At 38.3% G+C, this 72,089-nt stretch overlaps 2 protein-coding genes across 3 annotated transcripts; both read right to left on the bottom strand.

Annotated features, from left to right (window-relative positions):
- Positions 1 to 17,645: 17,645 nt before the first annotated feature.
- Positions 17,646 to 30,091, bottom strand: LOC136884723 (zinc finger protein OZF). Of its 2 annotated transcripts, none has more exons than XM_067157010.2 (4): positions 30,066 to 30,091; positions 26,956 to 27,108; positions 25,427 to 25,518; positions 17,646 to 19,434 (listed from the first exon to the last, which is right to left on the bottom strand). In XM_067157010.2, the coding sequence occupies exons 2-4, from the start codon at positions 27,100 to 27,102 to the stop codon at positions 18,624 to 18,626; spliced, it is 1,050 nt and encodes a 349-aa protein (XP_067013111.2). In that variant the 5' UTR covers positions 27,103 to 27,108; positions 30,066 to 30,091; the 3' UTR covers positions 17,646 to 18,623. The 2 variants fall into 2 exon arrangements, with proteins under 2 accessions (XP_067013111.2, XP_067013110.2); XM_067157009.2 differs by having other exon boundaries at positions 29,885 to 30,067.
- A 27,494-nt stretch (positions 30,092 to 57,585) lies between these two features.
- LOC136885037 (small ribosomal subunit protein bS6m) lies at positions 57,586 to 69,664 on the bottom strand. Its single transcript, XM_067157423.2, has 5 exons — positions 69,450 to 69,664; positions 69,201 to 69,340; positions 65,015 to 65,176; positions 62,065 to 62,175; positions 57,586 to 60,183 (listed from the first exon to the last, which is right to left on the bottom strand). Exons 1-4 carry the CDS (start codon positions 69,492 to 69,494, stop codon positions 62,079 to 62,081), a joined length of 444 nt encoding a protein of 147 aa, XP_067013524.1. The 5' UTR covers positions 69,495 to 69,664; the 3' UTR covers positions 57,586 to 60,183; positions 62,065 to 62,078.
- Between the last annotated feature and the right edge of the window lie 2,425 nt (positions 69,665 to 72,089).

Genomic DNA, 72,089 nt, shown 5'->3' with positions numbered 1-72,089 from the left:
TGTTCCTCACATAGTGGAATTAATCACTCATGGTGTTCATCACATATTGGTACTAATCTACTGATGTAGACTCACGGTGTATCACACATTATGGTAATGCCCGCATGGCAACATAAACCCATGGTGTTCTTCACATAATTATACTACTCTCAGGCAACGCAGACCCATGTTTTTCCTCACATAATGGTACTAATCACAGGCAACGTAGACCCATGGTGTCTCTCATAAACTGGTACTACTCATAAGTAACGCAGACCCATTCTCAACACACCGGAACCGACCGGTGGAATGCACACGACACTTATCACAAGCAACGCCCAGGCCCGTAGTGCTCCTCGCATAATGGTCCTGCTCCTATGTAACGTAGACCCACGGTTCTTCTCGTAAAGTGGTACTAGTCGCAAGTAACGTCGACCCATGGTGTTCCACACGTAATAGTATCACAAGTAGTCTCATGGTTCTAAGTCATCATTCCTTCGTCGCCCCTTTCAATCGCCTCTTACGACAGGCAGGGGATACTGTGGGCGTATTCTTCGTCTGCGTCCCCCACCCACAGGGGGTACAGGCGCTGCAAGGTTTGACACCCCTGCTGTAGGGTCGATTCCATTCAGCTACGTGACTTTTATAAATGTTGATAGGATTTATTTTATGATGATACTAAGTACGTTATATTTCTCACAGTTATCGAAAGAGTGATTATTGTTTCAAAATCCCACTTCTATCTATTAATTTTGTTCCGTTTGTAATTTCTTTTCTTCCTCTTTATGAATGCCCTGGCCCAGTAACAACGCTATCGTAGTTTTCAAGGCTCCCAGTCCTCAGATAAGAACATCCCAATTCTCGATCTCCCATTCCAAAGTCCTCAAGGTCAGAAACAAAGGAGGTACAGTACGGAATCCTCGTGTCTAGACGATAATATGTCGTTGCGTCTCTATTTAAATGCCGCCGTGACTGTCAAATACCTACGCATTGTTTTAACGCATTTCACTTTTTTCGGTAATACGCATCATATGTCAAAATTATTCGGTTAGCCATCTAGTATTACTCACGCTGTTCTTTAACATGTTGGAAATCGTTTGGAGGGCTATGGTTGGTGCACGGCAAGGTTGCGAGCAACGCGGTAGAATATTGACAAGGTACAAAATGCATCCGTCCCCAGCGCGATGCTCTCATTTGTAGAGAGCCACATTTCCGCCATCTTTGAAGGAACTGATTAGTTGGCCGCCATGTTTTACTGCGTCAAGAGAAGAGGGCAGGACTAATCAAAAGCGAACGTTTATGAATGGAAAGGGGGCTTCTTTCATTAAACTCGCCAGATTTGACAGCAGTGACAGCTATAATGAACTGGTAAATATATGACACCTCTTCCTCGCTTTGTATAGTCTGGATGTAGGCTAACTGTTTAGGTGTTACCTTCTCTGTTCAAGATTGTAGAATGAGTTTGAAAAAAACAGTTTTGTGTATTTCAGAGCAAAGATCTGAAGAAAATAAGAGGGGGGAAATTATTTTTATGATTCTTTCTTTGTTATACCCGAAAAGAGCGTGTTTGAACCTGTTAGCTTGGTCTGACGGCCACTTCTCCTTCTTTTTCTTCTTCTCTCCTCCCAAAATCTCTTCATGAATTCGCTGTGGTGTTTCTTCCGTCTTCTGTCCACTGTTTTTTCAGTGGTTATTTTAGCTTTCACCACGAATGTGTGATTTTCAACCAGAATTCCAAAGAATTTACGATTATATAGTGTCGTCTGTGGCGTCTATTTCTTTTAAATCTTGCTTAATTTCTTTCCACCAGTTGATCTTGACCATCTTTGAATTGATTTTGGTTAATAGATTATCTTTTTGGCATTATTGGTATTTTGGTATTATTTTTTCATTATTTAAGGACAATTTTATTCTACGCCCCGCGCAGTAGAGAAAATAATAATAATAATAATAATAATAATAATAATAATAATAATAATAATAATAATAATAATAATCCACCAGTGGTAAAAATCATATACCCACATTTCAATTGAGAATTGTAGTGTAAATACGGTATATTTAGATAGTACAGTATCTTGCCTGCTATATTCGACTGTACCTTTGTGTGTGTATCTATTAGAGCATAGTACTAATAATAATCTGTCTAAGCATTTAGCTTTGTTGGTAATCTTTGAGTAGTTCTTACAAATTCCAAACTTCAATCAATCATCAATCACTACGGATCTGCATTTAGGGCAGTCGCCCAGGTGGCAGATTCCCTATCTGTTGTTTTCCTAGCCTTTTCTTAAATGATTGCAAAGAAATTGGAAATTGATTGAACATCTCCCTTGGTAAGTTATTCCAATCCCTAACTCCCCTTCCTATAAACGAATATTTGCCCCAATTTGTCCTCTTGAATTCCAACTGTATCTTCATATTGTGATCTTTCCTACTTTTAAAGACACCGTGCAAACTTATTCGTCTACTGATGTCCTCCCACGCCATCTCTCCACTGACAGTTCGGAACATACCACTTAGTCGAGCAGCTCGTCTCCTTTTTCCCAAGACTTTCCAGTCCAAACTTTGCAACATTTTTGTAACGCTACTCTTTTGTCGGAAATCACCCAGAACAAATCGAGCTGCTTTTCTTTGGATTTTTGATGAGCCTGAAAATTTACTTTTTGAACGGTAAGCATGATTTTTCCCCAGACAATGGGTTGGGATATAGTACCATATCTGAGTACTTATTTGATTATTGTTTGAATGAAGGAGCTATTACCAAATGAATGGAGAGTTGCTATAGTAGCATAAAGGAAAGGGTGATAGACATAAAGCTGAAAATTACAGGCCAGTAAGTTTCACATGTGTTGCATGTAAGCTTTGGAAAGGCATTCTTTCGGATTATATTAGACATATTTGCGAAATTAATGACTGGTTCGATAGAAGGCAGTTCGGATTTAGGAAAAATTTCTCCACTGAAGCTCAACTTTTAGGATTCCACCAAGATATACTGGATTCAGGATGTCTAATGGACTGTATCGCGATTGACCTGTCTAAAGCACTTGATAGGGTGGGTCATGGGAGACTACTGGCAAAAATGAGTGCAATTGGACTAGTCAAAAGAGTGACTGAATGGCTTGCTATATTTCTAGAAAATATATATCAGAGAATTAGAGAAGGCGAGGCTTTATCTGACCCTGTAATAATTAAGAGGGGAATTCCTCAATGCAGTATTATTGGACCTTAATGTTTTCTTATATACATAAATGATATGAGTAAAGAAATGGAATCAGAGATAAGGCTTTTTGCAGATGACGTTATTCTGTATAGAGTAATAAAGAAGATACAAGATTGTGAGCTCCTGCAAAATGAGCTCGTTAATGTTGTAAGATGGACAGCAGGCAATGATGTGATGATAAACGGGGTTAAAAGTCAGATTGTTAGTTTCACCAATAGAAAAATCCTCTCTCTTTTAATTACTGCGTTGATGGGCTGAAAGTTCCTTTTGGAAATCGTTGTAAATATCTAGTCGTTGATATAAGGAAAATCTTCATTGGGTTAATCACATAAATGGGATTGTAAATACAGGGTGCAAATCTCCGCGCATGGTTATGAGGGTGTTTAGAGGTTGTAGTAAAGATGTAAAGGAGAGGGCATATAAGTCTCTGGTAAGACCTCAACTAGAGTATGGTTCCAGTGTATGGGACCCTCACCAGGATTACTTGATTCATGAACTGGAAAAAATCCACACGACACCTCGTAATCTGCAGGCGTTCGGGCTGAGCAGCGGTCTCTTTGTAGGCCAAGGCCCTTAAGGGCTGCAGTGCTATGGGGCTAGGTGATTATTATTATTATTATTATTATTATTATTATTATTATTATTATTATTATTGCTTAAACAAAGGTGATGCCTCCTCTTTAAGGATAAACTACAAGACAAAATAACCTCGCCATTCGTATGTCGCTAGAACTGGTCTAATAATGGAACATCGAACAGCGCGCCACTGTATTATCTTCCGTAGTTATTATTACTACCTAACAAAAACACAGCGCGTGTGTATAGCAAACAAACAAACAAACAGAGCCATTGCGAAGTACTGTGAATAGGCGAACTGGTCCAAACACGATATGGGCGCCCAGCATGGGAGATAAGCTATCTGCTGGCTCGTGGCCATGTTCATGTTGTGGTCATTTTAAACGGGCTTACGCTTCGTGCGGTATGACAGGTGGCCGAGAACACTGCCTAGCCACAGAAATTAACAGGGTAGGGAAGTAATCGAATTACTTGTAACGAATAATCTTTCAGTATACCTTTCTTGAATCGTTACTTTTTACGAAGTGCAATTGTTACTAGTAATTTACTTCATTGTACTCAAGTAATCGATATACAACGCATCGAAGCAGAAACAGGAAAAAAATCCACAGTTTTAGCACTTCAGGCAGGCAACTCAATATTGAAAACATCCTAGGGATATGAGCTACGAATATTAGGTAAATAAAATATAATAAAGTGTGAAAGTATATTATTTATTCCTAAAAATTACAATCCTTTCCTTAATCATCGTTATCCGGTCGATTAGATTAGCAATTTGGTTTTTTTTTTCTAGTACTACGAGCAGGGTTGCCACCGTTAGTACTTTAGTACTAGATCTAGTACTTCATGGACATTTTTAGTACGTTAGTTCTTTTTATGGAAATCTAGTACCTTTTACGGAGCTAGAGCAGACGCTCTTCTACTGCAGCAGAAGAACAAGAAAGAAATTGATAAGAAGTTTCAGAGCCAAGTGTCTATTTTTTCATGTTGAATTCTGTGAACAAGTTTTTAAGAGGGTAGATTTTAGTGACCCTATTTTGAGAAATCTCTCCATGTCGAACTAGAAAATTGCAAAAGAGATGGCAGTTTCATCAGTATAATCCCATTAGCTATATATTCCCCTAATGCAATGACAGAGTGCTCATGAAGTTAGATAGGAAATGGTGGGCAGCAAAGTCCAAAGAAACTGAAAATCTTTTCAGTCTGCCGAACATACAGGCTCAATATAAATATTACGCTATAACACACCTGAGAAAAACACACTATTAAACAACAGGCCCTATTTATATTGAACTTGTGTGTTCGACAGACTGAACGGCTTTTAAGGTACATTTATTTGAGTCGACACTCGAAAGTGCAGCTTCCTTCTTTACAAACAATTCCACAGAATCGCTGAAAGAGAACTAAGCATTCATGGAATTTTAGAACTCTTTAATTGAACTGAAAAATCCTGTAGGCGACTACAACTTTTCAAATTTGACGAATTTTTGCGACTGTTTACCACATTCTCCTGGTGAAACAGAACAGGATTTTTCCTGCTTTTTCTGTTAATAAGACCAGATTGAGAAACAAACTACTGGTCTGTAGCGTAAGTGAATGGGCTCCTTCTAAAGCACGCGTCTGCCCAAAATTTTCATATTTCAAAATAGTTTATTGCCTTGGCAATATTTTCCAAGGATTAAGAGAAGAGCTCAATGTGAAATGCATGTTAATATGTTCTATATAAAAGGTGAGAATGTTAAATAGAAATGCGTGAAAACGTAAATAAAAGAATCTCATCACGTAGTCAGTTGGAACTGGAAATTTTAGGATGGTGGGTATTGAACCTGCAACATTGCCGCTCCCCATTATATATATCAAAACCGATAACTTCTGATAATTATGATTTTCTCTATTTTTTTTTTTTTTTTTTTTGCTTTACGTCGCACCGACACAGATAGGTCTTATGGTGACGATGGGATAAGAAAGGCCTAGGAATGGGAAGGAAGTGGCCATGGCCTTAATTAATGTACACTACCGGGCGAGTTGGCCGTGCGCGTAGAGGCGCGCGGCTGTGAGCTTTCATCCGGGAGATAGTAGGTTCGAATCCCACTATCGGCAGCCCTGAAAATGGTTTTCCGTGGTTTCCCATTTTCACACCAGGCAAATGCTGGGGCTGTACCTTAATTAAGGCCACGGCCGCTTCCTTCCATCTCCTAGGCCTTCCCTGTCCTATCGTCGCCATAAGACCTATCTGTGTCGGTGCGACGTAAAGCAACTAGCAAAAAAAAAATTAATGTACAGCCCAGCATTTGCCTGGGTGAAAATAGAAAACCACGGAAAACCATCTTCAGGACTGCCGGCCGACAGTGGGGTTCGAACTCACTATCTCCAGATTACTGGATAGTGGCCGCACTTTAGCGACTGCAGCTATCGAGCTCGGTTTTTCTCATTTAATAAAGGTATATTTTTGATAAGTATACTTTTTTCTATATTTCCATTATAAATAATCCTACTCCATTGTAAAAAGGATGATTTAGTACGTTTTTCCATAATCTAGTATCTTTTAACGGGAAAATTTAGTACGAAAATTTTTTGCCCGGCGGCAACCCTGACTACGAGCGCTAATGTGAATCAATACAGAGTTTCGCGTAAGCCCTTATAACTACAATCGGTATGGACATTTACCAACAGTAAAAAATAAAAAAATTAAAAGCCAGAGGGTATTGAAACAAGGAACACATTACAGAAAGAATTATGCAAATAAGTTAATTTGGCTAGGATTTGAATCAAAAAGAAATCTAGTAAAGAAACAAGCGATTTTAGGCTCTTTTTCCGGAACTGCATTTAGACCGGAAGGGATCTTCGAATTATTTTGTTAAGTTTGATAGCGCTGTCCATGACTCACAATTTGAAATGTTTCCGGGCCCTTTAGCCCTCGCTCCCCCCCCCCCCCCCCCAACAGTGAGCGCGTAGGATGGCGACAATGGAGCCCCTAGCTGAGCCCGGCACTGTCCCACTTACTCGTGTCAGACTCTTTCTTTTCTTTCCGGAAGAGGAAGTTTCCCAACAGGTGAGAGGGCGGAAGAACTGGCTCTACGGCTCACAACCGTAGTTCTAACCATGGATGGAGCAATCTGTCTCCTTATCCTAAACACTAAACGCTTCAGGCGGTGCACCAGGCCTTCTGTTCCAGAATGCACGATGGTGTCCGAGCCATTTGGTAGCCAGACCAATCAGTAGCGGCGATTGGGCAGTTGCCCCGCCCCCACTTTTTGGAGAACATTTTACATTTTCATTCGCATTTTTGCCGACTGAAACTAGGAATTATAGGAATTATTAAAAAAAGCAATTAGTACAAGTCCTGTTGTCTTATCAGGTAATTATTTCCTTTAGTTATTAACAAAAGTATTAGCGGACATACGCACAAAATGTCGTTCATGCCAGCTAACCAGTTTGTATAGCACCACAGCAGCTGTGGCGACTTTGCACGTGCTGTAAGGGTAGCAGAGGTTTATATTTATTTATTTATTTGTTTATTGCCAAGGTCATGGGCACTATGATATGATTTACCCGCTTGCCGCGCGCAGCCGTCAGTCTGGCAATCTCTTCAGCGTCTGTTAGTTTCTTAGTGTGTAGTCAAATACCAAATGATTTTAATTGTAGGATCACGCCGTACTTGTATTTAATTGTAATAAATGCGCAATATTGTTCCGTTGGTGAAAGTTTTATTGTGTAGTATTGGATTGGATAAAAATCTTAAATTTAAAAAAAAAACTATTATTACCACACTTAAATTGGTAAACTCTCAACTTTTAACACTCTGTCGAAATTCGCTCAGAGAACATAAAAAAAATCTTACCATTTTGTAGCTTGTTTCTTCAGTTTTGCTGTATATAATCGCCCACCGCCTACCCCGTTCGCTGTATCCCACAAACCCTGGTACTGTTTGCCAGTAGCGTGCGGTGAACACAGCTGCAAACACTAAAATAAATAAAAAAGCAATCGCAGCCCCACCACTCTCTCTAAAGCCAACATTACTATTTTATAAATTCACTTGATAACTGAGTGGAAATATAACAACTGAACAGATTAGGAAATGAATAAGATAATTTCGGTACTGAAGAACTTATGAAATTATAATTCACTTGAATAAGAATATTTTTTCAACGACATACTCGCACATACTTCCAAATCGGTATTCATGGCAGTGGTGACATCATCACACCTTAAGCTACAGCAAACTGTGAACACTTTACCCCCGCTGTCAGTTCACAACAGTACAGTTGTGGTTTTCAAAGAAATATATTGGAAGCAACTAAAAAAAAAAAAAAAAAAAAAAAAAACCTAACCTAAACTGAATGAGCAAAATTTAGCAGGTATTTTGCAGTCACCGGTGTTTTCTCACTTAATGCGCGGAGGCACAGCGACGACAAACGAGGGAAATCTTCCTCATGATGCATAGTTATATTCACGAAGAATGCCACAGAATTAGCGGAACTTCACCTATAATCCAAGAGGAACGCTATAAAAATTTACAACATACCACGGCAAACCCACTCGTACAGAGCAACCAAATACAACATGTTTTGTTCTTCGCACTTGGCTCTGTTGCAATGTTTGGGTTGGGAAGAATTGAGAGAAAGAAGAAGAGCTGCTCGACTAAGTGGTATGTTCCGAGCTGTCAGCGGAGAGATGGCGTGGAATGACATTAGTAGACGAATAAGTTTGAATGGCGTTTATAAAAGTAGGAAAGATCACAATATGAAGATAAAGTTGGAATTCAAGAGGAAGTGGGGCAAATATTCATTTATAGGAAGGGGAGTTAGGGACTGGAATAACTTACCAAGGGAGATGTTCAATAAATTTCCAATTTCTTTGAAATCATTTAGGAGAAGGCTAGGAAAGCGACAGACAGGGAATCTGCTACCTGGGCGACTGCCCTAAATGCAGATCAGTATTGACTGATTGATTGTGTTCAAGCTGGACAACCTGATTATTTTTCCGTGCGTATCAAAACACTTCCTTTACCCGTGCCATCAATGAATCACCCCTAAAAACTTCATACACGCCGAAATCCAATAATAAAATGTTTTTATTACAATTGATTTCATAAAATGGCTATTTCTTTTAGCAAGACTATCTGCCAGTGGCAAGTTTCTTGAATTTCGCTGGGGCAGCTCTCTTTCGCGCCGGCTAAGAAACTGTGGTAGAGCGAACGGCTGCACTTGCCTTGACTTAGCTGTTTGCAGTTCTTTTAATTTGATAAAGAAACGTTTTAAGGAATAATAAGAAAATGTAAATACACAATTCTTTGGGGTTCAGTGCACACCACTGCTGTTTGCTGTCTGTATATAGTCTATATATATATATATATTTGCCCCCGCGTTTTCAATCCCCAATCGCCGCTACTTAGACCAATGGCGGACTGACGACAGACCCGGCGATGACTGTTACCAGAAGCCTACGGACTAAGAAGCATTATTATTATTATTATTATTATTATTATTATTATTTTTATTATTATTAATAACGACGAGGATGTTCATGTCTTCGCCAGAATAGTACATCATTTTATTTATAACTAGCTATAATGCCCGTCGTTGATGGAATAATCATATAGGCTGTGCAAATTTATCCAACTCCCCAGCTACTTACTGCCGATATTCAGGCAGGCTGTTTTAGTCGGGACGCAGCAGCAATCCCATCTATCGGAGATGAGTGGCAGCAGAAGAGACAAATCGTATCACAACACTGGTCAGTGTAATGTTATTGTTGATCAGTTTTATGAGCTTTCGATATTGTAGGCTGTCACATTTAGTTTACTTCTGACTGTTATATTAGGACATCTGATGTAAAGGGAGTCCTTTCTTTCATGACTCCGTCTTGTCTTATTCTTCAAGCGATCGTTCCTTCCTTCACGCCTTTTTCCCCTTCATTTTTATAATCATCTTCACAATTGTCATTGTCGATATAGCGCGATGATCACGCGGTTTTACAGCTTAAGACAATAATGACAAAAAACCATCACCAGTTAACACGATTGAAGTATATTTCCATGTTAGCAACGCTCGGCATTCATATAGACTAACAAGGGGAGGTCATGATGTGCGCATCACCGATTTTGTTCAAACTTTGTAGGTTGGCAGTACTTCATCACAAAAACACGCTGGCAAAGTAGTAACACGCAACTCTAAAAAATTTTCGAAAAAAGCCATTTTCTCAAAATAGCTTTTTTAAATGTCAAAGAAAGTTACGAGAAATTTAGCATGGCAGATACAGTATACCATCAAGCGAGAGACTGTGGCGCGGTGGTCGAGTGGTTAAGGTTCCCCATTTCTGTTATACAGTAGAGAGAATACGCAACACTCAGCGAGATATGGAGGGACAGTTATTAGAGCTCTACCTAGCGGATTGACCTGAGAACTATTGGTTCTGTCATAAGAGCACGTGTATTTGTGTGTGAAGTTTTTGGTGTTATTTATGCGTTTTCAGTGAGTTGACATAATTAAATAGTAGCGTGTGTCATTCCTTGATATCTCTCTCAACATTAGGGGAAAGGTATGTGCTGTGTTTGGCTGCAGTAACTGTGAAGTAGAGAAGAATGCGCGGCCTTTCTTCCGTTCCCCTCGTGACAAGAAAATGTCAGTAATATTGTGTTTGCTATATATTCTTCCAGTGACAAAGAGATCTTCATTATTTGTCTATTTTCAGTCTTTAAATAATAACCTGTTAAATAATTCTTCATTCATTTATCCAGAATTGCTTTAGCAATTTTGAAGTTAATACCTCAGTAACACTTTCTTTCTAGATGTAATTTATTTATCCATTTCCGTATATACATTTCCATTGATTTTGAATTTAGCACAAATTTTCAGGTCAAGCCACTAGGAGCGCCACTTGCGACTTGTCTCCCATTTTAACAAGGCTAAATCCGGAAGTGTCGCATATTGTCTCTACTGTATTTGTGTAGACTCAGATGGTCTGGACACATGAAGAGAATGACAGAAGAAAGGACTTTTTTTTTGTTAAGAAGTAAGCCATACTTTCCAGTGTCAACTCAGTTAAACGTAACTTAAAAGCTCTCAGTCTATCAAACATACAAGTTAAATATCAATATTACAAAACAACATACCTGTAAAAAACACATTATTATCTAGATATTGTGAGTGTTTCACCGAGCTCGATAGCTGCAGTCGCTTAAGTGCGGCCAGTATTCAGTATTCGGGAGATAGTAGGTTCGAACCCCACTGTCGGCAGCCCTGAAAATGGTTTTCCGTGGTTTCCCATTTTCATACCAGGCAAATGCTGGGGCTGTACCTTAATTAAGGCCACGGCCACTTCCTTCCCACTCCTAACCCTTCCCTGTCCTATCGTCGCCGTAAGACCTATCTGTGTCGGTGCGACGTAAAGCAACTAGCAAAAAAAATAAAAATATTGTGAGTGTTTTATTCCTTGTTTAATGTGGGGTTTTTTACAGGTATGTTATAGAAAAGTACACCCAGGAGGATGCACAGAAAGGAGATAACAAGAAAACTACCAAGAGGAAGACCAAAAAACAGGTGAATAAGAGTGGTGGAAGAGTGTGTGCAGAGAAAGGGAGAGGATTGGACAAAAGTGAAGAGGGAGAAGTGGTGGGAAGACAAGAGGAGATGGAGAGGCTTATGTTCCAAGCAGACCTGGCCAACAGCTGGAAACTGCATATAATGATGATGATGATGACGTGCTATGAAATATTTTGAGCAAGGAATTTTTATTTTTACGTTTTCTGATGTTTTGATGTAAGACATAAACATTCCCGCTATCTCTTTGCATCGCTCGTCAGAACTGCAGCAGTGGTTATATTAACAGGTTTTTTTTTGCTAGTTGCTTTATGTCACACTGACACAGATAGGTATTATGGCGACGATGGGACAGGGAAGGGCTAGGAGTAGGAAGGAAGCGGCCGTGGCCTTAATTAAGGTACAGCCCCAGCATTTGCCTGCTGTGAAAATGGGAAACCATGGAAAACCATTTTCAGGGCTGCCGACAGTGGGGTTCGAACCTACTATCTCCCGAATACTGGATACTGGTCACACTTAAGCGACTGCAGCTATCGAGCTCGGTGTATACATATTAACAGTAAAAGTGAAGATTTATGAAGTCACAAGTAACAAAATGGGATGATGGTTCTCAAGCTTATGATACAGCTTATATTGAATCTGCGCACTTCTGAACAGTAAGTTTGCATGGACAAAGATAACAATAGATAAAATACAAAGGGAGCTGGCACGCCTCGATCCTGAGATGCTCACGTGGAAGTCACACCCATGTTGACCACCAGGCCAGCGATGCTGCAGATACTCATATCCAAATTGCCAACAAGTATGCAGGCAGTTTAATTTAGAAAGACATTTTCTCGTTAAATAAGCACCAATGGCCTGAACCTTCATAATAAGTACCCGTTTATATTTTTAATGTAGATGTACATCCCATAGTTTGCAGAAGAAAGAATTTCCGCAAGGAAATTTATTTCATATAAATATCCACCACTTCAATTTAGTTATAAAAATAGTTGCACAGATGCTAGTACACCTTGAGACAAGAGGATAATCCAATTGCTTTTATAAATTTGTTTGGATTTCAAACAACAATCATCTTAATTGTTCCACATTGAAAAGCCAGCAGTAATATTACATAATGACGGTTCCGATTAACGATAACAAAGGACCATTTTAGCTTCGATTTCTTCACCAGTGGTTTTACTGCTGTGTATTATACACCGAAAGTACCAGTTTTTTTAATCCTCGTTTTAGACACGATTTCAACAAGAATTTTAAAAGATTATCTAAACCTGTCTGTGTGCTTAAATCCTTTGCTGTCTGCCTTTCTGCAATTTTGCCTTAACTGTTTTGATTATAGCCAAAAATGAACACAAATGCCAAAAATGTTGCACACTGTTGGAATCGAGAAGATATTCTCTGTGCAACAGCGCTGCTCTAAGTATTTATTCACCTTGCATTGCTGTGCTAGAGTCAAAAGAATGACTCTAGCTGCTGTTTGTTTAAGCTATGGCTTCCTCATTGCACAGTGTTTTGTGTTCTTTGCTAAATGGCAATATTGAAAGAGAATTGTACCGTGATGATTTATTTGGTAAAAGTGGAAGTTCAAGTGAACCTAGTGATCAATCGTGATAAAGACGACAGTGCTATTCTCAATCTTGTTTTACCAGCAACAGGTGGTGGTGACGAGACTTCATACTACCATGAATTCCCCAAATTTGTAGATTCTGTTCCTACCCTCAATAAACTACAATTTACTGGGCAAGCATGTTTGAAAATAGTTATTCCTGACAATTTTACAGAACTAGACTTCTTTGAATTAACTTTTTTGTATGACTAATTTCTTGTTTATGTGCATGAGTTTCTAGGACAATGTGAAGAAAGCAAGGTAGTTGAAGACAGTGAAAGACTTAACCCTGTATTAGTTTAAGAATACTTTTTCCTGCTAAATACTCTTTGATTCTCTATCCTTTCCCAGCTTCCAAATATATTCAACAGAAGGAAGAGTATTCTTAATAACTTACATGCTGCTAAGAGTAAAAAGTCTACATATAAACAGACCCCACCATGACATACGCCTTAGACATTATCTGGGAACACCTATCGAAAGATAACCTAGCTACAATAGAAAGAGTGAAGGCCATGTATCTTTAAAAAAATTATCTGCCTGGCAAAAAAACCACCACTCCTTCGAGACTAACCTGTGAGCTCGCAAGACAACCGTTCTATACAGAAGAACTGCGATTAAAATACCACTGCCTTCTGCAACACAATATCAAGCTATACATCAAGAACTGCAGGATAAAAAAGCAAATATATGGATAGATTTTTACCAGTCAGACGTCAGAATGGATGAATTCTGACTACGAACTGCAGCATACCATAACACACTTCTTATTAAATGTTCATTAAAACAGGCATATCAAGACGGTAACGAATGTTGCGGAGCAGCATGGGTCCTCTGGACTATCTTTTATTTAACTGTCCTTGTACTTTGTTTATTATGCTTTTCAAAGAACACCAAAGGGTTGATTGGTTTTTTTTTTATCTCTTTTAGATGCAAAAGAATTATTTTATGAGATATTTTAAAAATTTATACGTGTGCTTTATTTTTTATTTAATATCTTTGTACTTGTTAAATTTTATCTTGTGCTGTTGACGTTAGCTGAAGATGGTTCATACAAGGACCGAAACATGTTCTAATTTAAGATTAAAGTGACTATTTTTATAACATAAATTAGTTACACAGTACTGAACAGGTCGATATTTAAACAAAATTTCCTCGTGGAAATCCTTTGTCCTAAAAGTTGTAATTCAATATGGAACAAAAATAAAATTCATTTGCTGTAATCCTGTAGTTTGAACAAAATTAGTGACACTGTAACTGTGACCACCTCTTGTTAGTGAATAGCACAAGAAGTTGAACACTTCACATCAGAACAGCAGATGGATCTCCCCTGAAAGTCAGGATTACTTGGTAATAGGATAAAAGACATTTGTAAAAAACAGAACAGAAGCCTTCAAATATATTTAAAATGTTTCTCCCCACAAAGAAATGCCACTAATAAACAGCAGTTCATATAAAGGCAGCTTCTTCTCTTGAATGTAAAATTCTCAAGAATATTGAGCATCTTATGACAAAACACACAAAATGCTCTCTGACAACTGTTCCTATGACTTATAGGAACTGTTAAAATTCACTTAAAGGATCTTTCTGTTATTTTGAATAAGAACAATTTGAACTCATCACTGAAAAGACAAGTTCTGTTCTTTTAGAACTGTTAAACTGAGCGATAAGAACAGTTTAAACAACTTGTTTTAGAAAAACTGTTCTAGAAATGTTAAATCCGTGTGACAAGAATAAATATGAAAGAACTGTTCTTCTAATACAACTGAATACAGTAAGAAGAATTAATCGTTAAAAAACAACGCTGGTTAACAGAGCAAACGCCTGAAAAGCCTTACATCTGATCTGAGATTATATACACTCTTAAAGCAGGGCAGCCGCGTGCGAGGTAAGTTGGGCTGAGGCAGCTGCTGTAGCGCAGAGTACAAACATAGTGCGCTTGGTCTGGGTTTATAGGATAGGCTCTGTATATGTCCAAACCTTGCTCTGTTTCTCTACGCAAATGAATCTTTGTAGCTAGCTTTTATGACTGGATCCCCTTCCTGACGTCAACCTCTTCAAAAGATTTAATGACATGGCACATGATAGTAGGAAGGGAGAGGGCAAAACCTAGTGTTGGCACATAGCCTACTCCTGTCGAATAGCGTGAAGGGGTCTGCTCAAGGCTTTACATCTTCATCTGAAGGACAAATCACCATCATGAACGTCATATGCCCTCACTCGATATGAACACTGCGGAGAGGTTGGAACTGAAGAACAGTTCTTCTGTAATGATTATTTCTTATCGCTCAAAAGTGTTCTACAAGAACAGTTCGTCTGAAATGATCAGTTCTTATCACTCATTACAACTGTTCTAGAAGAACAGTTCTCCTGAAATGATCAGTCGCTATTGGTGTTTATGAAGTCCCTCATTACGAAGGATGACGACACTTCCAGCATCTTTTATAAAGTAAGACTTCATGTATGTTTCTAATACAATGTAATTTTGTGAGCGATTTATTCCGTGACAATTCAAGATTCGCACCAATGTCATCTAGCTCTTCCTCTGTTAAAACTGTTTGTGTGCACACGTTTTTTATTGAACACTGGGCCAGTAGTTTCAAATTTATTTACAATTACGTGAATCTGTGCTCATGAAGGTGGCACTTCACCAGGAAATTGCTGAACAAATGCATCGCGTACCCATCGAGCCGACTTGTACTTAAAATAACAGTCTCACTGAGATTCAGACTGGCTATTTAAGTCAAACAAGTGCACGCTCGTTACAAGGTCAAGAACTATGCTGCTGCTTAGGTATGGGAGAATAAAAATTCCGCTGGACGGTCTGGGTTTATAAGAGAGACCCCCTATACATTCTAATTTACTAGACGGCAGTAAAACGCTAACTCTGTTGGTCGACTTATGGGAGAGTTTCAATTAATTTTGTTGGGTAAATACCAAATTACTTCAGATCATTACACGCTATCGTTGTATGAGATAGAGTGCCGTACGTACCTCTTGATAGGATGGGTGATCCCTAAACGCAGATCAGTGGCGATTTATTTTCTGCCCTACAAAAATCTGACTACTACTGCTGGGTCTGAACTCATGATCTTGGGACGCAGAGACCGACACCAAATACTTTAATACACCAATACTGGATAGCTCTATCACAACAGCATTGAGTGGAGTGCGAACAGCGACGGTGGCGACATCTAGCGCATTGGTGTGAAATGCATACTTGTCTATGCTACAGTTGAGAGGAATGCATTACACTCATTGAAAGTAATTTTGTTAAAATAATTGAATAATCATAATAATAAAGAATAAAATTTTAAAATATGAAATGCCTCCTTCATAGACCTCCAAACGAGCATTATGTTAGCTGTGTCTTTCGTTATGTCTTAAAAATTATAAAGCTGCCTCTGTGGATCAGTGGTAGAGTGTCGGCCTCCGGATCCCAAGATAGCGGGTTCAAACCCGGCAGAGGTAGTCGGATTTTTGAAGGGCGGAAAAAAGTCCATTTGACACTCCATGTCATACGATGTTGGCGTGTAAGAGATCTCTGGTGACACATTTGGTGTTTACCCGACATAATTAATTAAATCTCAGCCATAGATGCCCAAGAGAGTTTCGGTTTACTCGGTCTGCCATCTAGTAGGCCTAGAGTAAAACGGAACGTCGAAATTGACGAGCAGACAGCCAGATGGCGTCAACTTGAAATGTCTGCACACGGTAGCTGAGGCCATACGATTATTACGATTATTATTATTATTATTATTATTATTATTATAAAGCACAATTTGTTTGAGAATCCACCCAGCCCCTGGGGTAAGTATTTACTCCTCTTCTTTCTAGCCTTTTCTCAATTACCTAGCGCAGGATTTTGTATGGAATTAGCCTAGTTTTCTGGTCAGATGCCTTTCGTAACAGTAATTATATGTGGAGGGTTATATACCGTACTCAGTATTGCGTATTTCTGTGGTTTTTTTCGTTTGATGTGTTGTATATACTTGAAGATGCGTATGAATACGAACACAAACCCATAGCCCTCGATCTACAGGAATTAACAGACGCGATTAAAATCTCCGACTCAGCCGGGAATTGTACCAGGCCCTCTGAAACGAACGCCAGTACGTTGACCATTACGTGGTGGTGATTAATTTAAGAGGAAGTACTACTGGCCAGCTATCCTCTATTAACACTCACCAGAAGGGAAATGGAAGAGGTCCAACACTCCGAAGAATGAAGTTATCATTAAAAGGCTGGGGCTAACCATTCAGCGAAAGTGCTAGAGGGGGCAGATAACTTAACAACATCCATGATTTATTAAGATTTTGGGAAAGAGAAGCTGTAATTAAGGAACAGGAGTTTTAGTCCATTATTTTGACTTCTTCTGCTTCTTCTTCGGTATGGCCAATCTTCCCGATCTCTACAGGGGAACTCACCTCACGCCGAGGTGCCGGAATTTAGTCCTGTGGAGTTCTTTTACGTGCCAGTAAATCTACCGACATGAGGCTGACGTATTTGAGCACCTTCAAATACCACCGGACTGAGCCAGGATCGAACCTGCCAAGTTGGGGTCAGAAGGCCAGCGCCTCAACCGTCTGAGCCACTCAGCCCGGCTGGAATACAAATACAAGTGTACCTGAGTGCTTGCAAATATTAACTGCCCTACACGCCCAACCTTATTTTACCCAATATGATGTTTTAATGACACAACACAAATGCCAATCTCACTCAAATGCTTATTTTATCTAAACAAGCGTATTCTTTTAATAGTTCTTTTAATGTTATAAGCCACTTTATGTAGCAATTTAAGTTTAACTTTAAGTCTAGTCTTAATGTTAAGGAGAATATGGCTGCAGATGCCTATTATATTATAGGCAAAACATGTCACGATATTTTAACATATAACTTCAATTTTTAATAAATCACAAAGTGTATTGAAAAGGTGGGCTTCTATGAGACAATTCCTTAATGAGCTTACACGTAGTTCAATACAGAACCCAATACGAAGTTTATAATTTGCATCTTACAAGATGATACTAATGTATTGACTTAGGAGGGTAATAAATATTGTTTTGGTATTAATGTAAGAGTTCAACCGTCAATACGGATAAAATGTAGTTTATAGCCTCTAACTGTGTCAGTGTGACGTAAAGCAAATTGTTAAACATGCTAGTACTGGCATCCTGAGTGATAAGAATAGCTTGAACAGTTACTGAACAGGATAAGAATGGTTTGTCCTGTTCTCTTTAGATGAATTCTTCTTTCACACCAACCAGGAGGAGTTCAAGCAGTTTTTTCCTGTAATACCGTTCTCCTCAGAGTCTCTGTGGCTGAGATGGCAGCGCATTGGCCTCTCACCACTGGATACTGTGGTTCAAATCCCAGTCCCTCAATGTGAGATTTGTGCTGGATGAAGCGGAGGCGGGGCAGGTTTTTTTCCGGGTACTCCGGTTTTCCCTGTCATCTCTCATTCCTGCAACACTCTCCATTTTCATTTCATAGCATCTATCAGTCATTAATAAATCACTTCGGGAGTGGCGACCCCATCATACTAATAGCCTATATATGATTCATTCATTACATCCCTGACCCGGTCAATGTCTGGAAAACAGGTTGTAGGTTTTCATTCACTGTTCTCCTCAATAAACAAGGTTACTGGAACTGTTCCTTCAGGCAGTTCACTTCAAAATAACAGTTTTGCCCTAGACTACTACAAACAAGTCATGGTCAGAGGAACATTGTTCATATGTATCTTCAAATGTCTCTTAAGGTGACTCCTCTCAGAGAAGCATCTCCGACAAAGTTCACAAGCGAAAGGTTTCTCGCCCGTGTGGATGTTCATGTGGATCTTGAGAGTCTTGCGGTAGGCAAAGCTCTTGAGGCACACAGAACAAGGAAACGGCTTTTCTCCTGTATGAACCTTCTGATGTTCTTTGAGTGTACTTCTCTGGGTAAAACTTTTGGAGCACTCCTTACAAGAAAATGGCTTCTCACACGAGTGTATGTTCAGATGATCCTTGAGGTTACCTCTCAAGGCAAAGCACTTTCCACAAACTTTACACTCGTACGGCTTTTCCCCCGTGTGTAACATTTCATGTATTTTTAAGTTTCCCTTCTGGGCGAAGGATTTGCCGCACTCTTTGCAAAGGAAACGTTTGTTGCCTGAGTGAACGTTCTCGTGTTCCTTGAGAGCACTCCGGACGGTGAAGCGGCGGCCGCACGTCGCACAGGCAAATGGTTTCTCCCCCGTGTGTATCCTTTTGTGCCGCGACAGGTTGGACGACGACGGAAAGCTCTTGCCACAGATGTCGCAGATGTAGGGACGCTCTCCTGAATGGATCCGCTTGTGGATCTGCAGGTCACCAGCCTGGGTGAACACTTTCTGGCACTCATCACAGCGGTGGACTCTGTTCTTCGAACGTTGCTTCTTTTTCTTCTTCTTTACAGGGGGCTGTTCTGTCACTTCATCCCTGATGCACTCCTTCTTTGGCTTGGGATCATCCACATCATCATCTTCTGCCCTGTTTAAAGAAGAAAAGACAAATTCTATCACCATAATGAAACATCTCAACTACAGTCCGCATGAAACTAGAATGAGATTGACATACGCTTCACATGTGTTGTGCAGCTGCAGTGGGAATGGAATGGGAGGAAAGCGTTAGCGGGTTGTCTTGACAACCCGGAATTTGGCTAATCAAATGTGACTGACCAAAAAAATAGCGCTGGCCAGTGAAGAGAAGGGAGGAAAAGCTTAAGACTATGTTGCAATCCTTTTAACACATGCGGAGAGAGAAAGCTTTCCCCAGTAGTGTACACTGTGCTATCAGATTCTCAACAGTGAAAGTTATTTTGTGTGTCCGCGTGTATAATTCTACTGTTGTTCATAAACCAACCGTTTCTCTAAAGACATGTACATGTGTACAATAATAGCATAGTTACTGTATAGATTCACAACTAAGTTAATGACACATCAATATCCCCTGCTCCTCCACCTCCTCAAGTATGTGAACAAGAAAGAACACATCACTACTACACCAGACACAAGACCATAAAAAAGACAACATTTACTGTTCCAGAGCAAAGCAGGTTTAAAAAGAATTGACAACTAGGAATTAGTGATATTATCATCTCCACTAGTAATAAGAGCCACATTATGAAACCTAAATTTCTTCATTTCGACAATTACTTAAAAAAATGTATAATTTTTAATTTGTAAATTAGCTTAAATTTTTTAAATATGAACTTTTTAAGAAAAGAATATTCATCAGGACATATTCTCTATGGACTATTGTACAAGTGTTTCCTTGACAAATGCTTTCAATTGTAAAAGGAATTTATATATTTTCTCATGAGCATTCCATTTTTAATATTGTCATTTAATCTTCTTATGCTATTTTTAAGGATACTTTGTCAATATAGGCTATGAATGTTTCATCTATTGTCGAGGCCACCAAATTAGGCGGGTCAGAGAAATTACGCTGTTGCCAAGGTTATGCAGCAACTGGCGAAGAAATGTCTAACTGATCACATACTTTCGGAGCGCGAGGCAGATTGTTCTCTCTCAAGCTCCTGATGTTACTTCATACAATGTTTCAAAACAAATTATACTACAAGCTCCAGAAAAGACTGCTGATTTCAGTGGTACAACTATTTTTCATACAAACCACTTTAAATAATTATTAAAAATAAAATCCTGACCGAGTAAATATAAATCCGTAGAATTTTGTATTGAAAATTTCAGTAAGCGGCCAAGTTTTCATTTCCTCAGCCAATAAAATTTTGTCTGCTGGAAAGATATAAAAAATTGCCTGACTTATCTGAAACATATTTCCATTAGTCTTGTAGTTTTCCTGGAAAATAGCTCGGAAACCGATCATGAAAACGTCGCTTAGCTGAGACAGATCGGGATGCGCGCGCCAGCACAGACTGCAGGACACCGTAAATACTTTCGGATTACATATTAATCTGTATCAGTTTTATTACATTATAACTTTAAATATTTGAATACTGAAAACTGGACTGAGAAATATAGAAAAATAACTACTTTAAAGAATAGGTTTACATTATTTTACAATGAATTAAGAATCGGTTTCTGGCTACAAGGCAGTCTTAAGATTTCTTAGTCACTGTCATCACTCATCTCACTATCTGTCGAGTCGTCATTTACATTGATGACGAATGGCTCCATTCTTTCATCCCTTACGATTTCCTTGGCCCAATCATCTGCTTGAAGATTTTCCGGGCGATTGGAGCACTTTTCCCAGTCTGCAGCAGTTACACGGTCAATGGCTTCTGACGTGAGTTTTTCTACGTCCTTTATTTTGAATGTCTTGTTCCTCTCTGCCACTTCTCTCTTGACTTGAGCCCAAATCAATTCAATTGGGTTGTACTGGCAGTGGTAGGGTGGCAACCTTACTACCTCATGGCCCCAAGAGAGAGATAATTCATCAAGTGTTTCCTTGGAGATGAAAGTACTTTTTGGTTGGGTGAATAATTCGCTCCATTAACACATCTCTGGACTGAACAAAGACTAACATTACACACTGTTGCAGTCAATTCTTGGCTTTTCTTGAAGTTCACAGTCTGCAAAATATTTTATTCGGCCAACTTCTGCACATATTGCAATACATTCACTATTACGGATTTTGTCTGGCTGGCTAAATCCTTCTTCTTAAGCCCTTCCAACCGACAACGCTTCAGAGGAGTTTCTTGTTCGTTTCTCGCACTTACTTCGTCCTCTTCAGATGACAGACCTGAAGAAACACCAGGCTGAACACATTTACTATCCATCTTTAACAGCACTTACGGTGCGAGCTCAGCAGCTGTATGACAGGGAATGACTCGGGTTAAGGTGGTCTGGAGCGGATGGGCTTCAACTATACAGCACTGCACGATCAGCGTTGCCAATCCGTGCTCGAAGATAAGCGACTCTCGACCATCTGCCACTTCGCCGCTCCCATATCTGACGACAGCGCAGTTTTCCTCACCCGCCTAATTTGGTGGCCGCGACAATAAACAGTATTATGTGGCTGAAGATGTTAATAATATACAAAACATGTACCACTTTTAACCAATAATTTGCCATAAGGAACTAATGTATCGACAAGGTGGAAAATAAAAAATACTTAGGTGTGAATCTGTTAAAGTGCAATACGGATCATGAAGTTGATTTTATGTAAGCATAGTTATAGTCGTACAGTTAATTTTTAGATATTGTTTGTGTATATTATATGCCTAGTTCATTTTAATTCAATGGCAGAAAGTGAAGACAGAAAACATTTCGGAAAAGGCATCCCTATGAAGGGACAAACTCGGGAGGTTATTTGTCATGTACTAGAGTACTTTGAATGGGAGAAAGATGATAATGGGCCCCTCATTTCTGTAAATAGTTAGATAGAACTACAGGTGCAGTTAGAGTGAGCGAAAACACTGCAGTTAAAATAAGAAAAGACACGTATGATTTAGAATTAACAGTTCTGACAATGGAAGTGACTCGCAGATGAGTGGCGTATTCCCAATATAGGACTATCATCTCCGGTATGACATATTAAATATCTGAATGAATCCTGTTTTATCACTTTGTGTGTGCTTTTTGGTTAATGTAAATGGGCAGTTGTACAGGAATTATATCTGTTGATAAATATTGATAAATGTTTGTTTTGTCGCAAGTACTAATCTTAATTATGAATTACATATGTTTTTTTATTTTACTTTGAATATCTGCTCAAGTTTTCTAAAAATGCATCAAAGGTACGGTACTCGACTTTGCCGCGAGGAAGCCTTCATTGAGTAACACGGCATGGCAACATTGAGCATCTCGCTCTATTAAATGTCAATCCCATTCTAGTTTCATGCAGACTATAGTATTTTTAATGTTGTACATAACCCCCTATCTGGGCAAACAGTGTCTGCTAAACACCATGGACCATACTTACTGTTATTAATCTATAATAAAACATGGAAATCACAGAGGAACCATGAATAAAGATGGGTAATAATAATAATCATATGGCCTCAGCAAACATGTGCAGACATTTTGACGCCATCTGGCTGTCCCGTAAAACATGAATTTCATCAAGATCCATATTGACAAACATTCAGATTAATAAGATATTAAAATGAAGGACCACCTATACAATACCCATTTAATATGATGACAAATCACTTATACAATGGGACTGGTTTTGACCCCATTATGGGTCATCTTCAGCCACTGACTAAAACTGACAATATATAGTGCAAATACAATTAAATTAACACTTTAAAAATATTATGTATTACAAATTATTTTGCATAATAGACAGAAAATCTCTTGGTCTATATTATAATTAGTGAATTTAAAGTCCACTAGTCGAATTTTGTCATGTGTGACATTGCCATTGGTATTAATCTAAAATGAACAGTCCTAATAAGGAACACCGTTACATATACACTTAAAATATTAAAATTGGACCTGAGCTGTGACACTGGCATTAAAAATTAAAATAAACATCTCGTGTGCTTAGTTGGTAAAAGTCTGCCTTGCCGAGTAACATGTATCGGTGAGAGCTGTGTAAAACGCAACGCAGACTTGAGATGGTACAACTGAATTATTTGATGGAACAGAACTCGCAAAACCAAAAGGACTTGAGTCAAAATCGTAATTGACAAAGTGTTTGTTAATAGGGTTCGGCTGAGCAAAAAAGTCTGAAAAAAGAAGAAAACCAGAATAAACTTGCATGATAAAAAGGAACAAGTATCTAATCAAAGTTGTATGAGACTTACCCCTTCACGATGACAAACTATGCACACTTACCCGGGAACGAACAATAACTGATCAAGTGGAGATGAGACATGACTGGAAGGGACAAAAGGGAGGTTAGTTAGTATTATAGACCGAGATATTTTTTGCCTCATTTGCAAAATAATTTGTAATATGTACATAACATTTTTAAAGTGTTAATTTGATTGTATTTACACTATATATTGTCAATTTTAGTCTATAGCTCAAGATGACCCATAATGGGGTCAAAACCAGTACCGCTGAAGTTACTGGACATCATATTAAACGGTATTGAATAGGTGTACCTTCATTTTAAATTCTTATTAATGTAATCTGGCTGTCTGCTCGTCAATTTCAACATTCCACTTTACTCTAGGCCAACTAGATAACAGAGTAAACCAAATCTCTCTTGGACGTCCAAGGCTGAGTTTTAATGAATTTTGTCGGGTAAATGCCAAATGTGTCACCAAAGATCTCTTACACGCCAATGTACGGCAGGGAGTGTCGAATGGACTTTTTTCTGACCTTCAAAAATCCGACTACCTCTGCTGGGTTTGGGATCCGGAGGCCAACACTCTACTGCTGATCCACAGAAGCAGCTAATAAACGTGGGTATAAATATGAAAATAGACATGGGCTGAAGCATATGCAAGAATAAACATCTGCTACATTTATATGAGAAGGGAGTTATTTACAGAACAAAGATATACAATGTGTCCTTGATCGATATTTCACTTGCATTGAGCATACTGTAACAGATGGTCTCAGTATTCCAAAATTTTGAAGTAAGAAAACACTTCAAATACTTTTTCCAAAAGTCTATGTTATGGCAGCGATGTTACAAACATAAAACAGCAGTTTATGAATACTCTAAACGAGAAGTTATTTTGATGTTTCCAGCTATGAATTATTGAAGTTTATTTAATTTCTCATTTACGTTGCTGCATCTGTGCTAATATGGGTGCAGTCACCCTCCATCTACTCCAGAGCCCCATTCACAGCAGGGATCGCTGAACTGTTGCAGCAGAAACATGTTTGGATGCCCTCTCGTTCATTCGGACAATGAACTGTTCCACCGTATCCTGTCGATTGGCCTTCACACACCGTTATAGTCTACGTTCACATCGGACATCAATGGCGCGTGGAGCTACAGAGTTTCCATGATTGTTATGTTCAATGGTGCCATATGACCACTCACAATACACATTTACCACAGAGGCATGTAAAGATTCATGAGGACCAAAACACAACTGGACCAAATGAATCTATTTCGAGGTTCACAAATGTTGGGAAATAGTGGGTTCGAATCCCACTGTCGGCAACCCTGAAGATGATTTTCTGTGGTTTACAGTTTTCACACCAGGTTGTACCTGCTTCCTTCCCACTCCTAAGCCTTTCCTGCCCATCGTCTCCATAAGACCTATCTGTAACAGTGCGACATAAAGCAGATTGTTAAAAAAAAAAAAAAAGTCACTGTTTCCGAAATGCTGCCTCTTCATGGCCCAAAAGCCAATGATCACCCCTTTACTGTAACTTGGTTAAATCGCTTCTCTTACCCACGACAGCAGAAGTGCAAAGTGAACAGCCAGCCTGTTGGTCGCATTATATACCTGCTTCACCAGCCCACATCATGGGTTAAGCACTGCAGGCTGGAAATGGGAGGAGGAGGAGGAGGAGGAGGAGGAGAAGCAGAGTAAACTGTTGATGCCATACAAAAGCACACCAACTCTTGAGTCAACTGATAATCTTACCTTGTGTCATCCTCAGAAGACTCGTGGGTGAAATTGTTGTCTTCATACGTTTCTTCTTGTGGTTCTCCCCGTGTTTCCTGGTTTGGAATCACCTAAAAATTATACAGGTTTAATAAAGGTTAGGTTAGGTTATGTTATGAGTATAACTTGCAAACCATTTTTCATTTTGCAAACAATCATCTGCATTTTCTGTATCAATGTTATACTAAAAGATGTAAAAAACCACAATGGTTCCACCTAATCAATACTGTTTATTTGCTTAAGGCAAATTAAAAACAGTAGGATATGTTTCGTCTACGTTGTAGACATCTTCAGCTACATATGTTTAGGCTTACTGCATAATTAACATGGACACTTTCCTCCTATCTTAATGTTAAAACACACATTATAAACATTTTAAAAAAATTAACTTAATTATACTAAAAAGTATGTGTCTACAAAGTAGACGAAACATGTTGTACAGTTTTTAATTTGCTTTGTGGAGATAGGATGCTGTGACAAATCCAGAATTATCTGGAATCTTAGCTTGAAGTGTTTATAAACAGCGGAACAGTCCGGGTCGTGAGTGAGGTCAAGTGAGTCGAGTCAGCTGTGTATCGATACTGTTCAATGGATCAGTTTTTTGTGCATGTAATTAATGAGAATACACAAGTAGACAGTGATTATATAGATACTAATAGGGAACCTGAAATATTTGTCCTGAATGAGTAAATTCACCATTTCAATATAAATGGTCCGTTATTGGAAATCATAGATTTTCCAGCTAAATCATTCTTGGTTGCCAGCATTTTGCCCCAGTGTGCTAATTTGGGCTCATCAATTGGCAACCAAGAATGAGTTAGCTGAAAATGTATTATGTCCAATAACGGACCAATTATATTGGAATCAGATAGTGATAGTTGCAGCTTTATTTTACTACACCATAGCACTACATTAAGATGACGTTAACCTCATGTTATTTTTTAAAATAAAAAGATACTAAACTGTAGGAGCATGAATATTCTATTACTATTTTTAAAAAAGCTGCAGCAACAACCATACTGGATGGGTATATGCCAGGACACCAAACTAACAAATGGTTCATCGAAAGGGGAACTAGCGGCCTCTCAATGCAGATTTTGTCCATTCGTGCTTTCTGAACCATGCTCCTGAGAAATTCTGTTTCTATGGCTTGGAGTCAGCTCTTATCTCTGGACAGTAAAATGTACATGTCTCTAGACTGTACATAGAAATCGGTAGAAAGTATATTTCGTAGAGTATTAATGGAACATGACTGTCCCACAGGAGATTTATAACTTGATGGTAGAACTGGACTCCTTTTTTGAATCCTGCGGGTGATCTCAGCATGGAAACAGTTATCTGGCGTTACAGTACCGGTACTACCAAGATACTGGAAACAATCTACTTCTTCTAGTTTTACTCTACTCAGCATAAAACTCACTAGTGTACCAAAAAATTAAAATGTCTGACAACAAACTGTATGGCCACTGGCTGCAATAAAGATATTAATTAATTAATTTATTTATTACCTCAACTTTCTGTAGTTCTGAGTAAGTTTTTGTAATATACTGACGAAGTGTGACATCGGCAGCTTCACACCTATTCTTGAAATCATACCAGGAATCAAGATGGTAGAGACATTGCTGACATATGTGAGATGGCAGACCATCATCCATTATTACCTGGGGAAAAAAAATATATATATATATGAGTAATGGACATTAGTAGTAGTTATTTATTTATGTATTAATTTGAGAAACCAAAACAGCAAGATGCTGAATTTTCAGCAGTGAAAAATATATTTACAATAGAGAGCACAATGCAAAATTAACAAATAAATAAAACAGCAATGAAGAAAAGTAGTAGTCATTTTGGCATGATGGCCTTTTCTTACATCTAAACAGATAATACAAGGCTACATACGTAAACATTATAAAAGAAACATTCTTATAAACATTATAAAAGAAATATTCTTATAAATGTCATAACTGATACAGCAAAAAAAACAGGCCTAATTATCAATATATTTATAACTAAATTATGCATAGGATAAAAACACAGACATTAACCTCAGTCCGTTGAAACATGGTGGTGGTGATTACTGTTCTAAGAGGAAGTACAACTAGGCAACCATCCTGTATATAACGCTAATCACAGAAAAAAATTGAAGGAATCCGACACTTCGAAAAATGAAGGTAATGGCCAAAGAAAGATAAGGGCCACGAAGGGCGTGAAAATAAAATACTCTCTAGGCCTCGAATGCTCTAATACCAGCAGGGTAGGAAAAGAACAAGAGTTGACCAAGGGAGGTCGGATAGGATAGATTAAAGTGAGGAACCTGGCACAAGTAAGTGGAAGCAATGTCAGGCCTCAGCTAAGGGCCACGTGGTATCCAATCTGCAGTGCACCAGGGGCCCTTTTAGTCACCTCTTACGACAAGCAGGGTTTACCGTGGGTGTTATTCTAATGCCCCCACCCACAGGGGACCACTGAAACATGTACTAAGTATTATTATTATTATTATTATTATTATTATTATTATTACTATTATTAATAATAATAATAATAATAATGACATCCAAAGAGGCTTGGTACCATGCTTCAAGTTGTCGCTGTAGAGGCGACCTGCCTATCTGAGAGGATGGGGCTCCACCTACAATGAATTCTAATACTGGAGACGGCACACACACCCAGCCCACGAGTCATTAGAATTAACCAATGATGGTTGAGATCTCTGACCTGGCCGAGAAACAAACCTGGGACCCCCAAGGCCAGAGGCCAGTGCACTAAATATTTAACCATAGAGCCGGACAGTAGCCTGTTATGAATCATATAGGCTATAAGTATTAAAAACAAGAATCACAGTAAGGATTTATAATCGTCACAATATTTTATAACAATGAAATGTGTATTTACCCCCCAGTCGTCATGCTGCTTTTTAATGTACCTACTTTCTATTTCTTATAACATACCACCCATTTATGTACCGGTATCATTCTTCTAGCAATTTTTAGAATGTCTTTCATCAACTTAACTATCAGCCAGTTAATGATCGTCCAAGAGAAATGAAACATATTCTCGTGAAATAAAAGCTTTTCCATTATGTATCAATAATGTAAAGTTGTTTGTAAAATTGTAATGAAAGCTTGAACAATATAATTTTTCTTTTTTTGCTAGGGGCTTTACGTCGCACCGACACAGATAGGTCTTATGGCAACGATGGGATGGGAAAGGCCTAGAAGTTGGAAGGAAGCGGCCGTGGCCTTAATTAAGGTACAGCCCCAGCATTTGCCTGGTGTGAAAATGGGAAACCACGGAAAACCATCTTCAGGGCTGCCGATAGTGGGATTCGAACCTACTATCTCCCGGATGCAAGCTCACAGCCGCACGCCTCTACGCGCATGGCCAACTCGCCCGGTCATAATTTTTTCTCTTATAATAATAATAATAATAATAATAATAATTTGTCCTGCAGGAATTCTTCTACATGCCAGTAAATCTATCAACATGAAGTTCATATATTTAAGCACCATTAAATACCATTGGACTTTGGCAGGCCCTATTTCCTCCTATACCTGAAAACGTTGAATTGGTTTAGGGTACCTACTTCGTAAATTCATAGCATTAACACAGGTTGGGGTTATTCTTACTGATATCAAAAAATTGCTTTATTGTTCATGTAATAATTCTATGAATACAGTATATAAAGGTTTATAGTATGTGGAATTGTTCATGTATACCGTACCACATTATTTGTAAGAAAATGTATACAACTTTACCCAGACTATTAAATATAATTTCTGCAACAAAAAAAAAATGAAATAAGAGCCCAAGTACTCCCTGTCATTATCAAAAGAAAATATCCAGGATATGGCTGAAGGATTATTAAAATGGTCCTTTGCTCTTGCCCAGAACCCAACCCAACTTTATCCGATAAGAAAAAGCTTACATTTCAGTAAAATAGAATCATATAAAAGCAAAAGTAAAATTCCAACAGCTACCAGTTAAGACCTGGGAAATCTGAGAAATTAGTAAATTTATTCATTTTAATATATCATATATCACAGCAACAACTATTTTAGGTTATGCCTATAAAGGCTTTTTTAATAAACGACCGGTGTTTCACAGGCAGGTGAACAAGAACAGATGGAGAAGGGGCAAAATAAATAGTTATATTGGTCCCTGAGTAAACTCTAATTTTATTAAGCGTAGTCCTTAGAAAGGCAAAATACCTTCTAGTCTAACCGGCTACAGGATCAAGCAGCAGGTGCAGGAAACGAATTCTTCCAAAATTGGTAAATAAAATACGAAAAATGAATTCAAGCACATAACATAACCTCACAATGAACAACGTTCTGAATAATAATTAGTTTTCATAGTAATATTTCTTACACTTCATATAATATACCTTATGTGATTTATATATACACCCGGCGAATGTTTTATTGAAAAACTAACCTTAATAGAAACACACATATATATTTTTTCGGGGAGCGATATAGGTTGATTTATGGGATCGAATAACTGCATCATTCTCCCGTCAGGCGACATGCAGAGACGACATAAATTACTTATATTAGGGTCACACATGTTTTGCATGGTAATTTAACTAACTGACATGTACATAAACATCACGTACAACTTTTGTTGACAGCTAGGCCGATGACACAAACAAAACAAAACAAATGACAAGCGTGAAGCATGGAACAAAACGTTGCCTACGCTATAATCACGGCCGACTTGATGCGTCGCTCTAGCTAGCTCAGCGCAGCGAGGTATCCAGTCGGCCGTGCTATAATGCACGGGCGGTATCTTACTTTACCATTCAGCCGCTAGGATCGCGTTCTTGCCCCCCTTGTGTTCGCATGGTCGTATATGTCAATAAGTATATTATTATCCAAAATGAAGAGAGCTGAATGTTTTGTCACTATTTATAGTACCTTCTTAATACAGCGGTGCTTCATTGGCTTGGATAGGTCACTAACGTTTTAAAACTTCCCTACTGAGGGACTCATTAAATTTCAGAACTCCTACTTGGGTAGCTTGAAGCAATGTTGTCTAATAGAGGTCTCAGAAATTTTTGGAGTAGAAAAAGGGGTAGTTTGTCGTCTGTACACTTTCTACACTTAATTTCACTGATGAACCCGTCTTGCAGAAAATTCTACACATTTTCAATAACTGTTATCAGAGTAAGTACGGCACAGCAGAGGTGATAAAGTCCGTCGTGTACCACAGAAGTACCGTACCACAAACGATTATTTCGGGTATCTTGGAAATGAATAAGACACAATGTTGGACTTTCACTAGCTGGAGAAAAGATATGTTCTAAACAAAAATATCCCGTAACAAATGCTGGCTCGCCAGGTGCAGGTCTTTTGATTTGACGCCCGTATGCAACCCGCTCGTCATGATGAGGATGAAATTATGATGAAGACACATACAACCAGCCCTCGTGCCAGAGAAATTAACCAATTATGGTTAAAATCCCCGATCATGCCGGGAATCGAAGCCGGGACCCCTGTGGTGACCAAAGGCCAGCACGTTACCCATGTAGCCGGACAAGATTGCTGTGATCCTTCTTTACCTTACTAAGTTCTGCTTCAAAGTCACAGATTTTTACCCGTAACTTCTTAATAATTGCCACGTGCTATCTATCTCTTCTGATCACCTTCCTCAGTACTCTGCTGACGTATTTTGGTACTATTTGTTTCAGGACGGGAGAAACCTGTGTGACCGCTGTTGCGGTGCCTACATTTATCGGATCCGATTTTCCAGTCTTATCAAGCGCAGGAGATATCGATTATTCGGCATATTTTCTCTTATTTCTTAGAGACTCATTTTCACTCTCCGATATTTTAAACGGCATTTTCTTGGGAGACTTGCTACATTTTCAAGTAACTTGTTTGTGTTTAGGAAAATCGGTAAACGCTGAAGGAACTTTATTAGGCACACGTTTCTTTTAGGTGTACTTATACTAATGACTTCTTCTTTGAAGTGTTTACTACATATCCTAGTTTTCCTTCGGAACTCAGGGAAATTGCGACTGGAAGCTTACGAAATGAAATTCCACTACCTTTAATTTCTCGTGATTGACAATAAGGAGGAACATGGGAATAAACAATGACTGGAACTGCGAGTGCTTAACATCAACGAATACACACATTAACAACCAACTCACTCAGTAAACACGTTTAAGTGCGCGAACCTGGTAGACAGCGGGCTATAAAGCGATCCCAGCGGCCGGGCATTGAACTTCAACATGACCATTTCCATAGCGTCTTACGGGCTCTATTTCAAGGCCTTGTATTATAACCAAATACAATAGAGACAATACCAAATACAGTAGAGACAATACACGACACTTACGGATTTCGCCTTGCTAAAATGGGAGACCAAGGTCTGTCTAGGGAGGTCAAGTCACGAATGCTACTTATGGAGCCGCCATATTGGGTCTTTAAGCGAGCGTAACCAAAGGCAAGTGTATTCGAATTTACAGGATTTCGGTACCGTACATTGAAATAAAAACAAAATACCAACTATTTTTCATAAATAATTTAATTGGGCATCTACTAGTCATGTATATATAAGTGTATAACACTTAAATGATATGAATACATTCACAGCTATTTGAATAGGAAGATAATTAACAGAGCCTGAAAGTCTTTTTTTTTTTTTTCTTTTTTGAGAAACAAGAATCAACAGAAAAGCCCATGTTCTTCTCTTTTACTTCCTTACAACTTGGTCTTACTGTGTTTCTTATTAATGTAATCTGTCAAATACGAAATCTTATTGACAGACACATAGAAATCTGTACATTACCTATGTCATATTATGATTACCGGTACATGAAATACTGAACTTGAAGTACTGTATTTAAAGTACTAAACGACGGTTGTAATAAATTACTTTTAGCGTTTTCTTTATTAAGAAATTAATTTCTGATACTGCGTTTCTAAAAGGTTACTCCAGTATGTTGACAAACACTGAATGCATCTTGAGTTGAGTGCATTAAATTATGTATGGTAACTGTTGATATCCATTCATGTGGTATTTCTTTGGGTTCTAAGGCAAAAATATTCTGCACATATGCAACAAGTATGATGTTCTTAGCTACTCTTAACTAGTTTATTGATAACCCATGCAGCTATATAGTACAAAGTGGTGGTGGTGGTGATTATTATTTTAGGAGGAAGTACAACTGGACAACCATCCTCTCTAAACACTAATCAGAAGAAAACAAATGGAAGGGGACCAACACTTCGAAAAATGAAGGTATCGGCAAAAGAAAGATGAAGGCGGCAAAGTGCGTGGAAATGAAAAACTTCCTAGGCCTCGAATGCGCTAATGCCGTCGCGGTCGGAAAAGAACAAGTGTTGACCAGGGGAGGTCGGATGGGCTAGAATAGTGAAAGCAATGTCAAGACTCAGCTAAGGGCCTTGTAGTCACAACCCAAAATAGATTTCTCCCCGTGGGTGGGGGCAATAGAACAACACCCACGGTCTTCCCTGTCTGTCATCAGAGGCGACTGAAAGGGGCGTCAGACGCTCCTAACCAGGGAGCGTGGGTTGGCGACCACGGGGCTCTTAGCTGAGTCCTAATTATCATGCAAATAATAATAATAATAATAATAATAATAATAATAATAATAATAATAATAATAATAATAATAATAATAATAATAATAATAATGGTTAAGAAAATAAAGCCATTGGTAGACACGATTCCATAAGAAATAGAAATTCAGTCATTATTAAATTGAGTTAATCTAAGTTAGGCTATTTTAGGGATTACATTAGGATATTATGTTAGGCTACGGTACATTAAATTACGGTAGTTGGTTAGTGCGAGTGAAGCGAGTGTTGTGGTCTTTAAGTATTTGTCCAGCCATATAATGTACCCTATAGAGCATTTAAGATGAATGGAATTTTGCTGTAAATAACTACAGTACAGTATAAGACTGCTATTATTAATAAAATTGTTGTAATGATGGCTAGCTGGACATAAATTGTTGGTTTGAAGTGATAGGCCTATTGTTTGTTGTGATTATAATTGGTAAATGAACAGGAACAAGCATTTCAAATATCTGTGAAACATTTCTACGTTGCATGTAAGGTTAGAATGATACTGTCTGTAGTTTACATGAAAAGGAATGGAATGAAATGGCTTTTGACTTTTAGTGCCAAGAGCGTCTGAGGACAAGTTCGGCTCGCAAGGTGCAGGTCTTTTGATCTGACTCCCGTAGGCGACCTGCGCGTCGTGATGAGGATGAAATGAAGATGACGACACATACACCCAGCCCCCGTGCCAGCGAAATTGACCAATTATGGTAAAAATTCCTGTACCTGCCGAGAATCGAACCTGGGACCCCTGTGACCAAAGCCCAGCACACTAACCATTTAGCTATGGAGCCGGACACATGAAAAGGAAATTTTCATAAACATCAATACTACTATTACACTTTTCCTGTTACTTTTCTTGCTTGTTATGAAAGACAATTCTCTTCCTTTGGGAGGTTTCCTATTATATGTCAAAGACTTAGGTGGATTAAGGACGTTGGAAATTATTGGGATAGAATTCCACTTGAGTACGGTAGTTTCCGTCCATCTGCCCTCTTTAGTTCAAATTGCGATTCTTCAAAATGATGCTAGAATAAATACATAATAAGACCTATAAATATAAAACGTTCATATAAACATACTATTATTAAGGAATAATGCGAATGTATAACTTCACTAACCTCGTACAAAAAGCAATTATCTGTAGGTTGCCATTTGTCACGCCTACAGTTTTGTATCCACTGAGCTCTCCTTTGCTTATCTCTCGGGAAGCGAAACACTCTAATTCCGTCAGTTGTCTTATTTTGACAATGTGGTGCGGCGCAGTAGCCCGTTTTCCTTCAAAATACAAGTAACAACTCACATCATTACATCGGGCACGCCCACATAACAACGATATTTGAGACCCAATATGGCCGCCACCGCAAAGCATTGTGGTAGCGTGACCAGACCTCCCTAGACAGACCTTGTGGGAGACAATTCGACGGTGGCGCTCCTAGTGACTTGACCTGAACAAATCGCGCTAAATTCAAATATCAATGGAAATGCATATACGGAAATGGATAAATAAATTACGTCTAGAAAGAAAGTGGTATTGAGATATTAACTTCGAAGTTGCTAAAGCAATTCTGGATAAATGAATGAAGAATTATTTAAAAAGTTATTATTCAAAGACTGAAATTAGACACATAAACAAGATATGAAATGGACTGCTGTGAAATGGCTTGATTTTTCATTTATGCATTACTTTTTTAGCTTTAGCATTCCTGCCTGAACTTTTATGGTTGGATTTGTCTTTTTTCTCATTTAAAAAACATTGTATGATCACATTAAGACACTTGTCAATAAAAATATAGGCACATTCCTTACCCACATGATGCAATGAATTAACATTTAAAAGCTGGACAATTTTCCTCTTAACATGAAGCCTACTAACAGAAAGAAAATCTATAAAATTCCGACTTTAATCTGAGAAGAGGGATTAAAGAAAGAAAAGTATGAAAATGTTGTCGATAGTGATGCTTTGAGGAATATTAACGTACAATTAGAGTAAAACTGTAAGCTGCATAGTCGAGGATTTTTAAAGTCGCTGTCCTGCAAATGATCTGAACATATCTTATAATTCCTATATAAGCGTAACGTCCCTTATTTCTTGTATACCTTTTCCAAATCACTTCTGTGACATTTCAAAACCCACAGATCACACCTACAACAACACATCGGTATTGAAGGTTAACTGCTGCACTATACAATAAAATATGCATATTACATTTTATGCCAGTTAAAATATGGGTCGAGCAGGTCAGAAGATTATGAAGTACTATAAAAATCTCTGTCACTGGAAGAATATATAAGCAAACACAATATTACTTACATGTTCTTGTCGCGAGGGAACCTGAAGAACGACCGCGCATTTTTCTCTACTTCAGAATTACTGCAGCCAAACACAGCTCATACCTTTCCCCTCATGTTGAGAGGAAATATCAAGGAATGACACACGCTACTATTTTATTATGTCAACTCACTGAAAACGCATGAATAACACCAAAAACTTCACACAAAAATACACGTGCTCTTATGAGAGAATCAGTACTGTTCAGGTCTATCCGCTAGTGAGCTCCAATAGCTGTCTTTCGATATCTCGCTCAGTGTCGCGTATTGTCTCTACTGTATTTGACAATACGCAAAACTCTGCGAGATATCGTGGGACAGCGATTAGAGCTCTGCCTAGCGGAGTGACCTGAGAGTTACTGATTCTGCCATGAGATCACGTGTATTTGTGAAGTTTTTGGGGTTATTTATGCGTTTGCATAAAGTTGACATAAGTAAATAGTAGCATGTGTCATTCCTTTATATCGCCTGTCAGTATGAGTGGAAAGATATGTGCTGCATTTGGCTGCAATAACTATGAAGTGCAGAAGGATTCGCGGTCTTTCTTCCGTTGCCCTCATGACAAGAAAATGTAAGTAAATACTGTGTTTGCATTTATATTCTTCCAGTTACAAAGATATTTTTATAGAAGGCCTACTTCCTAAACTTCTGACCTACGCAACCCATATTTTAACTGGCTTAAAATATAATAAGCTTCTTTTATTGTATTAGTGCAGCAGTTAACCTTCAATACCGATGTGTTGTTGTAGGTGTGATCTGTGGGTTTTTATTTAACTCAGGAAAATGTATATGTGTGTGGCTGGTTGTCTTCCAAGTTACCCCATTTGGAATGCCGTAATGCGTTGTCAAGCACTGAAGAAAATATGGGTGATGTAAGAAATGCGATGATGATGCAAATTTGCTTTACCCTAATGTAATGGCAACTATTGCTTACAAGGAAATTTTGAATGTTTTTGCGGCTAAATTTATAGACTTTCTTTCTGTTAGTAGACTTCAAGTTAAATGAAAATTGTCCAACTCTTAAATGTAAATTCATTGAATCATGTGTGTAAGGAATGTGCCGATATTTTTATTGACAAGTGTGCTAATGTGATGTACAATGCTTTTAAATGGGAAAGAAAGACAAATCTAGCCGTGAAAGTTCAGGAAGGTATGCTAAAGCTAAAAAAGTAATGCATAAATGAAAGATCAAGCCCTTTCACAGCAGTCCATTTCACATCTTGATTATATGTCTAATTTCAGTCTTTAAATAATAACCTGTTAAATAATTCTTCATTCATGTATCCAGAATTGCTTTAGCAACTTTAAAGTTAATATTTTAGCAACACTTTCTTTCTAGACGTAATTTATTTATCCATTTCCGTATATACATTTCCATTGATATTTGAATTTAGCGCGAATTTTCAGGTCACGCCACTAGGAGCACCACTTGCGACTTGTCTCCTATTTTAACAAGGCTAAATCCAGAAGTGTCGCGTATGGTCTCTACTGTATTTGTTATAACATAGGCAATGGAACACAACGTCAGGATGGAAACAAAGAGCTACTTCTGTGCAATTTTATCTCCGTGATGATATAAGCAGGACTGAGCCAGCAAAAAAAGACAGTCATCATTAAGAATGCTCAAACTGGCAAGAAAGAATCTGTACAGAAACGTATAATGATGATGACCGTTGCTGAAGCTTATGAAGGAATATCCTGACTGTGTGATAAAGAAATCTAATTTTTTTTTAACTTCACCCACCATTTGTATTTCCTGTTTCTTCTATGACCCGTAATGTATGTGTATGTTGTTACCATGTGATCATGCAGCTTTTAGTGGAAAGTGTAGAAAAAGAAACAGGCGTATTTCCACGTAGTGCACAAGATTTATTAGCCACTCTTGTGTGTGATATTGAATGCTTTGACTATATATCAGGAATATGTGAAAAATGTAAGTCAGCCTGCAATTCTGTTTGTGATAAGGAGAGAATCAGTATTGAAATTAAATGGCCACAATGGAAAGATGTGGAGGACATCCTCAAATTGTCATTTAAACTGAAACTGTATCTGAATGTGTGAAGAAATTACAGATGCAATTGACAGCATTCAAGCTCCATTGTTATGTGAAAAGAAAACAATCCAAACACTTTGAAGATGTAAAGAAACACTTCTGATCTCACGATGCAGGGTCAACTGGGGCAAATGTGGGACAGCAAAATGTTGGAGTAAAAGAGGGACATCATCATATTTTCTTACAAGTAAATTATCTGTAAGCTTTATTAGTGGCAATACATTATTTTGAGTTTATTGAATAGCAGGCAATAACTAAATTACAAAAAATGACCATGTGATGAGCAGAAAAAATCATGAAAAAATTATGCTCATTTTCAGCATTTAAAAAAATTATCTGGTAAGAAATATTTATAATTTTTGAAAAAAACTGATGTTGATACAATTATTTTTAACCCACATCTAAAGAAAGCATTGCAGAAACTGTCTCTAAAGCTATTAAGAAATTATTTTCATTTCTGGGGCTCATGGAGTAAAGTTGGGACAGTTGTTGGACCTGCTTTTAGGTTACTTTAGTTTTAAAACAGAAGAATTTTTAGACAAAATAAATGGGACATCATGTAGTAAACAGAAATTGACTTATTTATTTAGCGTATGGTTAGAGATACAGCGTACAGACTTCCACTTCTGTAATAAAGTCCAAATTCAAAGCGTCATTGTTTAAGAAGCCTTTCTCGTGAACAGTCAAGATTTATTCTGAGGGCGCAGAGCACAGTTCTCTGCGAAACATTAAGAATTTCACCTTATTTTCTTGACACAGTATAAGCCCAAAAGCCTGTACAGTATCATATCTATAAGTACGGGCCGTGAAAGCATTAATGGCAACATTAAGAAGCCTGTTGTTTAACTAACGAAAAATAACATAATATTCGGCCAATTATATATTTTTTTAAATCAGTCACATAATATGAAGACACTCTATCCCACTACTGCCTCAGTATCTGTCAAACAAGCTTTCTCATTGAATTATCACTGTGTCCCTCTTTTGCCCCATGCCTGCCTCAACATTGCCCCAAGCCATGGGGTAATAGTACAACACAGTTTCTGTGGAACTGCTAAACAGTTATAAGATTTTAATAAAATTTCTCCTTGGAATTGAACTGTGGGTACCAAATTACATTAATTTAACATCATGCAACTTTCCACTTTGAGATCTAGTGCCCTAGAATTTGAAAGTTTTCATTTTTGTACCAGAATTACCCCGGCTGACCCCACTTATTCAGACTGATTTTGCAGAGAACTACACTGCTGTGAGTCAAGATGAAATACAAAGAGCTCACTGGAGCCAGCAGCAAACCACCATTTACACTGCTGTTGTTTGGTTACCATGTTTAAATATATGCAATTATGCCGTTATAAGTGATGACTTGTCACACAGCAAATATTCTGTTTGGGCATTTCTTAAAACCTTACTATAAGACTTCAAGCTAAAAGTTCCAACTACTCATCATGTGAAGATTTTCTCTGATTGCTGTGCGGCACAGTTCAAAAACCACTTCATGTTGTTAAATCTCACTCATTTTCAGTCTGGCTTCAACATTTCTGCTGACTGGAATTTTTCTACCACTTCCCATGGCAAAGGAGCAGTTGATGGTGTTGGGGTAACTTTGAAAAGGACTGTTTGGCAAATGGTCAAATCACGGCAAGTTATAATAAACACGCCTTGTGAATTCTTTCAATGTGCCAAATAGACTGTAAAAGGCGTAACAATGCTCTTCATATCTGCTGAAGAAGTGGATTCATCATCATCGTTCCTGGATGATTGTTGGAAAAATGTACTGCCTATTCCGAGCCTGTGTAAAGTTCACTTTGTCTCTCCCATTAAAGAAGGTGTGGTGGAGGTATCTGTAACCTCTCAACAAGAAGATTTAAGACCAGTTTTACTCCAACATATTGAAGAAGAAGAAGAAGAAGAAGAATTAGAAGAAGACTGGATCTTTATTAAGCAACAAGGATGATACTAAAATTGAACCAGGGGACTTTGTACTTGTATCTTTAACTGCTACAGGGAAGTCTAGCAGAAAAAAAAGACTTCTTTGCTGTTGTGATGGAGTATGAAGAAGAAGCTAATCAAGTTTTGCTCAATTATATGCACCCCAGAGGGAAGTGTTGGGTGTGGCCAGCAAATGAGGATACATCTTGGGAAGACATGTCAGTGATTTTGAAGAAAGTGAAACCTCCTAATTTGCTTAATAACAGGGGTCAACTTGTTTTTTTAGGTGATTATGTTTGTGTTTGCATTTATATTAATGTTAGCAACAATGTTTTTAAAATTAATTATTATAAGAGCAATAGTCCTTTGTTTCTTTCTTTTGTGAATAAATATATCTGTCACATTATAACTCCCGGTCTCAGGAGCCAAGAATAACGGCTGAGAGGATTTGTCGTGCTGACCACACGTCACCTCTTAATCTGCAGGCCTTCGTGCTGAGCAGCGGTCGCTTGGTAGGCCTAGGCCCTTCCTGGGCTGTTGCACCATGGGGTTTGTTTTACATTACAACTGATAAATATGTATAATCTTAACAGGTCTCCAACTGTCACACATGCAACATACTCAAATTAGAGTTTACATGGAATAAAAATATTTCTGAGCAACTTCAACTGTATCATCTTATAAGTGTATATTTTATCTATATTACCAGCAATTTTCAATCACATTCATCATCCACGAGAACAGACTTTTAATAAAATACTTACTTACTTCGGAAAGAGGGTGTATTAATTTGTCACACATGCAATAAAGGTTAACTTATTTTTTATTCAAGTCTATTCCTCTTAACCAACTCAAAACTTCATGAAAGAATTATGTAATTGCAGGTCTATATGATATATGATATATGAAAATCAGAATGTTAGCTCTAAAGGCATTTAATCTACAGTGTATTTTGCAAGTGAATAAGATGTCAAAATGTCTCACACGCAACCAATGACTCTAACCACACAGAGCTAAAAATATCACAAAGATTCACAGTTTATTGAATGAAACGTCTTGGCAAGATCAATAACAGCAACATAAGGAGGTCCCTTTTGTTCTCTGAAATTCTCCTGAAGCTGTGAATATCATATCTGTGGTACCTCTAAATCAATCGGGGCTAACATGGGCATACCCAGGGGGAGGATTTAGGGGATATACTTCTCATAAAATAAAATCCAAAAATAAATAAATTTAAAGGAAATAAATGATTAAGTCCCCCTTATAGGTTATGGAAAGTATGGTTGATGATGATGCTTGTTGTTTAAAGGGGCCTAACATCTAGGTCATCGGTCCCTAATGGTGCGAAGTGCAATGATAAGTCAAATTTTAAAATGTGTCAACTAACTACAATTTAAAACAAAATGATGATGAAAAATGATTATGAATTTAAAATAATCAGTGGATCTAATTTTCAATCTCTTAGTTTCTTATAAAATGATAGAGAAAATAGATTAATGTAGAATAAGGTCTGCTGACTGCTCGTCATGTCCTGGGATGAGGATGGTGCACAGAAGTTTTAGACTGTGGCGCACATGGGTCAGGTCCACACGCTCCGTAAAGGACGTACACCTCAGTAAGATAACCACTGCAAGTACACACCGGGGGTGCTTCTCCCTTCAGCAAGTAGGAGTGCGTTGCTATACCGTGGTCGATCCGAATATGACATAATACCACTGCTTCTCTCCAAGAAACCGGAAGGGAAGTCTTCCATACCATTGTAGTTCCTTTTATCGTTCTCAGCTTATTTGAAAGAGGGGTGGCCTGATACTACATCTCCCAATGGGACATAACCAAATGTCTCACCTGGGAATGAATATCACTGGCTGGAAGCTTGTAAGACAACGGGGGCAATGTATCAGTCTCGTTGGCAGCCTATCAGCTAAATCGTTTTCCTCTACACCCATGTGGCTTGGGAGGTACCACCATGGCCCCGCACAAAACTTCACTGTATGGTTTTGGCTAGATGGCCAGAGTCGCACAATCTAGTGGTACAAGAAAATTGCGTTGCTTGATTGTACTCATTGTGCCAAGAGACTATGCCACGATTTGTTTACTAACGCTTAACACTACAATCCCAAGACACTCATTGTTTTACAGTGTGGCTGTGAAGTGATGGTGCCCTATTTCACCTACCATGCAGCAAACATATAGACGATGAAAGCTTACATCAACACAAGTACTGTAGATATAGTAAAAAGTATTTTACTATGTTGAAATTTTACGAATGAACTGATAATCTTTTAAAACATAGATTCCTATAAATTATTTTGTATTTACTTCTTGCCAAATGCTCATTGGTAATTTTGCACTGTTGTCAATGAATGTTGGCAACTTAGAAAAGCAAATATGCTCATGTTTATGCTAAATTTATTGGGTTCAACATCAGGTATTAGCTCAGAGAAATATATATGGTTGTAACGATTTGGAAGGAATCGGTGTGGCCTAGTGATGAGGTAAGTATAAGCATGGAGTGAAGATTGGAAACCACAGAAAACCATTAATGGGTTTTTCAACAGTAGGATTCAAACCCACCATCTCCCAAATCCCGAGTCTGGGAGTTAAATAACCCAGCATGGCAAAAAGCATGGCTAAGCTGTTTGGACAAATTCTCACATACCGGTATTGCTAATAAAACATAAAATATGGAAACGATGCATGCCAGGATTTACTACGAGACCATAGCAAAGTCAACAGCTCAGTGGTCCGCCGGCCCGGCAGGGAAAGTCATATATCAACACCTATCAGTGGTACTTTGTACCCCCATGGCCTCACGAGCAACTTACTGAACAGCTCCAGCAGCCAACATGTTAAATACAGCTTGACGAGCATCGAGGATCCTACATGCCAGAATACATGAGAAGTGTGAAGAATACACAGCTGGTAGCTCCCTGGGCACCTGCGAGGTCCTTTTTGCGTTGCAAGTACTCATTCAGAGATGCTGTAATTGATGTGTTCTTGTGTTTTATTGATTGTGCCAAGGCATTTGATCGTTGTCAGCACTAGAAGATGATCCAGGCCCTTCATAATGTACGTGTGGATGAAATAGATATCCAACATATTTCTAACACTGGTACCAGTGCGTGCAAGTCTGAGTCGAAGACCATGTCACCGAGTTAGTAGAAATACACAGGGGCATCGGGCAAGGTTGTGTACTTCCCACTACTCTATTCACTGTTTACTTCGACGGGCATCTCTGGCGGCAGTTGCAAGCATGCAGAGCCTTGGGACTTATCCACAGATTTCTACTGGAAGCTAGAGAGAAAGCAGTTCAGACGGCCTATTTGACATTAGTACGGCCAATACTGTTACCTGGATCTCCTTCCTGTCACCCCTCTACAGTAGAGAATATGACAAAACTAGAGGGAGTTTAAAACTGAGCAGAACAACAAATTACTGAACATGGTCATTTAAATACAGAGGTGCCAACCACTGAAGTTGGTTATCAGTAATCTCTCTCTTGCCCCCCTGCCCCCCACAAAAAATTTTGAGCCAAATCCAAAGCATATTCCTCCCTTCTTGATAGTGACACTTCCTTTGCCCTTTCTGACAGCAACCTAATCTAATTTAAATTATATCATATTAGACAATAAAATGTGCACATTACCAGTTCTGTGATAAAACATTCTTTGTAGGCTAGGTTGTTTTGCACCCATCAGCTACTTTTCAGTGTACATTTTCTTGAAGCATCCTTCCCCCCTGTGATGGCATTTTTGTCTTCAGAACCATAAGCAATTTCTATGTAGCTGTGCTTAATGTAGCCCTGAATTGCCTGATATTTTCCATCAACACTGAAAACACTTCCTGTGGGAGAGTTACTGTCAGATAACAAATACAAAAATTACATAAGGTTTTATAGTGGAGGAGAGCAAAGAATTTCACAACACTCACGGGTAGCAAAAGTCTGATGATGATGCACGTAGTAAAGGGGCCTAATATCCAGTAACTATTGAATAAGGATCGTTGCCAACTCACAAGCAGTGAAACGAGGAGAGTTGAGCGGTAATACCAAAAGGATTGGACATTTTTCCTTATTTCCTTTTTTCGTAGATGTCACTTTTCCGTAATAATTTCACCTTTGACCGTAATGCTAATCATGAGGTGAAATCCATAATAATTACAGACCATTTCTATTAGTTGGCACCTCAGTAAATACAGCTAGGTTACTGCCCACCATAACAGCTGTCTGTAAACAAATAGATAATGATTTTCTGAGAAAATCCCTTGGAGATACTGCACTTAGTTCACAAGGCCAGCTCTAGATGATCTGAAATCACACTGTCACTCCTAGTACAGTAAAACGTGCTCAAAGCAGAACTTGAATAAAGCGGAAACTTGTTCACTATGGAATAGTTTCTTGGTGCCGGCGAAGCTAGTGCATTATAAGGTACTTACTTTTGTATAATGTGGAATCTCCTCAGCGCGGAAATGAGAAATGAAAGAATTCTTTAAAATCTACTTGTACAATGCGGAATATATTAGGAACTGATGTAGTCCTCCGTACAATATTTGTGCATTTCTGGTGCTGGTATGATCAATGTCACTGTTTGGACAAACTGAGGCACGTGTTTAGAGAGAGAGAGAGAGAGAGAGATAATATGGATGGTGGAACGAATCAAGTGCTTGAAAACGCATCAGCAATATCCAAGCTTGTGTCAAGCAAGAGACGCTCCCTGCGAGGCAGAGAACTTCATTCAAACAGCTTAGAACACAACACATTTTTGAGTAAGCTAAAGTCCTTCTAGGAGTGAGAAAGGCCAAGGAAGTGGAGGAGACGGAAGAAGGAGACGAGCAAGAAGTTGAAGATCAAAACAAGATCCAAACCCACAAACAGGCCCACAGTGCTTTTGTGGCGTAAAGCAATTTGCCATTAGTTCTCTTCCACTCTTCTTGAATGGTCAGCTTAGGACTGCATTCAGAAAGACACGATTAGAAATAAGAGGAAACAAGTGTTTTTGTTTGATCTGTGGAAGAAAGCTTATTGTTGTGAAGTACTGTATAGAGTTTTATGAGGGAAATAAGTTTAAGGAGTGTATAACCAGTGTTTGAGGATTCACGGAGTTTACGCTGGCATTTCTGATGTGGAAGTTTAAGTTCTTACTAGCGCTGCTGACTCCTGGTTGTGTTCATCTTGCGAATTAATAAAACTGTCCTATCTGCGATAAATTCGGTAAAGGTACGAAAGGTCTTCGTATTTTTGTTTCTCTCTTCTTGCCATCATTAACTCTCTTTAAATATCCCACTATAATACGTTCAATTCATGGTTTGCATTTACAAGACGAAATAATTTGCACATCCCTACTTTCTGATATATTCTACAGTTTCATAGTAATAATGTCTATGGGCCTAATAAATTATCATCATTGACAAATATAATCTGTAACTATATTATCGAGGTTATACATCCTGTACTATGGCTGCAAATGACACCAATAAGAGTACCACTGATAACAAAACACAATGTCAATTTTGCGGGCAAATGTATAAAGGCCTTAAGATACATATAAGTAAATCACACCCAGAGCAATACAGAGCCTGCTTGTTGAATCCATCTATGACTACACCTAGCCAGTCTAAAATTCCACCTTCAGATCCTATTCCTATTTCTAGTAAAAATGGTCAGTCAACGAAGTTGGAAATAACCTCTGATCAAAGAGAGCAAAAAAATAAACCTTACCACGACGAACTGAGTAAATGGCTAGATATTTTTCAGCATGAACTGAGTGATGCTGAATTCAATGAACAAGTCACTAATTTTGTAAACTTCCTTGCCACAGCTACAGACCTACTGCCAGGTCCAAAGAGTCCAGTTACTAGATATATTGAAGCTCGTAAACGTGGCACTTACAAAAATAACAACCGACAGTATAAAACCTCCAGTAACCCACAGAGATCCTCTAAGAATGATCGTGAACGTCGGAAGGCTAAATTCGAGTATGAAGTGACTCAATATGAATATTTTTACCAAAGGAGGAAAGCAATTAGAAAAATTTTAAGTGGCAAAAGAACTACTAATTTGAAACTAGAGAAAGATGTTGTTGAAGGATATTTTAGGAACAGATTTGAAACTCCTAATGATTGCATGAGAGACTCCTATATCGATTATACGAATGAAACCTTAGATGATACAATTTTAATATCTCAAGAGTTAGTTTTCTCTATTATCAAGAGCATAGCAATTGACACTAGCCCAGGTCCGGATAAGGTTTTATTGAAATCTGTTTATGATCCACTTGCTGCTAATATTTTAGCCCATATCATCAGAAGAATATTTGAAAGTGGGTTCATTCCTGAGGTTCTTAAGGCAGCGAGAACTGTTCTTATACATAAAGGCGGTGAAGAGAATGATCTGTCCAAATGGAGACCGATTAGTATTTGCTCCATTATTCGGCGCATATTAAGTAAGATCCTTGATAAAATTGTAAGGGAATACATCCCTTTGAACCAGTTCCAAAGAGGTTTTGTCATGACCCCTGGCTCTTTCATTAACGTGAATATTGTTGATGGCATTTTACGAACAGCTGTAATGAAAAAGATTTCAGGCTGCGTAGTATTCCTCGACATCAGCAAAGCGTTCGATAGTATTGGACACAATCACTTAAAGGCGACAATAGAGAACTCTGTACTACCCAGATCCATTAAGAAGTTACTAGTCAACCTTCTCACAGAAAACACAACACAAGTTCAAACTGCTCGTGGTCATACAGATAAGATAAACATCAAATGTGGAGTGATGCAAGGAGATCCCATTTCACCTTTCTTATTTAACTGGGGTATAAACCACATCCTTGATGAACTCACAGACATCAAAGTATCAGAAATGTATGGTTTTCAATTGAGTCCTAACACTGTACCTTTAACATCCCTATGCTTTGCCGACGATCTGGTGATCATAGCTAAAGATCAAGCAGCAGCTTCAATCCTAGTCACTTCTGTCATAAACCTGCTTCAAGAAATAGGTTTGCATATAAATGCAGACAAATCAAATGCCATTATTATAGAAAATGGTAAGCTTCATTCTGACGATATCGTGACGGTCTCTGGAAACATTAGAAGTATAAATGATAGTGAAGAAATAAAATATTTAGGGGCAACTTTCAGACAGACTTTAGTCTTCAATGAACATCAGGTACTTGAAAAATTGAAAGCTAACTTAGATCAGATTACCAGGACTCACTTACTCCAACCGCATCAAAAATTGACTGTAATAAATCAGTTTATTGGCCCTACACTGATATACCCCTTCCAGACTGTTTCGGTTGAGAAAATTCCCAAATCAAGTCTGTTAAAAGCCGACAACATGATCAGAAGCGCACTTAAAGAAATTCTACAACTTCCGAGTGACACACCGACAAGTATGATATATTCGAGCCACAAATGTAAAGGGTTAGCACTAATGCGCGCTACTTGGGAAGCATACCTTCAACAGCTGAACATCAATCTTAAGCTAGAAGCTGTGAATGATTCGCACGTAAATGCTGTTCGAAATTTCACAGCAATAAAAACTCGCTGCCTATCTGAACTTCAACTCAATGAAGAGACATCAACGAAATCTGTTAGACAACTGCGCGATATACTTAGAACACGCGAATTTGAAGCTTGGTGTGCATATCCACAAAAAGGAAGAGGTGTTGAGTTATTTGCTCAAGTTCCTGCTGCTAATTCTTGGGTTACCAGAAGAGATGGTTTAACTTGTTCGGAATGGAGGGAGATGTTGAAGATGACAGCGATGGTTGCACCAGTACGTACTCTGCCGGGACGTTCTACCAGCACAGGCCACTGCAGACACTGCAGTGAGTATGAAACCTTACCACATGTGCTGGGGAGTTGCCCTCAAGGAGAACTGCTTAGGATCAAACGCCATAACATCATCAGAAACCTGATTGCTAATGCTCTTCGTCTCAAAAATCTAGAAGTGTACGAAGAAGTCCACTGCCTCGCCGAAGGAGGCAGCACTCGCAGGATTGATATTATAGCGATTGATAGACGGAGGAACGAAGCAGAAATTATTGATCCTACGGTACGCTTTGAATCTTCAGCCTCTCAGCCGACTGACGTAGACAATGAGAAAAAGGATATCTATAATCCAACCATCCCTTTCTTTCTTGAGTCGTATAACCTTAAAAAAATTACGGTGACTGGACTTTTCTTTGGCGCGAGGGGAACAATTCCCAAATCTTTCGTCACATGGCGACAAAAATATAAACTAGCGAGAAGCCTACAAGATGAGATAGTCGTCTCACTCATCAAGTACTCCGTTTCGATTCTTCGTCACCATTTATATGGAGTTCATGCCATTTAACATGGTTAATTGTAACCTATCATTTTTTAAACATTAATCTTTTTATCTTCCCTCAAAATTGTTATTGTGTATTATTCTGTGTCTTATGGCAAATCTAGGGTGTCCTGGATCAGACTAAATAAATAAATACAGTAGTGTTGTGATAGTGCTAAAAATATATACTGTGTATCATTCTGTATGTAATAAAAAAGCACAGTAATAACAATAATAATAAACTTACTTTTGATATAGATGTTAATTCCCATAGGGAACCTGAAATATTTGTCCCGAATGAGTAAATTTATAATACCAATGTAGTTGGTCCGTTATTGGACATTATAAATTTTCCAGCTAACTGATTTCTGGTTGCCAGCATTTCACCCCAGTGTGCTACGTTTGGCTCATCAGTTGGTAAATAGCACACCCACCAAGACGCATGGCCACTGCATACCACGGAGACCAATGCGTAGGCTACCTGGAGCCACCGGCAGTGCCAATGCACTATGAGAGACTTTGTCTCATTTCCAAAAATTGATGCCTGCAAGCTGTTTTACGTCACGCCGACACAGATAGCTCATGTGGCAACGATTAGACAGGAAAGGGCTAGGATTGGGAAGGAAGCAGCCGTGGCCTTAATTAAAGTACATCCCCAACATTGCACTTAAGTAACAGCAAATAATTAACAAATCAGTGTACTACAGTGCTACGTCCATCAATCTGGATAGCCGAGCATCATGCGTAGGCAATACAGGTAAGCTCTAAATATTAAAAATAATGTTTACTATTTTAACTCGGGTGGCAGCGCGTCGGCATCTCACCACTGGGTTCCGTTGTTCAAATCCCGGTCACTCCATGTGAGACTTGTGCTGGATAAAGCGGAGGCGGAACAGGTTTTTCTCCAGGTACTCCGTTTTTCCCTGTCATCTTTCATTCCAGCAACACTCTCCAATATAATTTCATTTCATCTGTCAGTCATTAATCATTGCCCCAGAGGAGTGCGTCAGGCTTCGGCGGCTGGCACAATTCCTATCCTCGCCGCAAGATGGGGCCTTCATTCATTCCATCCCTGACCCAGTCACTGACTGGAAAACAGGTTTTAGGTTTTCATTTTCACTATTTTAAGGCCAAAAAAATGTTTTGTTGTGTAATGCAGAAACTTGTCTAATTCAGAATTTTTTTTCTTTTTGGTCCCTTGCGATTCCGCTTTCAGCAAGTTTTATTGTATTAGTATTTCCTCCACCAAGGGTTGGACACAACTGACTACAATTTGAGCAATAAGATTTCCCAAAGCAAGATTTCCTACATACGACATAAATGATATTCCCATACTCTGCTTTATCCTTCATCTTAACCATAGAAACTAACCAGACTTGGGAAGTAATTGAGTAAACGTAATAGAATCACTTGTAAAATATACAGTACCTTTTTAGTAATATTGACTCGTAATCGTTACTTTTCACAAAGTGCAATTTTTACTCATAATTTATTAATGAAAATAAAATTGTAATGGTTACATTCTAGTAATCAATATACATCGCATCTAGAGTTTGAAGCTCAGCTTTTGCAAGGCGCTGCGCCAAGGGAATATTCCATGATACGACGCACACTCATTCATTCACTCGCAGGTTGTTGTGGTTACTGGTTGAGATTTAGGCAATCGTGTACTGCATGGCCGAGATGGTGGTTTAAGAGGACGTACAACTGGTCAATTATCCTCTATGAACACTAATCAGAAGGACAATGGAATAGGTCCGACAGTTCAAAAAATGAAGATATCGGCAAAATAAAGGGAAGGAAGAGAAAATAAAAGACTCCCTAGGCCTGGAAACCTAATATCGTAGAAGTCTGGAAAGAATAACAGTTGACCAAGGGAGGTCGGACAGGAAAGGTGAAACCGAGGAACCTGACACAAGTGAAAGCAATGCCAAACTCACCTTGTGGAATCGTGGTTACCAACCCAGGCTCCCAAGCTCAAGAGTCTCTGGTTCCTCTTTTAGTCACCTCTTAGAACAGAATTTTTTTCCCCCCCAAGATGCTTTGTGTCATGCCGACCCAGATAGATCGTATGACAACGACGGGACAGGAAAGGTCTAGGAGTGGGAAGGAAGCGGCATGCATATCTTGCTACGTCAATCACTGTCCAACCAGTATTCGATACATAAATCCACCTATGTCTTTAAACAATTGCCAAAGTGACATATTGCTGATGTTCAATTTCAAGGACGTTGTTCAAAGACTGCGTTTTGGCGAACGCCTAACCGAGGACACATCCATGATTCTCATTTGTGGACACAGTTACTGTCCAACCAGATGTTCCCTTCCACTGACACTATACACCACCAGTATGACAAAATTTCATAACAATGGACAGCTTAACTGAGTTGTATGGTGCCGCCTTATTAAATTGTTTGCAATATTATTCTGCCACTAACTTCAAACCTGGCCTGCTTGATACTCGGCTATGAAAACATTTTCCCCTGTCGTGACACCCATTTTCAACTCCAACCTATCAGCCAACATTCTTTGCACTACTAACCTAACCTATCCCCATGGCATAACAACCCTATGCCTACCAAGCGACCGCGGCTCAACCCGAAGGCCTGCAGATTACGAGGTGTCGTGTGGTCAGCGCGCCGAATCCTCTTGGCCATCATTCTTCGTTTTCTAGATTGGGGCCGCTATCTTACCCTCAGATAGCTCCTCCATTGTAATCACGTAGACTGAGTGGACCTCGAACCAGCCCTCAGATCCAGGCAAAAATCCCTGGCCTGGGCAGGAATAGAACCCAGGGCCTCCGGGTAAGAGGCAGGCACGCTACCTCTACACCACGGTTCTTTCCACTACTAGGAACACAAAACGCTGATGCAACGATACGTTGACAATCAAAATACATTCTATACTTTTTTCATTGTGGAACTAGTTTTGAATTCTTTTTTAACATATAAGCTCATCTTCAGCCATAGATGCCATAACAGGAAGGATATCAAGTATAACAAAAGCAACTGCCAATATTAAATTTGAAAAAAATTGGTCTATCCTAATAATTATCACAGAAATTGAAACCAATGAAATATGTCCATAAGGCTCATGTTGATCAACTAATAATTATAAAACTAAATTGGGGCTTGTACAACAGTTTGGGCCTCTATATTGGAATAACTACAATAACTGCCTCTGTGGATCCGTGGTAGTGTGTCGGCCTCCGGATCCCAAGATAGCGGGTTCAAACCCGGCAGAGGTAGTCGGATTTTTGAAGGGCGGAAAAAATTCCATTCGACACTCCATGTCGTACGATGTCGGTATGTAAAAGATCTCTGGTGATAAATTTGGTATTTACCTGACAAAATTAATTAAATCTCAGCCATAGACGCCCAAGAGAGATCCGGTTTACTCTGTCTGCCATCTAGCGGACCTAGAGTAAAACGGAACGTCGAAATTGACGAGCAGACAGCCAGATGGCTTCAAATCGAAATGTCTGCAAACAGTAGCTGAGGCCATACGATTATTATTATTATTATTATTATTATTACTACAATATCAATTCAAACAATTATGTATGTGAATATGGAAGAATACACTTTAAAAAAAGGGTGGAAAATACTATTTTATATTAATTAATATTTGCTTCCTAGTTCTTGTCTTAGCTTGAAGTCAGTTGATTGACATATTTGTGGGAGATGATTAAACTGAAGCAAGTTAATTCCTGGTGAGTAGATGATGTAAATTTATCAGTTATACAAGGCTGAGGGGAACATCTACAGTTTGACCTTTTAGTCTAGTTAATTCGATGTAAGCTTCCCAGCCCACTTACACATTCAACGCTGAGCATTAGGGTACATCTACTTTACACTGATCCATTGACAAAAAGATCTATTCATCAACAAAATGTTAAAAGAAAAAATGACAATAAAAAACGGCAGGTCGATTAAGAACACATTAGAACTAAATGAACTGAAAATAACAGAAAGTACAAGAATATATTTTGACATTATAAAGATGTACATTAAAATATCAATAGAAGAGTACCATAGTTAAAAATTACACAAAAGCATCTAAAAATAAGTATTTCAACAGAAGAAATAATCAACCTGTTAAAACAGACCTTAAAACAAAACATGTTATGTTTAACAACAAAAAGGAGGACTGACCATGGGTTCACCATTACTGGAATAATAGCAAACATACTCCCAAATGAGAAGAAACTCTTAACCAACCAAAGCTCCAAAGGAGTATTGCAATGGAGCAGACATGCTGATAACATAATATGGGTTTATCAAAAGGGTGCTGCAAGTGCACAGCATTTACTTGACACACTCAACTCCTTACACAATTCAATCAGGTTCAGAATGGAACCAGAAACAAATAAAAGATCAAATTTTTGGACATCACAATCAGTATAAATAAAGATAAACTATCATACAAGACATACAGGAAACCCACTCAAACATCACACACAACAGACCAGCGATTCCAATCACCCGACCACACACAAATTAGCACGACTGAACACAATGATGCACAGAGCTGTAAACAAACCAATGAGCAAAACAGATTTTAACAACGAAATACAATTTTTTTTTTTTGCTAGGGGCTTTACGTCGCACCGACACAGATAGGTCTTATGGCGACGATGGGATAGGGAAGGCCTAGGAGTTGGAAGGAAGCGGCCGTGGCCTTAATTAAGGTACAGCCCCAGCATTTGCCTGGTGTGAAAATGGGAAACCACGGAAAACCATTTTCAGGGCTGCCGATAGTGGGATTCGAACCTACTATCTCCCGGATGCAAGCTCACAGCCGCGCGCCTCTACGCGCACGGCCTACTCGCCCGGTCGAAATACAAATAATAAAACAAATTGCAGTAGAAAACCACCATCATCCCAACAAAGCAGATCGGCTATTGAACAAGCAACAAAAACCTAAAGAAACCCTCACCCAAGAACAATAAATATGTAGTTGTTAATTTCATGAATAATAACGTACAAAATTACTACCAATTTTTTTTTTAAAAAGGAGTTAAAAATAGCACTCAGAACAAACACCACATTAGAAACACAAATTGGTAAATTTAATCTAAATCAAAAAAAGACCATTTCTCAAAATCAGGGAAATATGAACTCAAATGCCAAGAACCAAATTGTAATGCTAGTACATCAGCCTGAAGCAATGTAATTTCCATACCAGGTACAAGGAACACAAAACCGCAGTTAGACACAACAGGCACTCAGCCTTCTGTATGGCAACACCCACCGCTTCAGAGATATCAGCACAGATCTTAAAATATTACACATCAAAAATAATAAAACATCTTTATATATAAAGGGGTCAATAGAAAGTCACTTCACGAAAAAAGCCAATCAGAATAATCTGAACAATCACACATACCTACTGCAAAAGATTCATCATTCTTAACTCTGCTTAATTAAATCAATCTGCATTCAGCAAAGCACAACATTTCAAACACAAAAAGCATCGAACTTCTACAGTCAAGTCAGAAATCTTCTCTGGGACTGCAAAATACCACAGAAAGAAAAAACAATCACGTACCACACTTACTTCATACCAGTTCTCACGTACGGTTTAGAGACATGTACCCTACTAAACAAAGACTTCAGTAGAATCCAAGCAACTGAAATGAGATTCATTAGAACCATGAACCAAACAACCAGAAAGGACAAGATCAGAAATGAAGTGAATAGGAAAGTAGCTGGTATTGAGGTTCCTATTATCAGTGTCATAAAGAAATGCAGACTTCAGTGGTATGGACACATCATGAGAATTAACAGGCTGCCAGAAAATATTTCGACCTTTATCTCGTAGGAAGAAGACCACAGGGAAGACCAAGAAAACGTTGGATAGAGACTGTAAGATCAGATGTGGAGGAGAGAGGATACAAATGGGAGGATGTACTGGATCAGAAGATGTATGAAGACAGAAGGAGATGACGAGCGCTTGTACACCACACCCGGGAAACTGGAGTTGGGAAATGATGATGACGATGATGAATTTATCAATTCACGAATATTTAATAAACATCCCTTAAATCATTCAAAACAATTTAAAATACGATGATAATAATAATGGACTAAGGATTCACATGGACCAATGAAGTCATCAGAGCGTGATGTAACAAAAAGCTCATGGAACACAGACACCTGGAAGACTTCCAAATCTTTTATATATAAATTAAATCACATATCATGAAAGCACAATTCAAACCCCATTAAAATTATAGAATTCTTTAATTAACTCATGCTCAGTGAACATTTCTAAAATCATTAAAACAGTTCAAAATACGACAATAACAACAAGCTTTTTATTTATTTATTACAAATTGCTTCACGTCACACCAACACACAGAGGTCTTACGGCGTTGATGCGATAGGAGAGGGCTAGGAGCAGGAAGGAAGTGACCATAGCCTTAATTAAGGTACAGACCAAACTGTGAAAATGGGAAACCATGAAAACCATCTTCAGGGCTGCCAACAATGGGGTTCAAATCACTATCTCCCAAATGCAAGTTGACACGTGACCCAACCCACACAGCCACTCGCTTGGTTAGGTTATAATTACAAATTCGGGAAGGCCCACGATGTCAGCGTAACACAACAAAACAGAAAGTTACAGTAAAAAAGCCAGCGTATAATGCTACATTGCACTCCTAGATGGGCCCGTGAGGAGAGAAGAACCACAAGAGGAGTACCCCATTTAAGTTATAACATAACATTTCAACAATTAGTCAGATAGCCTTGCTTTCTCCACAGTGTTCTAAAGCTCACGCACAAAAACAACAAAATCCACAGACAGAAAATTTATTTTCTTAAAAAATATAAAAGTAATTAAAAAAAATAATTCTGTAATACTGTCGGGGATATATTTTCAAACCTGCTTGCCCAGTAAATTGTATAGTATTGGTGATAGGAACAGAATCTACAAATTTGGGGAATTTACATTAGTGTGGCGTTCCTGTCACCACCACCTGTTGCTAGTAAAACAATATTGAGAATACCATTGTCGTCTTTATCACAAATGAAGGGTACACAGGAAAAACGAACATTGTCACAAAAAGCAAATTTTACAGGAGAGACATTTTAAAGTTTGAACACTTCTACACAAAATACTAAGGAGATAATTTTGTGTGTGTAGGTGTCTAAATTATTGTCACATATATGTGTATCTCATCCATCAATATGATGTTTCTAAGTTAACAAGTACTCTAGTAATAAATTTTTTAGTTCATTAGTGCAAGGACTATGTGCGTTTTTCCTTTGGATTCTCCTGAAAGAATGGGAACTTGCACGATATTACACTGATTATTCCTCCAATATAGCATTAACAATACCTCAATATGTTAAAAAATAGTTTTGAGGGTATTTTACAATGTTTTAGAATAATAATAATAATAGTAATAATAATAATAATAATAATAAACTCAAATTAACACACATTTGAAATAAAAGCATTACAGTCAATTATGAATTTAATGTGTTATGTTACTTTAAATATGCACATAATAGCTCACATTAAAATGTCTGTATCAATGTGTTTCTAAAAATGGTTCAATTTGTAAAAGTTTGGCTTTCGACTTCAAAAATTAAAATAATTTTAACATTTTTATAACTAAATATGGCCGTACACACATGAAACGTAATACACATTTTTATACTTCTCTGTCCTCTTATGTAATGATTGATTTAATTTTATCACCTTACCACAGTACTTTATCAAACATCACTATCGTCATCGTTCGGTTGGTTCTTAGTCGACCCTTTTACGACAGGTAGACGACTAAAGAACTCCTGTGCATCATCTCGGCAAAACTTCTTCAGTATTTGAAGGTCCTTGTACTTCTCTTCAGGCAAAGGAATTGGTCCTGAATATGCTTGCGCAACTTCATGTTGGCCGTGTAACACGTTCTTACGCCCTGTTGCTGTAATAACGGTGGAATTGAAGAGACCCTTGTATGTTTCACGGTGTTCAACAGTCTGTGGATATCTGGGTGTAATTCGAAGTTCCACGATGGGCCGGTTTGCAGCAGGGAAAGTTTTCTCATACATCGGTGTTAGGAAGTTACCCCAGGACTTGAACATATCTGTTTTACAATCGACTATCTCAAAAGGAGAAGGTTTCACTCGAGCATTTCTAATTACTTCCCGCCAGTCATCTGGAGTTTCTGCCGGAGATTTTTTTTTTTGGATTAGGCCCATGTTTTTGTCACACTCCATGTACGAATGTCCTCTTATTGGGAATGTGACAACTACTTGGTCAAAGCGATTCAAAGTTATTGCTACATAGTGGAGAATTCTAATCATGGTGAAGTTTTTGTTTTGTCCACTGCATGAATCACAGAAAATGTGGAGTTTACGGACAGAATGATCTAGGTAGATTGTTATGAAATGATGTAGCATTTAAACTACGTCGTCTGCTCCCTTTTTTCCCCACTGTCTGATCATAAGTGTAAAACACCGACATATCAGTTGCTAAAACATGTATATTGAACACATAAAATGAAAGTTGTCTACGATAATAGGCCTCACTGGTCGATATGTTTGGTAACGGAAGATTTCTACCAAAATCTATAGCTATTCCCTCGTATGTTGCATCTTTTCTAGCTTCTCTTCTTGCGTTTCTCTTCCTTTTGTAGAACCAGTCAGCTCTAACTTTGTGCAGTTTCATTTCATTATGCAGTTTCTTCAAATCTTCTTCAATCTTCTTTATTTCCTCCAGATTAGATGACGTTTCTTTAGCCTTTTCTAAGTTACTAGCTGATGCTTTCTGTTCATCGTATGTGCTACACGTGTCATTTCGGAGATACCCAAAAGACATGTTAAATTTTGTGACAAATGTTACTCTGAATGTCTCATCAGAAATTTGAACATGCAGATAGCGTTCCAGAAACATGAAAAGTAGCTTTTTCACATTCAGTTCTTCAGGTAGGTAAACTTTTCCTGTATCTTGTAAACTATAATGAGCTTTGCGTCCCTTAAGAGAACTGAGAAATGTAGTCACTGCTTCATATGTTTCTTCAGGAAGTTTACTTTTGCCTCTATTCTCATGTTTTCCCCTTTTGTCAATTGGGGAGTGTCCTGTTGTAGCCAGGGATGATTCAATTGTGTGTAAACGGCGGGCAGTTACACCAAAAAAAGATAAGATTGCTTTAAAACAAACATTAATTTCAGCGAGTGTCCCTTCACGCACGACACGAACTTTATACACATAAGAAAAATCATGCAGACGGGCCTCTTGTGCTGGCTGCCGTGGTCGCCTTCGGTTAACAGGAATTACGGTAATTAATCCCGCCAAATACGAGTTCTGGGCATTTCTGTCACCTAACTTATTAAAATCATATATTAGCTTATTCCGTTCACTTGCAGTGACCTGCTTAAAACATTGTAATCGTTTGCAGTCACAGTCTTCACCGGATTCATACGTAGTATCTCGTAACCTCTTCATAACACTTTTCACACTACCGAATTTACGTTTCTTCTTTGTAGAATTCCCCATGCTCGCTACTTGAGTCTCTTCATCACTTGAATTGTAGACATGAGTGTCCATCACAGCATCCATCGTACTACATACAATATTAGTGTAACAAACCTACACAATACAGAGACAGAACAAATCAACTGACATAGCCATCAATCACCTTAAACTGCAATGACGGCGACACGCGCATGCGCATTCAAGCTGTTGGTGGACTCTGTTCGTTTTAATGTAGTTCCACGCATACATTGTTCGTTCTTCCTCTGTGTACGATTTCTATTTTACTGCATATCTCGGACATCGTTCATTGTTTCTCTTTGATATTTCTCGTGTTGATAGCTTCACTACTAAGCTAACGAATGGGACTAATAACTCATTTTTTGAATTTTTGGACATTGTTCGTTTTTCCTGTGTACCCTTCAAATGATATTTTCATATTCACTAGGTTCACTTGAACTCTCACTTTCACTACATAAATCATTATCATGGTACAATTCTCTTTCAATATCGTCATTTAGGAAAGAACACGAAATACCTCGCGATGAAGAAGCCCTAGTGTAAACAAACAGCAGTTAGCATCATTCTTTTCTTAATTATTTATTTTGTAAAGGGCACCTGAGCCATGGCTCATATAGGTGCAATATGTATGTGTTATACATGTGGCACAATTAGGTGATAACACAGAATCTTACGTTCACTGATGTTTTACATGAGAATAAATGGAAAGCGAGTTAAACTCATAATAGAGGATGGAAGATAGGAAACTTAAAAGGGTCCACCTTTTCAATACAAATAAATGTTATAGTTTATTTACAACATATATTTACACTTGGAACTAGTTTCGACGCTGTTTGGCGTCATCTTCAGCCAAAATGTGGGAAATAGGCTAGCATGTAGACATTTTATATTACAAGGTGTTACATTAGTGTGATTAAATGAGAGAACATGAAGACGCGAAGTACATTCAAGGTTATTCGGAGAAGTGTCCGTATAAAGCACGTTAGTGTTGTCAGCAGAGACAATCGTCCGTACAATTTTAGTGATCCTATATCATTCATAAATATGAAAAGAATGATGAAGATGATGCTTGTTGTTTAAAGGAGCCTAACATCGAAGGTCATCGGCCGCAGGAAAAGAATGGGACCTAGTACTGAACCTTGAGGAACACCCATATTTGCAGGTAATGGGATACTGTACACATTATTACAGCACACAAATTGTTCTCTGTCTGTAAGGCAACTGATAGACCAGTTTAATGCTGTTCCTCTAACTCCAGCAGCTTCCAACTTCCTGATTAAAATATCAAGATCCACTGTGTCGAAAGCTTTCAAGTCAATGAATAATCCCACAGCTATATTTCCAGAATCTAAATTTTCCTAAGTTTAATTATTATATCTTCTATTGCATTGTATGTACTAGAATTTGGTAAAAATCCATACTGATATCTGTAAAAATAATTTTGAAGTAAAAACCTCGGCAATCTCTCTTTAGCTATGTTTTCTAAAATTTTAGATAAGATGGGTAGTATAGAAATTGAACAACAGTTATTTACGTCACATTCATCTAAACCTTTGTATATTGGTATAATTTTTGCGACCTTCATCATTTTGGGGACAGTGGCCTCATTAGACGATGTATTTATAAGTTATGTAATATAGGGGACTAGGTACGGAGCCAATTTCTTTATAAGGTTGTTACTTACACCGTAACAGTCACAGCTACTGGTATTTTTCAGTTTTCTGATTGTATTTAATACTTCATTATCGTTGGTAGGGTGTAAAAATAGAGAACTACATGGACCTGTACCTAAATTGAGAGTGCTTGTGCTTGGAATATTAGCAGCTAGGTTTTGACAATATTAGTAAAATATTCATTAAATGTTGTTGATATCACTAGCAGATTTGTGATTACCGTATCCTGTACTGTCAGTGTATTTCTTTACTATCCTTATCGCTGTCGATGGTTAGGATTTCATTTACCACTTTCCAATAGTTTTTTTTGTAGTATTTAATCTATTGACAAAATATGAATTCTCTGGTCCTTTTCATTTTAGTTACTTTTCTACATAGTGATTTATAGTCCCCTACCAGTTCTTCTGAATAATATTCACACCCCATTCTGTTTCTAAGTTCTGGCACTTTTTCCACTTCCTTGTGCCAGGCTCCTCACTTTCATCTATCCTATCTGACTTCCCCTCGTCAACTCGATCTTTTCCAACCCAGACAGTATTAGGTTGCGAGGCCTAGGGAGTCTCATTTTCACACTGTTCGTGGCCCTTGTCTTCAGCCAATATCTACATTTTTTGAAGTGTCGGATCCCTTCCATATTTTTCTCTACAATTAATGTTATAGAGAGGATGGTTGCCTCGTTGTACCTCTTCTTAAAACGATCACCACCACCACCTGAGATAATCGACTAAGCAGTATATTCCCAGCTATCAGTGGAGAGATGGCGTGGAATGACATTAGTAGACGAATAAGCTCGAGTGGAGCTTTTAAAACTAGAACGACCGCAACATGAAAGTTGGAATTCAAGAGGACGAATTGGGGCAAATATTAATTTATAGGTCCAGGAGTAAGGGATTGGAATAAATTATCAAGGAAAATGTTCAATAAATTTCTAAGTTCTTTGAAAACGCTTAAGACAAAGTTAGGTAAACAACTGGTAAGGAATCTGCCACCTGGGCAACAGCCCTAAATGCAGATCATTGACGACTGATAGAGTGAGCATTCATCAACTTGCTGGTTGACAGATTTTATGTAATATCTTTTACATCTATTTCAGTTTTCCTTTTATGGAACATGCTAGGAGATAATATATCTCAGATTCATTTACATTTCACAACAAATCTGTAAAAATATGAAATATCCTCTACACATCTTCAGTCATGTGCAACTCTACAGAAAGAATACACCAATGTTACCAAAGTACACATATTCACACTGCTGCTCTTTGCATCGATGAGATGTGGACAGCTATGAAGTAAATTGCTTTCAACAATCCATCTCGACTCAATACAGCAAGTCTGAAACAATGAAGATAAGTCATCGTCATCATCTCTGGGCAACTATGACAGTTTACTTACAAATAATAGCTATTGTTTAATGTACTTTACTTTTCAAACAGCATTCCTTAAGGTAAGACGGTAGACTGAAATTTTTCAGAAAATCGATTTTTACTTTTTTGCATAACTACAGTAGAACCTCGATAATTCGGGAGTTAGTTACGGCTGTAGTTTCCCGTTGCTTACAGCCATGTAGCAGTGTGAACACAGCTAAGCCATGTTGAGTATTATTACAAGGCCATATCAGTCAATCGTCTAGATTGCCGCCCTTGCAACTTCCGAAAGGCTGCTACTCCCCTTTCAATGAACCATTCGTTAGTCTGGTCTCTCAACAGATACCCATCTGATATGGTTGCACCTGCGGCACGGCTTTCTGCTTCATTTGGACACGCAAGCCTCCCCACCGTGGCAAGGTGGCATGGTCCGCCACACCCTGTGCAGCTGAATGTTGCGACCTTTGCTTGTAAACCAGAACATGTAACTGGAACCAGTCATCAGTAGGCGTGCACAGGTATTTCTAGCACAGGCACAGGGCTTACGGTGGGCAAGCTTTGACACCCATGGTCTAGGCACTGGCATGAGAAACTTTTTTTTCACCATGGACAATAAAAACTACTTTGCTACTATCAACCACACAGCATGTAAAGAGTCATTTAATACAAAGAATGAAAAACAAGAGCAGAAATAAATGAGGATTTCTATGACAGAGATGTTGGTCGGGACCACACCAAAAACTACGGAGCGCTATCACGCGGCTGGTGGTGCACGGGTTTCACCATAGTTCTGCAAGAAGTTGTACCAGGTGTATGCATAAGTCTTTTCCGGTTTCACTAAGAGATGGCGCCAGCGAACAGTACGCAGCCTATGAATTTGATACGTACGTCAGTTTGTTCGTCTGACATTAACCTACCAACACACACAAGTTGAGTCCACCAAACACTAGCGTCTGTGTTGTATCGTTCAGTGATCATGTCGACATTTGTGCCTGAAAAAGAACATTTGCGGCACGCATTGCTTTTCTTATTTAATCAAAAGAAAAAGGCTGTGGATAGTCATAATTTGCTGATAGACACATATGGTGAACACGCTCCATCGATTAGAACATGTGAGACATGTTTTCGACAATTTAAATGTGGTGATTTCAATGTAAAAGACAGTGCTTTGTGTCTGGTGGGACCACAGCGGTATTGGGTATTATGAACTCTTGAAGCCCAGCGAAACCATTCATGCGCAACACTATTGCCAACAAATGATTCATTTAAATCACACACTGGTTGAAAGACAGCCAGAATGGGCCAGAAGACATGCCAAAGTGATTTTGTCACATGACAATGCACCGTTTCACACAGCAAAACACACCTTGAAATTGCTTGGATGGGACATCCTTCCGCACCCACCGTAATGCCCCGACCTGGCGCCATCTATCACCTCTTCTCATCAATGGGGCACGCGCTTGCAGATCAGCATTTCAGCAATTTTGAGGAAGTTGGAAAATGGCTTGACGACTAGTTTGCCACAAAAGACAAGTAGATTTTCTGGCATGGTATTCGTAACTTACCTGAAAGATGGGCGAAGTGTGTAGAAGCCGATGGCCAATATTTTGAATATACAAAAAATGAATTTCCCTTGAAAATGACGTATTTTCTTTACCACAAAAACTGGCAAAAACTTATGCACATATCTGGTACTTTCATCATCCAAATGCAAGATTTGTGTGCAAGCTCTGCAGGAAACTGTGCGAGACTTATCAAGATTAAGTTTGTATCTTCATACGAACTTCTGATATGTCTCTCTCTCACTTACTTACTTATTGGACCACCAACACAGAAGGTCAGAACTCACCTGTTAGCCACACACTACTTCTGGAAAGGGTAATAGTCCAGTCCTGAGTTGTACTTGAATCTAGGCCTATGCTTCTTCTCACCAATGGCCATCATTTCCTGCACTTCTTTCCTGTAACAAACAAAAAACATGTTTAAAATATGGAGGACACTCGGCATAAGAGACACCAAGACTGTGGTGAGTAGAGTTGCTGCAGACGGGCCAAGAGCAGCTGCAAACCATACCATGCAGCATATGGGCACCTGCCTGCAACAACAACTTCAATGAAATATACTCCTTGACAGAGTGACCTCGAGGAATATTCTTAAATACCGTGACATTTCTAGTCAAGATTCCAGGACATGGACAATCCCCCTTCCGCAATCTTCCCCACCTCTAAGATCACATTCGTACAACACACAGAGCAACAAGTTAGTGACCATCAGACCTCCATAAACAACTAAGGGACCATTTACTCCTCAACCAACACAAGGGTAAGCACCTTTGTTCAGTATTTCCCCACAGCAGGACATATTTTAAATCCCAGCAACGGACACTTACATATTCTTATTTCTTTTTCAGGGCTCACCTGTTTCATGTTTTTCATCTATGAGATCTTCTAGTCCCCTGTTCGAAGATCAATGACAGTATATATTGAATAACACTACGATGAAATATAACATGAGGGAGTCTATTAAAGCCATTTCACGCTAACCAGGTGATGTTTTACCAATCTATACAATTCGTTTTTCATCCAACACATGTGATCTTAAGACATCTGTAACAAGATAGCAGTCCACAATAGTTCACTTTTATTTGTGTAAAAAGTGTTCACAACTATAAACAGTTTAATGCCATCGTGTGAGGATTACGTTCATCGTTCCATACAAATAATCATTCACAGCAACGTATCACTAACATTTCTTATCATTCACCTACACTTCAAGCTATTTTAATGGTCACTAAATGTTTTAATAGACATATTATAGGGTATTCTTACTGATCATTTTTAAATTGTTGTAATTAGTTTTGTTGCTGTATTATTAGAGATTTTTACATTATATGTACTGGGATCAGGGTCTTGACCTACCTTGAATTAGGTTATTCTGGCTGATAGTATGAGCGAAACATGTCCTAATTTTAATATCTGTTAATGGTTTTATCCTAAATATAAGGGATTGTTATGTATTGAAAAGGTGGTTTTTATTAATGTATCAACTTCTTATTCTGAATTCCAATACGGCTCTATAATGAGATTCACAACTTGCAATGTTTCCTGCAGGCCAAGGCTCCGTCTTACACCAGAGAGATCGGCGCACTCTGTGAGGATATGGGCCACGGTGAAGTCGGCACCACAAAAACACAATGGGGAAAGGGGGGGGGTCTTCCCTCTTTAGGAGATAACAGTGCGTAGATCATAAATGACCTATCCTCAACCTACACAATACTATGGCCTCTTTCCGTGAAGGTCGGAAAGAGGACCGCCACACGGTAGTTGCCTTCTTCATTGATCTCAGCTTGTTGGGAGTTCAGATAGCTAGCCACTCTGATTCCCAGGACGCCAAGATGGTTCGACGGAGCTGAGAACAAATATCTTTAGAAGGTACACTGACAGGTCTTGGAGGTAAAAGTACCACTTCCTTTGCAGCTTTATCCGCAAGTTCATTTCGCGCAATCCCAATTAGTACGTCTGTAAATGCTTTCACAAAGTACCAAGAGATTTAACATGATGGCAGCTCACACGTACACATAACAGTCATTGCCCAACCAAGGACAAAAATTACCAAACTTACCATCATCGAAAACGTTAGGGTCATAATACCAATATAATGGTCCGTTATTGGACATTATAAATTTTCCAGCTAACTCATTCTTGGTTGCCTGCGTTTCGCCCTCGTGTGCTAAATTAGGCTCGTCAGTTGGGACTTAGCACACCACCCAAGACGCAAGGCTAGTGCATACCGTGGAGGCCACTGCATAGGCTATTTGAAGCCACCAGCAGTGCCAATGCACTATAAGAGCTATGTCTCATTTCCAAAAATAGATGCCTGCCTGGCCATCAAATGATATTAGGTTCCCTATGGGAATCAACATCTATATCAACGTTAGGGTCATCGGTACAACCGAACCCTTATCTCAAATATGAGGCTTCATAAGGATTAGTATTCCTTACACGAGGCATGAAGCGGTGACAAGTAACAATAGTCCGTCTGCCAAACTGTAGGAACATCCCTGGCTAAGGAGAGCAAAATAGACACCAAAGATATTGCTCGTATTGAGTCAACGCAACACTCACTCATTCATACCAAACATTCCGAATACTGCACCACCGTGCGGAAGGTTTTATCAAAAGGAGGTCACATCATGAGACCAAAAGATTTACAAATATACAACCAACTACTAGCCAGAAAATAAAGCAGATGAATCAAACATGTAGATTTAAAATATAAACACAAGTTAAACTGGCTCCATGGTCATTTACACCACCACAAGATGTTGGAAAAAAATATGCAACAAGAGAATTAAAACAATATAAAGACATTACTTCCACACAAATGTAGAAACTGAAACCAACCCCAATAAATAAGCTCGTCAGCCTGGTGAGCTGATGTCTAAGACACAACAGAAATATTAGCCAATGAGTGTAAGTGTGGCTCCTCAAAACTAAGTAGATGAATAAGCAAGATGACTGAAAAAAAAAAAAAGAAAAAGGCACAGAAAGGAGACAGAGGTATGCTTTCAGGTGGAGAAAGCTATGGCTGTATTGAAACGCACCTAATGCAAGTACACATTTATTAGCCCATCAAATGCACCATTTGCCAAACTCAATATGGACAGAAATATCTCTTACCGTACAGGTGAGGACCAAGTTGTCATAATGAATTAAATTTACCAAAGCTTTAATGGGATGTCAGAGAGAAGATAAATAAAACAGTCTATAAGAAAAATTTATACAAATATGTTTACATACCTGTACGCTGGCGGCCGCATTTCTTCTTCCAATGTACACTCAAACTCTGGCTCTTCTTCCACTTTATAGATGCGGCGTTTAATGATGTCAACATCTCTGCCGTAACGCTCTGCAAGGTCTCCCAACGATGAAGGAGGTACATCGAACTGGAACATGAAGTAGCTAGAAAAGAGACAGATCATCAAAGTAACAAGCAAGTATAATAGGTATTTCTTTTTCTCTACAGTAACGGAATGGAATGAACAAGTGACAAATCAAGTTATGTATATGTAAATATAGGAACGTGAACACACAAAAGGATAAACACCATAACAGATCAGTTTGGTCACAGGGAACAAGAGGAATAAGAGAATGACAAACATGAAAAAAATAAAAGGATAATCTCTACATTGCCATACACTCCCATCTTCAAACACATTGATCGATCGCCGATCGATCGATCAATCAATCAATCAATCAATCAATCAATCAATCAATCAATCAATCAATCAATCAATCAATCCCTGTTCCTCTACGTTCACTGAGTTTATTTATTCATTCTGACGCTTTTATCATTAAGAAATATTGCAAGATTTATTTTACTTCTTACTAAGAACAATAAACTATTAAGTTTATTGCAATTTTATACACAAATTTTAAGTCATTTTACTACATTATATAAGATTCTTAATACACTAAGTTTTCATGTACCACAGTATATGTACATTTAGAATTTTCAATCCCACACAACTACAAACTCACAACATTACAATTATAGACAATCATAGTCACTAGTTTCAAAAGACAATTCAATGGCCTTACACGTCGAAAGACTGAACATCAACTTTTAATCACACCATTTAAAGCGATAAACTTTTTGTAATGACTTTTGTACTGTATTATTTAAAGATTTTAATCAAACATAAAATAATAATTGTAAACACTTATACCTCTGTAAAGTTTTAGAGCTGAAAAACTTTTTCACTGAAGACCTATAAACAGGGTTGAAACGTACGACTTTTTTGACATGACCTTTTAACCCCCGCAGAGAGGCGCAAATATGTAGGAAGATGAATAAAAACTTATACCGTTACAATTTGGTAAGACACAAGCAGATAAAGATGAATACAGATGGTAAAATACTAGAATACAGAACACAGGAGAAAAATATGATCTCTATCAACTAAAGCAGTCTTTTCTGTTTTTACTTTTTTTAAATATTAACCTGACACCTGATTTTTATAGGGTACACAACAAATAAGGGCCTATATCAGTTATGTAGAAATGAAAAGTTCAGCACAGGATAGTAAGTAAACAGCACTGGAGAGCTGCATCAAACCAGCCTCTGGACTGATGACTCAAACACATCATCATCATGTTCAGTTAATTTTTATCCATTTGTCTTCTGCAGCATGATGAGAAAATAGATGAGCGGATTTTTATGACCTGGTATTTAACATCAGGATAAGGGCAAGGAGGATCTTAACCTTGCAATGTCCACAAAAATTTTGCAAAAGCGGGGACTTCTGAGTGAGCTGAATCCATAAAATTCTATGTATCTCTCTTATGGTTAGTTTTACAAGAAAATTGTTCACAGCAAAACTTATTTAGAATCTTACTTGCAAACTCTCTTTCCACACCTTTTTCCCGATACAGTGAAAAATAAGGGAAGTATCCATGGTAGTCCTGTGAAAGTTTCCAAGAGCCAATAACTTAATTCTAAGGAGAGTTATGCAGATCATCGCAGCAACACTTTAAAGAATTTGTGCAACTGTCTTGCTTTTGAATATTAACCTGATATTTGGCTTTTATATCAGAATTCTGTGATCCTTTGAAAGCCTGAACAAACAGAGAAGTTCCATTAGATGTTGATCACAGAGAAAAGGTGAATTTCATACTTGAAGACTGGATTCACTCTCTGACCTTCAAATAAGACTTTCAATAACAAGACTTAATCTTCTGGTTGGCAGAAAGAATTGAGTGTGCCATATAATTTAAATTCTTCTCTTTTCATATTGCCAAAATCGATATATATATATATATATATAACAACAACAGGTCCTGACTGACTGATTCATCATCAAAATGGAAATTCTAAGTTCCCATAGAGGGAATTAGATTCTTTTCCACCAATAGAGCATATCAAAAATCTGACACATCCCACTCTGAAGAGTCTAGTGTCAGACCTAAGACGAAACGCTGGTTAATAGAGCAAACGCCGGAAAAGCCTTCCATCTAATTTTTTATCTGATTCATCATCACCGAGCCAAAACTACTGATCATACAGAAATGAAATTTTGGGGATACAATTATATTGAAGTGTAAGTGCTCACCAAGGGAGGATTTTGGATATTCCATCACTAAGGGGATGAAAAGGGGGGTGCATTGTTTAAATGAGTATATCTATATCTCACAAACTTACCAGTTTAAAGACAAACAAAACTGTATTTGGAATCTTTAAAAATAAAGAAACATGTATTATTTTTTTTTGGAAATTCCACTTAAGGAGTGGGGGATGAAATGAAGTAAAGGAGGAGTTAAATTATTTTCATGAGAATACTTATATCTCACAAACCGAAGATGTTAGTAGTAAAAACTGGTATTTTGAATCTCCTTTAAAAATAAACATGTATTTTGATTTCAGGAAATCCACTTAAAGGGGTGAGGCAGGGCTGAAAAGGAGGATTTATTTTAATGGGGATAATTATATCTACAAAAACTGCAGATGTTACAGACATGGAAATTGGTATCACCTTAAAAATTTTTTTTTTGCTAGGGGCTTTACGTCGCACCGACACAGATAGGTCTTATGGCGATGATGGGATAGGAAAGGCCTAGGAGTTGGAAGGAAGCGGCCGTGGCCTTAATTAAGGTACAGCCCCAGCATTTGCCTGGTGTGAAAATGGGAAACCACGGAAAACCATTTTCAGGGCTGCCGATAGTGGGATTCGAACCTACTATGTAATTTTTTGTTTTCGACTTGAAAGAGGGCTGTTTCTCACATGGACTGTTCTATGTTGCATGATCCAGAGTTAGCTCTGCCAGTAGCCTGGTTGTCTTAGCCCCAAAAGGCAATATCACAAACGTGGTTTGCAAAGATGGTGTGCTATCTGGACTCCATCACAGTCACATAGATTGTCCCTGCAAGAAACCTCAGTTGTGCGTTAGATGCTTGTATATTCCTTGACAAGTATAGTATGGTTCTTCTCTTCATTTGCTAGAGGTTTAATGTTACACTAACACATCAAAGATTTTTGGCAAAACAAGGATGGGAGAAGGCTAGTATTGGGAAGGTAGTAGCCATGGCATTATTAAGCTAAAGCCCAAACATCTGCCTGGTATAAAAATGTGAAACCATGAAGAACCACACTGACTGCTGACAGTAGGGTTTGACCCCACTATATCTCAAATGCAAGCTCCTAGCCCTTACCAATCCCATTGTCGCCATTAGGAACTACCTGTGTTGGTGCGGCGTAAAGCAAATAGGAATAAAGAGACATACAGACAACTGTGTTTTTTGTTATTCTGAAAAACGTCCATTCGACACTCCATGTCGTACGATGTCGGCATGTAGGCCTAAAAGATCTCTGGTGACACATTTAGTGTTTACCCGACAAAATTAATTAGATCTCGGCCACAGACGCCCAAGAGAGTTTTGGTTTACTCGGTCTGCCATCTAGTGGGCCTAGAGTAAAACGGGACGTCAAAATTGACAAGCAGACAGCCAGATGGTGTCAAATTGAAATGCCTGTACACGGTAGCTGAGGCCATATTATTATTATTAGTGTTATTCTCACAGTAAGTAAACAGTGAAATAGGTGTAACTGTTCTTTATTGAACTATGAAGTAATTTTACCATTTTTATATTAAATAGATAAACTGGCCTATGATTTTCCTGTTTGAATTACTTTAACATTTTAAAAATACATTTCCATAATGTTATACGATTAAAAGTAGGTTAGGGTTGCCAATCTCTCAATATCCAGCTTCAGAAAATAAGGCCACATTAAATTTAAATTAAACCAGGTTTAAGAATTCAAGTTTCTAATTGTAACGTAGCCCTCGCATCCGTGCTGGATTGAAAAACCAATGCGGGCAAGAACGCATATTCATACCTCTACTCGTAATTAGCTACTCGTCTATGACGCTTGCAGCCAACATCATGCACAGATTTAAAACCTATAAAATGAATTATTAATCATTTTACCTGCCCTTTTTGTGCACCATTCCATGGGCACTCATTTTAAAAGGCAATTCTCGTGTTCCAAGGTTGTTTATCTGTCTTATTATTCCTCCTTTCTCGAAAATCGCATCAGCAGTTCGTCGTAAGGTGGACACAACTTCTGACTGAAACAATTAAACATCCGAAATACAATCACCACACAGAAAAGGCCTAGTAATATAACCTGAAACCTTTTAGTAGTAGCATCTTGTTATCGAAGTCAGGCTATCTTACCCGCGACATGATTCGTAAAAGTAAAGGCATTTCATAAGTAGGCATGATGTCTAAATTTGAAACTGTACAAAGAAATAGCTAGGCGTTTGGAAATATTCGATTCTCCGCGTATGTCAATAGCAATTACAAATATATCTTCATTTCAAAAATATATTCCTGACGTGCTCCTATTTATTGGCTGTCTTGCTTGTGCTTGCTGCACTGCGCAGAACCAGTGTTGCCAACCCGATTTTCATTCTTCTTCTTCTTCTTCTTCTTCTTCTTCTTCTTTCTTTGTTCTTGGACTCTGCGCCAATTTTCATTTATTAGTAATAAACAGCTCGTTGGTAATCCAACGAGCTAGAAAGAGGACTCTTTCTCGCTCGTTGTAATAAACGAAATGCGCACAAATGTGCAAAGAGAATATTTATAAATAATAATAGTTTTATTGCAGCCAAATGGCCATGTAAGTAAGTACATTAATTCTAACATTTCCACATAGGTCTCAAATACAGTAGAGACAACAAATACAGTAGAGACAATACACGACACTTACGGATTTCGTCTTGCTAAAATGGGAGACAATTCGATGGTGGCGCTCCTAGTGACTTGACCTGAACAAATCGCGCTAAATTCAAATATCAATGGAAATGTATATACGGAAATGGATAAATAAATTACGTCTAGAAAGAAAGTGGTATTGAGATATTAACTTCGAAGTTGCTAAAGCAATTCTGGATAAATGAATGAAGAATTATTTAAAAGGTTATTATTCAAAGACTGAAATTAGACATATAAACAAGGTGTGAAATGGACTGCTGTGAAATGGCTTGATCTTTCATTTATGCATTACTTTTTTAGCTTTAGCATATCTGCCTGAAATCTTACGGTTGGATTTGTCTTTTTTCCTCATTTAAAAACAATGTATCATCACATTAAGACATTTGTCAATAAAAATATCGGCACATTCCTTACACATATGATGCAATGAATTAACATTTAATAGCTGGACAATTTTCCTCTTAACATGAAGCCTACTAACAGAAAGAAAATCTATAAAATCCCGGCTTTAATCTGAGAAGAGGGATAAAAGATAGAAAAGTTTGAAAATGTTGTCGATAGTGATGCTTTGAGGAATATTTACGTACAATTAGAGTAAAAATGTAACATACCCTTGGCTGTATAGTCGAGGATTTTTAAAGTCGCTGGCCTGGAAATGACCTGAACAGATCTTATAATTCTTATACAAGCGTAACGTCCCTTCTTTCTTGTACACTTTATCCAATCGCTTCTGTGACATTTCAAAACCCACAGATCACACCTACAACAACACATCGGTATTGAAGGTTAACTGCTGCACTATACAATAAAATATGCGTATTATATTTTAAGCCCGTTAAAACATGGGTCGAGCAGGTCAGAAGATTATGAAGTACTATAAAAATCTCTGTCACTGGAAGAATATATATGCAAACACAATATTACTTGCATGTTCTTGTCACGAGGGAACCTGAAGAACGAGCGCGCATTTTTATCTACTTCGTAATTACTGCAGCCAAACACAGCACATACCTTTCCCCTCATGCTGAGAGGAGATATCAAGGAATGACACACGCTACTATTTAATTATGTCAACTCACTGAAAACGCATAAATAACACCAAAAACTTCACACAAAAATACACGTGCTCTTATGACAGAATCAGTACCGTTCAGGTCTATCCGCTAGAGTGAGCTCCAATAGCTGTCTTTCGATATCTCGCTGAGTGTCGCGTATTGTCTCCAAATACAGTAGAGACAATACACGACACTGAGCGAGATATCGAGGGACAGCTATTGGAGCTCACTCTAGCGGATAGACCTGAACAGTACTGATACTCTCATAAGAGCACATGTATTTTTGTGTGAAGTTTTTGGTGTTATTTATGCGTTTTCAGTGAGTTGACATAATTAAATAGTAGCGTGTGTCATTCCTTGATATCTCCTCTCAACATCAGGGGAAAGGTATGTGCTGTGTTTGGCTGCAGTAATTACGAAGTAGAGAAATATGCGCGGTCGTTCTTCAGGTTCCCTCGTGACAAGAACATGTAAGTAATATTGTGTTTGCATATATATTCTTCCAGTGACAGATATTTTTATAGTACTTCATAATCTTCTGACCTGCTCGACCCATATTTTAACTGGCATAAAATGTAATACGCATATTTTATTGGATAGTGCAGCAGTTAATTTTCAATACCGATGTGTTGTTGTAGGTGTGATCTGGGGGTTTTGAAATATCACAGAAGTGATTTGGATAAGGTGTACAAGAAAGAAGGGACGTTGCGCTTATATAAGAATTATAAGATCTGTTCAGATTATTTCCAGGCCAGCGACTTTAGAAATCCTCGACTATACAGCCAAGGGTATGTTACATTTTTACTCTAATTGTACGTAAATATTCCTCAAAGCATCACTATCGACAACATTTTCATACTTTTCTTTCTTTAATCCCTCTTCTCAGATTAAAGTCGGAATTTTATAGACTTTCTTTCTGTTAGTAGGCTTCATGTTAAGAGGAAAATTGTCCAGCTTTTAAATGTTAATTCATTGCATCATGTGTGTAAGGAATGTGCCGATATTTTTATTGACAAGTGTCTTAATGTGATGATACAATATTTTC

The sequence above is a fragment of the Anabrus simplex genome, chromosome 13 (assembly GCF_040414725.1).
Source record: "Anabrus simplex isolate iqAnaSimp1 chromosome 13, ASM4041472v1, whole genome shotgun sequence".
In the NCBI taxonomy this organism is placed as follows: Eukaryota; Metazoa; Arthropoda; class Insecta; order Orthoptera; family Tettigoniidae; genus Anabrus; species Anabrus simplex.
Note: the sequence above shows the minus strand (reverse complement) of the source record. Positions and strands in the feature narration are given on the sequence as shown.

What these genes read in the sequence shown, in the direction of transcription:
- LOC136884723 (XM_067157009.2), bottom strand. Translation starts at nt 30,025, where the DNA reads ATGCAAAACATGTGTGACCCTAATATAAGTAATTTATGTCGTCTCTGC. An exon ending in CAGAACTACAGAAAGTTGAG is followed by an intron (nt 25,519 to 26,955) that starts GTAATAAATAAA and finishes TATAATTTTTAG; the next exon opens with GTGATTCCAAACCAGGAAAC. An exon ending in TCTTCTGAGGATGACACAAG is followed by an intron (nt 19,435 to 25,426) that starts GTAAGATTATCA and finishes TTCTTTAAACAG; the next exon opens with GGCAGAAGATGATGATGTGG.
- LOC136885037 (XM_067157423.2), bottom strand. Translation starts at nt 69,494, where the DNA reads ATGCCTACTTATGAAATGCCTTTACTTTTACGAATCATGTCGCGG. An exon ending in ATGGTGCACAAAAAGGGCAG is followed by an intron (nt 65,177 to 69,200) that starts GTAAAATGATTA and finishes TCTCTTTTCTAG; the next exon opens with CTACTTCATGTTCCAGTTCG. An exon ending in ATGCGGCCGCCAGCGTACAG is followed by an intron (nt 62,176 to 65,014) that starts GTATGTAAACAT and finishes TGTTTGTTACAG; the next exon opens with GAAAGAAGTGCAGGAAATGA.